General features: G+C 31.3%; 1 protein-coding gene across 1 annotated transcript; it reads left to right on the forward strand.

Annotated features, from left to right (window-relative positions):
- The first annotated feature begins 16,213 nt into the window (after nt 1-16,213).
- On the forward strand, nt 16,214-58,806 carry LOC148284001 (uncharacterized). Its single transcript, XM_088242848.1, has 3 exons — nt 16,214-16,826; nt 43,656-43,764; nt 57,546-58,806. Exons 1-3 carry the CDS (start codon nt 16,500-16,502, stop codon nt 58,772-58,774), a joined length of 1,665 nt encoding a protein of 554 aa, XP_088098974.1. The 5' UTR covers nt 16,214-16,499; the 3' UTR covers nt 58,775-58,806.
- Nucleotides 58,807-72,089: the final 13,283 nt, after the last annotated feature.

Genomic DNA, 72,089 nt, shown 5'->3' on the forward strand with positions numbered 1-72,089 from the left:
CTGAAGCTATGTCATTTCAGTGCGTAGATATGTGTACCGTGACTTATGCTTCCCCTTGTTAAATACCGATGTACCAATCCAAAACTTGAAGGTGGGGGTCGGTAGTGTATCTTCGTAATCGCTAGAGAGAATTTATATTAACTATACCGTCAAGGTGAAGGTATGACGTCTTTATCCCATCATAATCGAGGCCCCGGTTTGAACAAAATAAAATATATGTAACTCACCCAAGTATCAAATGACATAATTTTATGCTTATTAAGTTGTGGTAGGAAAATGGAAATCACCGGTAGGTAGATATAAATGTTGTTGAGAGTTGGTCCGAAAAATGATAATTATTTAAAAAACGTGAAAGGACGCTATCAATAATAAAGTGTTAATATTGTTTTGAATCCTCATAGCTACAATGAATTATTAAGCTCTCCACCCCATAAGTAATCTATATAGTAGATTTCCATGGACGAGATTCCTAACGTGCTATTTATTTATCACACTTTATCGAACCATGTCACGTATTCGGGTTATTTTCTTTAGGATTTATTACTAAAAGATGAAACAGCAATTTGCTATTGGTCCACACTCTACACTGGTGATTGAATTATTAGCATTAGCATTGTAAATTAATAATAAAATTAGTTTGTTGTAGCAAACGCTATTAGAAGGTGCTAAATTTATTAAAATAAAAGTTCGATATAAATCGTATCACTGACTGCGCAAACTTACTTAGGGCCAGTTGCACCAAAAAGGGTAATTTAAAACAAATTAATTTCAATAATTGTTGCGTTTTCGCCAAAATGAACTGAATGGATTGGGTCAAATAAAGTGTGATAAAATAACTCATTTGCCCACTTTGATGAAAACGCAACCATAGGGAAATATCACATACTACGAATCACGATAAAAAAATGTGAAATGGATTTAGAAAAAAGCATTTTATTTTCAAAAGCAAAATGGATGTTGAAAATAAATGTTTTCATACATAATTTTTAAAATTAAATTGTTAAAAATATGTCTTTTTAAATACGTGACAGGTTTGGCCTTGACAATTGTGACGTCAAGATTTGTGAAGATGTTCTGCTAAAATTTAAAAGGTCACAAAAACGTTCAAAATTTAACCGAATAGTTACGTATTAGGGGCGTGGTCAATGCAATGAGCCATTTTCGCGGGAATTTAGAATTATAAATTTAGAAATAATTTTTATGCTACTAATAATTACAAAAAAAGTTTTTACTCTACAATATTTCATAGACCCTTATTAACTTAAAATTGTGATATTTCACTTTCATTAAAGACTTGCCGTAGTGTAGATTTTAAATTATAAGATAAGACACGTTCTTGTCAAGTATCTTAAAAGATTATACTATAAGAAACATTTTGACAAATCTTTGAAGACTGTCATTGAAGACCTGTCATTTTCGCATGTAAGGAAATTTGAAAATAACGTGAAGACGCCTGCTTTGACTAAATATATAGGTAAAAATTCAGAAAATTGTAGAGAAAAATTACATTTCCACAATTTTGGGTAGAATGGCGAACGTTACACAATATGCAATATGCCGTTGTGTTCCAGGGTAAAAGCTCAACCAACTTTCGGGTGTCTACAGGAGTGCCTCAAGGGTCAGTACTCGGACCACTCCTATATCTCCTTTACACTGAAGATATAGAGAACATTATCAAAGAACGTGGATTGTAATTTCACTGCTATGCAGATGATACACAGCTTTATTTTTATTGCAATCCAGGCGAGAGAAGTGTGCTTGTCAATTTAATTGATGGATGCATCGAGAAAATAGGAAACTGGATGGTTGAACACAGACTAACATTAAACCCATCAAAAACGGAACAACTATGGGTGGCTTCAGCCAGACGACAGAATTTGATCCAGGATACGGCCCTACCCAATGTAGGGAGTACCGCTTTACCCACCGTTAAACCACTGGGAGTTTTACTCAATTCTGACCTTTCTCTTAACGCTCAAATTAGTAGAACGATAAGTTCATGCTTTTACCAGCTGAGATAAATTAAGTGCATATCCAAAAATTTGCCGGTTGATGCCGCCCGTCAATTAATAAATGCGTTTGTAGTGTCTAGAGTCCATTATTTTAATGGTATCTACGCAGGTCTACCAATGAACAAAATGACTCGCCTACAATCTGTATTGAATGCTACAGCGAGACTTATTTTCGGAATCTCTAAGTTTGTTTAACAACTTTGCTTTTAACCACTAATTTTTATTTTTCACCGACCGGTTTCAAAGAAAACAAGCTTCATCGTCAAGGTTTACGTAACTAATGAATTAGTTATCATATTCGCATTTATAATACAAGTATAGATACATTTATAATACGGTATTTTCATACAAAGAACATGTGTACTTATTGTACAAAAAATTAAATCAATATTTACAAAATAAAAAGGTACTAAACAAGAGAAAGCATGTCTTTATACCATAAGCAGCCAATGACAGGTCATAAGCCCTAAAAATCCCGACTTCCTTTTTTCCATCTCTAAAATATTCTCAGTTTTTTTTTCAAGCTACAAACAATAACTATACAAAATGAAAACATAAAGCGAAAGGAAAATAAAAAGTATAATATGTTAACATTTTAAATTTGGAGGCATAGAATTAAGATTAGTCCAGAAACCATGTATGCACATCAAACATAAGGCGACTAAACTACTCATAAAGGAGTAGTTTTACGTTTTGACCCATTAGTTTTTTTGTAGACATCGCTCAGTACGCAACTCCCTATTTGAATTCAACTATGCCGTGTTGTGTTCTTTTAACGTGTTGAAATACTGCTGGGATCAAAAAGAAACATGATATGATCTCATTTCATGTGTGATTAGCAAATTCACGTGTAAGTAGTAAATGCGTTACTTAAAAATTGAATTACTTTTCCATCTGTCAGATTGTCAAAGAAAACAAAACGGACATTTCATTAATGCTGCTAGGGTAGTAATTTTTTTTACCCTACTTTGCTCATCTAATGAGAGAAGTGATGAAAATTGGACCTCGGATTAAACAACGCCGTGGTGGACATTTGACCGACATTATCTGTAAAACATCAAATATTATTTAACATGATATAAACATATTCGTTTTATGTAAAATAAAATTTGTTTTATATTTTATGTTCAAAGTTCATGAATTAAATTAATTAGCATAAGGGTTAACAATAGCATTGCTACGCCATTTTCATTTCGTTAACACGCTTGTGAAACGAAAAAAATGTATTAATTTCCATCACAACTCCACACTACTCAGTGAAGAGTTGATTAACACCCAATACCCGGTGGTCTATCTTCTATCTGAAGCCATGATTACCTTCTGATATCCGTGTAAGCCTACTTTAATTAAAACCGATGAACCACACGTGTATTCATCTTATCATATCAGCACTGCCTATCACATTAATATGAAAATAACCATGTTGTTTATTATAAATTGAGATTTTTTATCGAGTTATAACAGGTATCTTACATAATGTATCGGAAGGTATTTATTTATTTATTGACGCCAAATGGACATTTTTTACATTAAAATAAATACCTTTGATAGAAGTTTGATTCAATGTTATTATTCTATGTTTGTACCGGAGATTAAAAACAAAGAATACCTCCAGACATAGAATAACGAATAGTCCAGAAGGAGCGTAGAGTCATATTTGAGTACATCGGACTGTGTCCAAAAATCCCCCCACTTTGCCCCAGTTTTACCGCGCGCATGCGTGAAGTAGCCGTGTGATGTTGCCAGATCGCAAAAAATATAATCATAACACAAATGTAAGATAATTATATTTTTTGAAAAAAGCAATTTCTCTAAAATTTTATAGTACACACGGAAACATTGATTGACACAACAAAGTAGGTCATTTAATAAGAGTTATTTAATTCATGAACTTTGAACATAAAATATAAAACAAATTTTATTTTACATAAAACAGATATGTTTATATCATGTTAAATAATATTTGATGTGTTACAGATAATGTCGGTCAAATGTCCACCACGGCGTTGTTTAATCCGAGGTCCAATTTTCATAATTTCTCTCATTAGATGAGCAAAGTAGGGTAAAAAAAAATACTACCCTAGCAGCACTAATGAAATGTCCATTTTGTTTTCTTTGACAATCTGACAGATGGAAAAGTAATTCAATTTTTAAGTAATGCATTTACTACTTACACGTGAATTTGCTAATCACACATGAAATGAGATCCCATCCTGTTTCTTTTTGATCCCAGCAGTATTTCAACACGTTAAAAGAACACAACACGGCATAGTTGAATTCAAATAGGGAGTTGCGTACTGAGCGATGTCTACAAAGAAACTAATGGGTCAAACCGTAAAACTACTCCTTTATGAGTAGTTTAGTCGCCTTCTGTTTGATGTGCATACATGGTTTCTGGACTAATCTTAATTCTATGCCTCCAGATTTAAAATGTTAACATATTATACTTTTTATTTTCCTTTCGCTTTATGTTTTCATTTTGTATAGTTATTGTTTGTAGCTTGAAAAAAAAAAACTGAGAATATTTTAGGGATGGAAAAAAGGAAGTCGGGATTTTTAGGGCTTATGACCTGCCATTGGCTGCTTATGGTATATAGACATGCTTTCTCTTGTTTAGTACCTTTTTATTTTGTAAATATTGATTTAATTTTTTGTACAATAAGTACACATGTTCTTTGTATGAAAATACCGTATGTATCTATACTTGTATTATAAATGCGAATATGTGATTGTTTGTTTTTCACAATAAAGAAAAGTAAAATAGGTTATTTATTTAACATCCCAAATTAAAAAAGTACAATGAAATCAAGTTTTTAATAACAATGAGCAACGATATAATATTTTCAAATGAGAAGGCGGTAAGGTGGGATGTCAAAAAGAATAAATTTGAAATTATTTTTTTAAATATCCATAATTGACTTGCTTTATCTATGGTTAGTTTGATTTGCTTTTCGTTTTGTGAACAGAATAACGATGCTGCCTCCCCATAGCCTAATGTTTTTTTTTCATAGCGATAGTTGGATGACAGCCAATCGATACGAACTATTATCGGTAAAAATATATCACTCCATCGGAAGAATTCTTATTGCTAAACAACAAAACTAATTAATTAATTAATTTCTCCCTACCGTGCGAGCGAAGCCGCGGGTAAAAACTAGTAATAAATATTTACAAAAATATAAATATTTTTTTAAAGAAAATGAAATATAAGCGTTCTTACAATTTACCCAAATATTTCAATTTTGGTGGCCATTTTCAACGAGTTGTAAAAAACTCACTATTAGAAAATGGAAATCGAGTTGGGGTAAAGTGGGGTGAACCTCGGACCTCTGATCCGTGAGTCCCTAACACTACACGGGACTACAACCCGAGTCGATTTTTTATATATTATACATGCTTTTACATATTACCTATTTTAATTTGTTTTGTTTGTATCTAAAGTGTTTATTTCTACAAAATATGTATTTTTTTGTAAGGCAAAAGGACATGCATGCCATGTATTTTAATTAATAAATATTTTTTTATAAACCATTTGGTGAACATCTACTCTATGAGACTTCACGGACATTTAGATTTCTACTGAGTCATTGTGCGTAGATTGATTAGAACTCTTTAATTAACATTCAATCCTTTGTTAATTACGTCCGACTATATTAGATTTTGCTATTCCATCTTATCAGAAATCAGTTCACACGACTGTCATTTCGCCGAGTATAAAATGTGCTGGTGCAGTTTCATAGCGAGTTTTCACGATAGCTATCTCTTCCTGCTAAGTCCTACTTCGTAAAAACTTATCAAAGGTCCGAGGCTCGAGCCCCGTTCCACTCAGATTATTTCCCATTTTCGAACAGTCAGTTAACTACAACTCGTTGTAAATGGTTCCGAAAATTTAAATATTAGGGTACTTTATAAGAATGCATATATATATATATACATATATATTTTAAAGCTACCATTAGAATATAATCCATTACTATTTTTGTTGTTTCAATTTGCAATTCCCTAGATTCGTTTGCAGCAACATTCTACGATGTCCTTTTTTAGAGTTTTTACCTAAAAGTACTTAGTGTTATCGAATCGACAACACTCGTCCAGTTTTCTGTTTCAATTTCACATACATAACAGTATTTTTCTTTCGCCCGGACACAAACAATATGTTGTTCTTTTATTTTTTCTATTTATTTACAAAACTTTTTTTAGATATGTGGCAACACTATAAACGTTACACGCGACGTCGCGCGCCAGGTCCGAGCGACGGACAGGACGAGAAGCGTTTTGGCTGTGTTCGGTGACACACCTTTTTTTAGACAAAAACTTGATTTAATTTTAATTGTTACGATTTTATACTTTTTCTTAACTGATTTATTTTAAGTTTTACAAATTAGATTCCTCGAGTTATTTTTAAGTATTTTCTTTCTCTATTGTATTAAGTTTAGTTAAGTTTATATATTGTATCTTTTGTATTAATAAAAGATAATCAAACTGTAAGTACAATCTTTTACTATATCTGTGCATTACACATACCATGTTAGTCTGAAGATTAGTCCAAAACGAGCGTGAAGTAAAAAACGTTCTCACGAGACGGTTTTTATGGAACGATATCAACGCGGATAAATATTTAGCAATTCACGTGGAACCTACTAGGCAGTCGACATAACCCGACGTTTAATAGGTAACAATCATCCACCATAGATACATATTTTTAACATTGTCTTATTGCTAAATGTAATTTTTTTTCCAACCAAGTAATAAAATAAACTATGTTATTTAATTCATTTTAGTTGCAAAACGTAAACGAGATATAAAAAAAAACTAGCAGTAAGTATGTGTATTTAATTCAATTTGTAATCGATACTAGTCTTCAATGGGAAAAGGGAATAAAGAGAGAGCAGAAGATGAAAGATTAAGGAAGAGCTATGCGATGTTTCTTCAGACGCGTTTCAACACGGACACTTTAAAATAATCTTTGATGGTGTAGGGGAGATGATACCACAGTCAAGCTGCATGGAAACTATACAAATTCGAGAGGTCCTGAGAAGGAGGAATTGTGGATGAAAATTAAAAAGTTGCCTTGAGAATAAGAACGAAGAGACAAACGATGAATGGATAGACGTTGAAACTTTATGGTCGCAGAATTAAATTTTAGAACTTTTGTGCGATATTGAGTACTAAAACTTTGTTGTAAAACCAGTTTAAATATTTTTAACCTAAATCTGGTTATGTCAACAGTCAACAGTCTACATAATCTAAGGACATCATGACAAAATAATACAAATATAAAAGAATGACGGATTGCTTGAAATTTATTCACTCTGCTTACTCTCTGGGTATGACGTGATGGTAGTAGTGAAACGGTAAATGTTCAGATGGTTGGGAGCTGGGTACAGTAAGGAATGCGCAATATGCGATCTCAAGGACAGTTTTAAGGTGACTCTAGTTACAGAGAAGATGAGAGAATAAAGACAAAGATGGTATGGTCATTTAGAGACCCAAGATAAAAATGCGGTGCATACGGCATTCATCACACCAAAATAAAACTAATTCGAACCCTTATGTTTCCAATATTTTTCCACGCCACTTAAACCCGTATAGACAAAATCCCGTTACCATGCAAGAATTTTTGCTTTTAAAATGATGCATTGGCGTCCTACGTTGAAGATTCCATGGACTGAAAGAAGAACAAACTATTCAATTCTGAAAGAATTTAATATTAATGAAAGATTTTCTACCGTCAGTTGGCGGGTTTTCATTTCATTTATTTCATTTATTTATTCAGATATTTAGAACATTACAGAAAAAGACCCAATTCATTCTAAATACAATAATAAATCACAAATTACAGTAGATAATTATGTTATTAAAATAATATAACAAAATGTAAAAAGAAAAATTAAATGTTAGAAAGTGCTTTCCTAAGGGAAGGCCCACTGTCGTGAAATATGTCGACATCCGAGGCGATGCGATTAAGTAGCAAGATTGCCCTACCAACCGGCATAACCATTGGCAGGTTGGTTCTGCATCGCGGTAGGTAAAACAATCGATGCTGTCTTTGTCGAAGATAGTTATCAGGTACGAACAGACCTACATCCATCAGAATTTCTGAGTTATGTATGCGACCACCGATCACCTGGAAAAAGTGAACACCCAAATGAACGTCCCTCCTCCTCCATAATGACTGATAGCCTAGCATTCCCAGTAAAAAGTCAGTTGGGAAGAGCCAAGGATAATATCCACACTCTTTAAGGTACAGATAGCGCAGAAATTTTTTCTGCACTCTCTCCACCATCAAAGAGTATCGAGTCTCATGTGGCGACCAAATAATGGAACTAAACTCCAAACGACTTCTTACCAAGGAATTATACAATGTCCTCAAAATCTGAGTGTTAGAAAAGATCTTGGCATTTCTAAGAACAAAACCAAGCATTTTAAGGGAGTCATTACATAGATTAACTATATGAAGATTAAAAGATAACTGAGCATCAAACAACACCCCGAGATCTCTGGACGTTGAAACCCTTTCAAGTCTTACTCCGTCCATGAGATAACGATAGTATATTGTTTTGGATGCTCTTGTGTATGCCATTACAAAACATTTGGAAACATTGAAGAACAATTTGTTTTGTTTGCTCCATTGAATTATATTTTGAATGTCACACTGAAGTTTAATACAATCAGAAGAAGTCAGTATTTCACAAAAAATTTTTAGGTCGTCAGCAAATAAGAGAAAATTACAAAATTTTATGACTTTACCAATATCATTTATAAAGATTAAAAATAACAATGGTCCCAAATTAGATCCTTGAGGAACCCCTGAAGAGGTATTAAATGTTTCAGATTGATACAGTCCATATGACACATATTGCTTACGATCTGTAAGATAATTTGTGAATAGCTTCAGAAGAATGTCGCTAAAGCCAATCCTCTGAAGTTTCAGAAGCAAAAGTTGGTGATCTACCTTATCAAACGCTTTGGAAAAATCGTTGTACGAACAGTCTACTTGAGCACCTTTGTCGAGTGACTTAGTGACAAAATTCGTAAACACCATCAAATTTGTATTGGTTGAACGCCCAGGCCGAAATCCATGTTGTTCGTTTGATATGAATGGTTCTAATTGGGGATAGACAAAATGATATATCAACCATTCAAATGCCTTTGCAGGAGCAGATAAAATTGCCACCGGCCTATAGTTTTCGATACATGTTTTATTCCCTTTTTTAAACACTGGAGAAATTTTGGAGATCTTCCATAACTCCGGAAAGACACCTGTTTTTAAGGACAGATTGAAAATAACAGTTAGTGGTTTTTTGAAAATGTGTACACAACTCTTCAGCACAGCGGTTGGAACAAAATCGGGACCAAGTGAACAAGTGTTCTTTAAAGAACTAATAGATTTGAAGACATCAGTTTCGCTGAAATAATCTATTGAAATATTTTGCGAGCCTTGAGACGAACTTTGTTTATTTAGATGCACCTCTTTATTCGGAGTAGAACAGTAAACAGATTTAAAATTACTAGCAAAAGCATTCACAATATCCACATTTCGAACGTCTTGACATTTCCAGGTCATGGAGTCCATGATCCCTCCATCCCGGCGCTTAGAGCCAATATATCTCCAAAAGTCACTGGGATTTCGCAAGATATTTGATTTGAGTTTCTTTGGTGATATTGCCAGACAATAGCCATGAAACATGGAAAAAAGCATTATAATAGAAAATGTTTCAGACGAAAGAAGCATAATAAGATCACGCGCTTGTTGATGTGAACAAGTAAAGGAGATGACCGAGAGAGACCTTTACTCGGCGACGAGTGCTGCGGAGAACAGAGAATATTGTAGACGCTTTGTGCTTACCATGGATTACACCATAGATTACGACCCTAAGAATTAAGGAAACAAAGAAGAAGACGAAGACGGCATTCAAACTTCACCAGGGCTGAACTGGAAGAGGTCGATCTAGTGCCATATAGTAAAGTGCTGCAACAATAGAGATGAAGACTAAATTGGACGAGATGATAGCAAAAGAAGAGAGGTAGTGTGAAACTCAAATGGAGGTCATTAGATATTTTTTTATCAATCTTAGATATAAACACGTTTATTTATTAATTTAATCCAATATAACATACAAATACATAGTTAGCAAAAATGTTTATACAATAGGTACGGTACATTCAATATATTTTTACTTTTATTTATGTATGTAGCCACTCCACTGGCCCACAGGCATGTTCCGGAGTGTCAATATATTATTTATTATATACATAATTGTACATACTTTCACATCAATTGTGTAAAAATTCAAAAGAAATAAAAAATTTAAAAAAATTAAAACATACTTACATTGATAAAACGAAAAAGGATTTTCAAGAAACTAAAATTATATTCTTATATATGAAACATATTGCTCAGCTTCCTGTCTAGTCTTTTTAGCAATCCATTTATGGACTCTAGCTTTGAAAATATTATTTTTCATTTTGTTCACCAATATGTCCTTGCTTAAAAAGTTGTGTAGCTTAGGAGCCAGAAAAGTATAATGCCTTTGTCCGTTATTTATGTTGTATCCTTATTTTTTAAGATAAAAAGTGTATCGTTAAAAGGATCTTGTTTCCATTCTTGGTAAATCGAGTTCTGTTCTTTAATAAGTAAATCCAGTTTTGTATCATTTAGACGGTTCCCTATTTTCGGTTTTAGTTTGAATTTACAGGAATCTAATGCTATCTTAATATACAAATAGATAAGATACAAATTCTTCAGAACAGAGCTCTGAGAGACTTTCTTGTACTGAAATGGGATTCCCATGCCAAGGATATTTACCGACAGACAGAAATACTTCCTTTCAAGGTAATGCCACTTCATGACATCACCAACAGTATAATAAACTTTTCTGCTCACGCAAATTAAAAATACACATTAAATCATGATATTCACAACCTCAATAGACGAAACTCAAAAAATCTTCATTTATCTAAATTTCGCTCAACAAAGTTCGGCAAAAAGCCCCTGGAAAATATTGACCATTCCCAATTAAATAAACTGCCCGACGAACTAAAAAACGAGAAGTCTAATAGCAAATCTAAAAGTGTTGCAATTAAAAAATATCACTTAAGTCTTTTTGATAGCGATACTTATTAATATAATTTATCTAAATAGTGTATAATACTTTGTTTCATTTTTCTAATATGTTTTCTTACTATTTTGGATTGTATTATGTATATGTACTGATATTACCCATGTATTGTCACAAAAAAATAAACTTTTTATGTACCTTCACAAATGAGTTTTTTTTAGAACTCCCGAGGGTATAATATCTTGTTTATGGATTATATGTTTTATAATTAATAAAAACAAAAAAAATAATTTAAAATATGGAAGAATGAGATAAAACATCAAATAAAAAAGTTATTGGCTTTTTTTCGAAGCTTCACATTGATAATTTATTTCGTAAGATTGAAATATCATCTAATGTTGATTAGGAGTTAATAAATTTTAATTAATTCAACAAATGGTATTTTAATGAACTGTAAAATTCCAGCTTTCATATAGATATCTTAAAAACGGGTTTTCTAATTTATGTTCTGAGAGAAAGAAACTGTTATCTATATTTGGACAATAAAATAATCCTAAAAATATTTTATGCAAGCCTCTTAATTGATTTCATTTTTATTCGTGAAACTTCAATGTCGTAAATAAAAAATAAATGAACTTCTATTTAATAAAATGTAAAATAATACATTATTTCAATAAAATTACATAATTCAGACATATAGATTGAAGAATACTTACGGATTATGTATGAATTAAACATTTAAGTGGATGTTTTACGTGGCCCTTTTACACACTGGGTGACATTCATATCTGCATATGTTTAAACATCCATATTTCTTTCATTGTTCTAACTGTTGTGTTTTGTGAGGCAAAGAGCTGAGCTGATGACTTTTGTTGATGCGGGTGAGATTCATCTGAGTAAATTATTGATGCTCCTTGGACCGGGTGATTCAATGAACAACATTTGAACATTTGAACACATGAACAACAGCGGCTGTCCAAATATTTGTTGACAATGACTGCATTTTACCCACTGGGAAGTTATTTAAGATATTTCAACAGAAATGGACAACATTAAGGATAAGTTGATATGGAAGTCGAGGCATTAACAGCGTATGACTTGTCATTTGCTGATTAACGTGGTAACTTAAACGGTGTAACATATACCATTCTACCTGTGTTTGAACGTCAGCTCTTTAACATTTCACATACATCAAATAAAAGAATTGAAGAAATATGGATGTTAAAATATATATAATACAAGGCTAGCACAACGTGAAGGCTTGCCAGTACCGAGGTTTTTAAACAAGTATGGCCAAAGAACACTTCACCATACTTAAATTCGTTCCAACATAGAGGGAAAACATTTTTAAGATGGGAAAATGAGATTCTAGGCATTTACAGGGCTTATGACCTGTCTTTGGCTGGTTTCCAATCCAGCCAGTCTCCAAGCATTTGGACATACTGAAAACATTGTTGAACTTCATTATACAATTCCAAAAAAATCATTAAGATTTCTTAGCAGATCTTAAAAGAAAATGTTGTCAAAATATTTAAGAAAAAAATAACTCAATGGCTAATATGTAACAAGGCTTTATATTTATTATTATTTTAAGTCAACATTCTACTATACGAGTTTTTTTGTATACATATATATATTTTATGAAAAATTCGTGGGCTTATCCTTTAGTTCTTACTTTTACTTACTTACTTTTTAAATTTAAATAATTTCTTTGACTTTTTTCTTTATAAAAGAAAAAAAAGTTTCGCAGTTTAGTGGGTTTCATTATTTTTCGTTTTATATTTTCTGTTCATGTATGTATCTTCTATAGAAATATAAAATAAATAAAATTTTGCAGAAGGGTGAATGAACACAGTGTGTAGAGTGGCAGATAATATGTCCTGTAAACGCCTTGACATTCATATTCCCTTCTCTCAAATTATCTCCATCTGTGTTCTAATATGTTAACCTCACCAGCTCATCTTTACCCTGCCTGCAATAGACCTAACCTGTGCAGTAAAGCGTATATTAAAAGCAGCGTAGTAGTTACTCTATAAATCTTGCGTTTTGCACTTTAATTAGAAACGCCGACCCTCTGCTAGGACTTTAAGCTTTTTGCAACGGTAAATTTATGGATCCTGTATGGTGTAAAATAAACCTTTATTTGGTATATTATCTTTAGCATGTTATTGTATTTTGATATAAAAATGACGAATTATTCGGACACTGAAAACATACTTATTTATTACCACTAGAAATGATTCATTCGAATGAAAATAATCATTCGATCAAAATTCATTTGGTCTAACTTTTCTCAGAATTTTTTATTTTTATTTATTTTTTACATATTTATTACAGCAATTTACAAGTAATTATTTATACAACAAATTAATTAAGTAGTAAAAGTAAACATGCATATTTTTTATTTTTGCTGTTAGTTCATCTAAACTGCCTAACTAGGGATAGCTTCCCCGTTCTAAGGCAGTAAATTATGTATTTTATAATAATATTAAAAAATCATTACAGTTTTATCATTATGTGTGCTTTTTCAGTCTGACAAGTAAACAATAAATATCCAGAGAAAACATAAGTAATACCAAAATCTCTATGTCCTAAGTCATTACTAGTAAAACAAGAAATCAGCTTACGTCCTTCTACATCGGACAACAATTTCTCTCCCTCCGACTCCCTCCGACTAATATGGATTAAAAATGCAGTCAACACCTTCCTCAGCCTGGCAATTTTGTGGGCATCTGATCCTCTACAATGGTTTTGAGTGACCATAGGCCACAATAACCGAAACGGCCATCCCTATTATCTATGGAGTAACGGAAATAAATTATTCAATCGATAATTTTCCTCTTTAATTACTACGGTAAGGTCGCCATAACGCCGACGCCGACGTGCGACGCCAACGCGACGACAACTTAAATAAATTTTAACTGAGCAAATATAGGAAGATAATCATACCACTATAAAAAAATATCTTTCTCAGAATATCTTATTTTTTCTTTCTTATGCCATACAAAAATATTATAACTGTCCATTATTTATTACAGGAGCAAAAATTCATTAACATTTTCTTGCATACCCACGAACAGGCTATGCCTTTGTGGGATTTTTTTGTTTACTATTTTTACTATTAATATGTATTTCATTGCTATGTCACTATGGTTTATTTTTTTAATAGTCGGGTTTATCATTTATGTTTATTGTAAAAAAAACAAAAAAAAAAAAAAAAAATACAAATATTTAAAAAACACGTTCTTTTAAAAGTATTAATTTTTTTTAATTTATTGACACAGAGAAAGAAAACATTTTTGAAAAGAGAATATGGAAGTCTTGGCATTAACAGGACTTATGACCAGTTATTAGCTGGTTTTTGTGGCCTCTTAACAGACTGTGCAATATTCACTATTTTGCTTATGTTTGAACATCCACTTTTCCTCAACTCTTCCATCCGTTGTGAAGTAAAAAAACCAGAAACTTTATTTGATACCTTAATTTCAATTTGGATGAACTGCATTTTATACAGTTCAGTAGGACTTGATAATTTGTATTTTACCTTTTGAATGCTTTTTTGATAAATATTTTTTTAAAAAACAAAAGTTAAATGGTATAGTGACCACTTAAATTAGCTATTGACATGACATAAGCCCTCTAAATGCTTAGACTTCCATATTTCCCTGTTTGAAATGTTCTCCATCTCAGTTGTAATAATATAATGAACTTCCATTCTTACTGGTACATCTAATTTACTAACGTTACAAACTAAGTAAATATGCAAAAAAAAACAAAAAAAGCACGATACTGGCTGGAACAATTCAGTAGGTAGGTGAATAAAGCCATTAAAAAAGAAGAAGATGGAACTTATTTGGTTTTTTTATAATCTTTTGATTAAAACGAATGTTTAAATGAATAATCGTCAAACAAAACTTAACAGTAAAGCCTGCGGCTTTTCTAGGATATCAACTAAATATTGTGAAGCTCACTCCATTTTGAACTCAAACGATTCCATTTGTGGCTCGGAGATAAATCAAAAGCATATAAATTATAACATGTTTATTGACAATTTATGGTAAATATTATAGCGCAAACATTAAAAGCGAAATGGAACGCTCACCCCGTGTAACCTGTAATCTGCATTCTATATCTACATTTATATAAACACACAGTGTGTTTGTTATTTGGCCGCAAAATCTATTATTCAATAGTATTTTAAAAGTCCCAAATATTTTCAATTCAAATTAATTTATTACAACAAAATGACATAAAAAATAAAACGTCGCGAGTTCGATTTTCGCTACTTGCAAGGAAAAAATTCTAGAAAGATTTTTCTCAATGAGGAGGTAAAGCTCTACGGGAAATTGGATCTAAAAAATGATTTTTTACACGCGGTAAAAATTAGAGCATGAAATTATAGTGCGAAAATTCTTGAACATGTAAGAAAAATATAATAAAAAATATTTTTATAAAAACGGACTACTTTGAACGACGTCAATAATTTATATGAATCAATCAATGATAAGAGAGTTGTGGAAGATTTCCGGTTTACTTACCGTCAACGGACTAATCGGAAGAACTGACCGAGAAAAAGCAAAAGATAACTTGAGACGTCACACGCGGAATAATTTCGGAATAAAAACTAGAAAAAAAAACGAATGAACTGAAAAACATTTAATCATATTTAAAGCATTTAATTTGTAAGTTGGTAAGTGGTTATATACAAATATTTCATAATATTTAGTAAAAAACATTCACTGACCTATTGTATTTTTACCTTCGCCACATGTAACAAAAATTGTAAATACCATATTGTAAAATTTGAAATTTGAAAATTACTTAATTTTTTAGCATTCAGTATTCGCCAAATTCAATTACCAACGCATGGCAACAGCTAGGTGAAGCGGAGTCTATCTTTTGTTGGTGCTGATCTGATGATTAAAAGACCTCGAATAAAAAAATAAAGACATTTCTTGTTTTAACACTACATCTATTTTAGAACACATCCTGTATATTGATTTATAGTCGAAGGGTAGGTCAAGTGACGTAATATGCGAGCGCCGGCTTAGCCTTAGCCGGTAGTAGAGAACAAGTACCTAACTACTTTCTTCTAAGACTTCCATGCCGCCTCCTGCAAAGTAAAACCTTACTATTTATATCAGTGAATGTCGAGTGTCTGAGGAGAGAGGACGCGCCGCCTCCGCGCCTCACGAAGCGGAAAACCATTCGCGCGTATTCCAATTCGATATTTCGAACGTGTGACAGTTTTCATCTATGGACTATTAGGCAGCTAATAAAAAATAATTTCTTTATGCTCCAAAAAACAATGAATTTAAGTACTTGGATTTCGATACGAATGTTGCTGATGTTTTTATTTGTGTTGCGTTAGTATCGGTTGATTTATTGTATTTTATGAATCTCGGATAAATGTGCAAATTTAAACATGGATTTGAATGGATCCCACCGAAAGTGGCCGACTGCGGGTCGAAGATGGCCGAGTTTCGAGCAGATTTTCATAGTTTTCGCGTCCATGAGCATTTTTAGCATCATGATGCTGATAAACGTGGACGTATACAAGGGCGGGAGCGCCATATTGATGGCGGGGGATTTGAATTTGGACCAAAATTCCCGTCACCCTGTTATACGACAAATGGCTATGCCGGCTATGAAGACCATTGTGGCTTACTCACCAGAAAAACAGGCGGAATTGGACAGAAGGTATCCCATATTTTGCGATACTCCTCCGGAGGCACCTTCGCTTAAGAAACAGGTAAAGATGAAATAAATATAATTATGGTAGATACAATATGTGCTTTAGCACTCGAAAATATTATTAATACATCATAAATTCTTTTTTTTTTTTTTTGTACTTCAAATGAAAAAACTTCATTGTACTTTCTTTTATATGTTGATATGCCATGTATTTTAAATTTTTATTTAAGATAAATAAATTAAATTTTTAAATCAACGTAGATGATAATTAAATTAAATGGAGATGAATATTGATGATGTTTTTGTTCTGTATAATATATATGGTGATTTGTATGTTGTTATATTCGTCCCAACTCAAAACAGGACTTTGGTTCCATGGAATTAGGATTTGTGTCACTATAAATGTTACATAAATATATTGTGAATAAAATAAATAATTAAATAGATTAAATAAAAATACTGTTATTTTAACGTTAAAGCAAACATTTTTTTTTCATGAATTCGATACATTATTTAAAAACCAAATTATGTTACATAAAATCCCTGATAATATTGATAAAAAAAAATATATCCTTGTGAATGTTCTCAAGTACGTATGCTAAAAATAATATTTATTAATTCAGTAAAAATTAAACCACACGTGTTTTTTTTCAAATATTAAGATTATTATGTTTATATTTTCTCTTGAAACCTAAATGAGGTGACTTTTATGGTCAACGTAAATGTAACATTAAACTGGCAAAATTAGTTTGCGTTTTCAAGAAAAACCCGTTTTCCGATGTAATGAAATTTTCCAAACCCTATCATGGGAGCATTAAAAAAACACGCCGTCGCTACGACTTTTTTTGATAAATGGTATATCCATAGAATGACTACAAATAATTAAAATTCAACATATCTATTTTAGTTGAGTTGAGGAATAACTTCTAAAAGTTTATGCTTTTTTTTATTTATTTCATTAAAACTTATGTTCACAGTACTTGGCGGGTTTATTATAAAACAGCAATTTTTTTTTTTAATGTAAATGATTTGGTCCTAATGAATTTCTGGTAAATCTCATGCCTAAGAATATGTACATTTTACAAGTTTTTTTGACGAAGAACATTTTTTTATTTACATTTTATGAACGCACAAATAAATGTATTTTTAACAGCATATTGCTCTGTCGCCATACGACGAATTATAATTGTTACGATTTCATCATTTCTTGGATATTAAAAATCTTTTTACATCCCGCTCACTTTTTGGGAGAGTATTAAAAATCTTCTGTCGGCCTTATGGAGGGGTCTCGGGACATGGTTGATATGAAATATTTATTTAAAAGGGTGTTTTCATACTAGAATATTTCATAGTCCCTGGACTGGTACCTGAAGCGTAAGACTGATCATCTTACCTTCATGTAACAAAAATGATCAAGATACGCTGCGATTGGTGTACCAACGCAGTGCCCTATGCTCCATTAGGTGCGGAAAGAGAATGATGATGATGATGATTAAAAATCTTAGGACCATTTTAATTTCTGGTACCGATTGTAAATCTTTAGTTGTCACTCGAGTTATTATTCCTTTTTAGTAATTTTATTCCATTTTTTGTATCAGCAGCATAGTAATACTTTTTTGTAAATTTGGAAAACATTTATTACAGCCGCCATTTGGAATAAGTATTCATAATTTATGGTACTTAAAGAACAGTTTCGAAGACTCGTTTTTTAGCAACCTTGACAATATTCAGCTATGTTTTTTTTAGCAGATCCTCAAATTATTATCCTGTATTAAACACTTAATATAAATATACATTTTATAAACACTTACGGGCGGCATATTGCCATAACGAAATTTATTCCTACGAGAAAATAAGCCCTAGGTATATGGATATTTATTTATTATTATTTTTTATTTATTTATTTAAACGCCTTTTAGGCTTCTACATGTTTTTACATACATATATACAAATTAAGACAGACACGTATTTTACACAGAATTAAGAAAAAAAATATAAATGATTTTTAGAAGAAAAATAAAAATATAAAAAATATCCTCTTCACATATTAGTATAAAAGTGGAAAGAACAGATGTGCATTTTTAAATATGAAGACAGAAATGTATTTTACACAAAAAAGGAGCAAAAAATAAAAATGAATTAAGAAGAGAAAGAAAAATATTAAAAAATGATCATTACATATTACAAAGTAGAAAATATATGAATATACATAATAATACATCATTACACATGAGTAGAAATTATATGGGGATACATAATTATACATACATATATTGCAGTCGAGAACAGGAGTACATTTTTTCGGAAATGTTAAATTAAAATAATCTTAAAATTAGAAGAAGTTAGAAAAATACTAATTTAGAATACATATATAAGTCAATAAATCAATAAACGGTAAATAATTTAAATCAACATAGTATTATTTAGGTATTACAATTTGAAGATAGTAAATTGATACACTGCCTTTTAAAACTCAAAAGTGTTTTATTAAATATATCTACGTCATTTGCGTATTCATTTGCAAATGTATGAATTCTCATTATTTGCGAGTGTGCACTGTAGTTTGTTGTAGATACATTTACAATATTTACATACAATAGTTTATTAAATCGGGTAACCCGGCCCGTAACTCGCAAATTAATAAGTTGTAACAGCTCGGAACAATCAAATATTGAATTAAATATTTTGAATAAAAATAGCAAATCATTCGGTTTTCTTCTATTTTCTAATGTTTGTAAATTTAAATATTTATTTAAGTATGAGTAATTAATATTTTCAACTGAAATACCTAATTTAAAATTAACGAAACGTAAAAAAATATGTTGAACTATTTCAATATTATTTATATGTACTTTATAATATGGTGACCATATAACCGAGTTGTATACGTACTAAAGCAACATATAAAATTTTCATTACATAAACTGTGTCAAAATCTCTGATCGTTCGCAACAGAAATCCCAGAGTTTTCATGCTTTTATTTGTTATGCTCTGTATATGTTTAATGAAATATATATGGATATGTTCTAGGTATATTAATTCTTATAATATAATGGATATATTTTAGGTATATTAATTCTTATAATTTGATTATAAAATTTTACTTTTATAGGTGTAATACTAACTTTTTTTATATAAATACAAACATTTATTCTATTGTGGATGGACATAATGCAAAATATTTTATTGTAGATTCGGTAAACTTAGAATGTTTCTTACATTTTTAAATGGGTAATATTAATTTTCTCGGCAGTTATTTCTTTGCGTGGTTTCCAACATAAAATTATTAAACTAAAAACCCACGTCTTACAGGACAATTCGGTTATACTTTTTAAGCAACTAGAAGTTAAAATTTTGGGACTTATTTTTTAGGAATACCTTTGGAGGATTTTTTGGGAGAATAGATAAAAAATAATTACAGTAAATTTGTTTTTTTTTGTATTGATTTGTGAAGTATCTGTGCCAATGTATTTAAGGAAAATGTTTGCAATTGGTTGCTACGCATCGATAGGGACGATGTACTCAATTTTTTTAAAGTACGAAATTAGCAAAAACTTACAAATCTGTTTTCCTTCCATACTCTTTTACTTTTATTTGCTTTTTATATATATTGATAATTTTTATGCTTTTCTTATTATGTATTTTTGTATAATTTAATTTAGTACGTATTATTATTTGGCATATGATTTATTGCTCCTATTCCTTTTATTTCTTACTAAAATTGAGTGAATTTCTAGAAACATAACTCAATTATCATTTCAATTATGCTTTTATATATTTCAATTTTTCAATTATGCTTATTTTGTGTTATTATTTTTTAATACTACTATATTTTACTATTATTTTGTTGATTTTAATGATACCACTATTTTGTATATTTGATTATGTCTGATTCTTAATTTGTATAATTTATATTTTAAAAATTATTTCTGATTATCTTTTTTGCATTGTATTCTTTGGAATTTAATTATTTAATACATTTACCTTTTTTTCTAGATTGTGATTCTATGTCATTATAATTTGATCTAATTAATTTTACTATGTATTTTTATTGTTATTTATTGTGGCTTGACACGGGCATAGCCTAAAAAGCCTTAATAAGTTCATAAATATTTAATTTTGTAATTTTAAATAAATAAATAATAAATAATAATAATAATCTATTAATAACAACCCAAAAATACCTGGAAATCTTCTAATTTCTTTACAGATGGAATAAACGAAACAGCCGACTGTAAATATTAAGAGGAAAAGCGGTCTCAATTTTCTTCATACAACCGTATTCTCGTATTTTCTCCCCGAATAAAGGCTAAAATAAAATAATTTAGTAAAATTATGTTTTCTGTATGAAAAGCAGAATACACCTACGATTTTTTCTTTCAAACATGTTCAATTATAGATTACCGACGAAGATACTTTAAACGTTCATGCAAATACGTATACTCATTTTCGTACATAAATATTAGTTTCTCTTTATAGCCAGTCGAAGATAACTCTGTTAACTTCACACTGCAATCGGGGCCCTGGACTGGCACTTGAAGTATAAGACTGATCATCCTACCTTCACGTAACAAAAATGATCCAGACACGCTGAAATTGGTGTACATACCAATGCAGTGCCCTATGCACCATTAGGTGCTGAAAGGGAATTATGTTATTCGATTGAACTTTGGGAATATTTCGAAACGCTAGAGTCGCCATATAAATTTGTATCGGAGTTTTAACAGACGGCCGTCCCGAAATAATTCTAACAATATATTTATTGGTCATTTCTGAGAAATACTTAGCTGGACGCACGTCGCACTGATTTAAAAAAAAATATAAGGTGGTATACAGGACTGTAGGCCCGCTAGTTAGTCTCTTGGACGTTAATTTGTTCTTTTGATTCCGCTACCAATTATTTTTTTATGAACTATAAAACATAAAATACGAATCGGCGCTTCCAAAAGTCTTGTTCTGGGACCACTTTCGAACATAAGTCCATCGACAATAAAACGTTTAATTGACCGTTAATAAATTATTTATTACATAGCGCACTATCGGATTGTAGTTTGATGTAAATGATGATTATCGCTTATAAATTGGTTCGTGATGCATTTCTTGATTAATGCTTCATGATCTTATTAGCCATAAACGCAAGGTTTATCTTGTATCTTCGAATTTTTAAGTGGTTATCAAATTTCAATTGTGATTAATGCAAAAGGGAAATGTTTTAATGAGTTCCGAAAAAAACGCAGATAATAAAATTATCGCTTATAGTAATAATTATTATACTTTAAGTATAAAACACCTGTCCGTGTCCTATCAGTAAGTTGTAATTATTTTTTTTTACAAATACTATAGAGTAGCGATTAGCATGTTAGCATAATTAGTGTTCTAACGAAGAGACGGGTATGTCTCAAAACCAGTAAACATAGACAAGTTGGAAAGTGGTCATAAACAATAATTATTAACTAACGTTTAATAAAATTCTCGAACTCAAAGTTAATTCCTGAAATATAAATTAAGCAACGAATATGATTTATTTCCATGTTCTGGTTTTGGATATCATGTAATTGATTTAATGTGATCATCTTGCGTGGGATTGAGCTTCATAAATAATTTATGTGTCAGATATCTCGTTTATTAATTCAAACGGCATAATTTGCATGATATTTTATCGTCACAACTACATTCAGCGCTTTCACAGAGCATTGACTATTCATTTATTAGGATCTTCGTAGAGAAAAGTGTACAAATAAGATTTATCAATTGAATTAATTTGATTCTAAGTTTATTCCGTTGCCGAAGATCTACAAGAAAACACATTACATTTTGAACCAAATCAATTCAAACAAGTCAACGGGTACTTCCCAATTTAGACATATTATGGGATTTCTTGTCGACAAATCACAATTGATTACTAAATTATTATAATATTCACATATTTTTATTTCGTTTTTAGTTTTATAGGTGTTCTGTGCTGTAATTCATCACTATAATTGGGCTTCTTGGCCTTTTGTGGTGCAAAAGAAAACTATTTATTGATTTATTCAACACCTTATATGAGGGCGGGCATATTGCCTCAAGGCAATTTCTTCCTACCTACCCAAAAATATCATTTTAAGAAAATTACAAGTACATGGGAATATTGAATCTTACAATTTAATACAAAATTAAAAACAAAGATTAAGAAATTAAAAATAAATAAAAAAATAACACTATACTATGAAGAGAGGAGAGAGGATGGGAAGGAAAGAAGAAGGATAAAGGAACAACTTAAATATATAGAGAGTGACATTTCAATATTGACTAAAATGTAAATAAGGAAGGGGCGTCTCTTACATTGGTGGGTAGATTATTCCACAATCGAGCAGCTACTACTGTGAAAGAGGAGGCAAGAAAATTAGAGCGATGACAGGGTATTAAAATGGTTCTCTCGTTACTAGAACGAAGAGATAGTCCGTGTTGTGACAGAGGTTGGAAGAGCTCTCTCAGATAAACAGGCGAAATGGGATTATTTAAAATATTGTGAAGAAGTGATAGAATGTGAATGATTCCTCTATGCCTGATACTGAGCCAGTGTAGTTGCGTGCGATATTCGGTTATGTGGTCGAATTTTTGAAGATCAAAGATATATCGTATACAAACATTCCACAATCGTTCTAACTTATCGAGTAATTCAAAGTTAGCATCTGGCATTTTTTTCATGTCTGGCCCTTTTAAATTTGAGCAGCAATATATTTAGACAAAACGTAATTTTAAAAAACGAATTAAAATACCAAAAAAGAGGTAACCTCTTTTTATTCTATTCATTTATTAAAAAATAACATATACATAACAAACTAAAATTCAAGGCGTACATATTATAACAAGAAAAAAATACATTGAAGAGACTTTTGTCAAAGCCGTAAGAGAATCCTGCTCCGGAAAACCCCTTTGCATACATGGAATAGATCAACATCCAGAGCAATGTTGTTCAGCATAGCTGTAGCCCTCCCAAAAGACATAACCATCGGCAGGTTGGTCCTGTACATCAGAATATGAAACAATCTATGCTCACGCTGTCTTAGGTAATTATCTGGAACATACAAACCAATGCTCCTCGTAATCTCAGTATTATCGACCATACCGCGCAACAATCGATAAAAATGTGAAGTCAAATACACATTCCTTCTAGTCTCTAAACTGTTGTAGCCAAGCATACCCCGGAGAAACTCGGTCGGGAAGTGCCAAGTTTAATACCCGCACTCTCTCACGTAGAGATATCTCAGAAACTTATTTTGGATTTTCTTTATCATAAGAGAGTACTTCAGTTCACGTGGCCCCCAAATCATCGAGCCACTCTCGAGTCTACTTCGCACTAAGGAGTTGTAAAGAGTTCTCAGTACGCGGGTATTTTCAAAAACCCTGACAGTACGCAGAACGAATCCTAACATCTTCAATGATATACCACTGATTGCCTCTATGTGATCATGAAATGTTAGGGTGCTCACTGATCTAACGCCCAGATGCTTAACATTTGATGTTCGTGTCAGATTCTGGTCATTCATTTTGTAGAGAAAAAATAGAGTTTTTTGGGCCCTAGACGTGACCGAATACTTGGAAACATTAAACCTAAGTTTGTTTTGTCTTCCCCATTATATTCCAGATATATCTGCTTGGAGAAAACGAAAATCGTCCAAAGTTGTCACTTTTAATAAAAGTTTTAACTCATCCGCAAATAACAGAACACGCGAGTTCAAAATGTCAGTTTTAATATTATTAATAAAAATAGAGAACAAAAATGGACCCTGGTTACAGCTCTTGTGCTCGTTGTGGGATTATACATTTACTAAATAAATAAAGGTATATAATATAAAATGTATATAGCACCTGTGATAATACTGTTAAATTAAATAAAGTTTTGAGTTGCTAACCAAAAGATCTGAAAGATATTCACCTAAAATATTATCTTTTTTTTTTTTCAATAAATCTTTAGTTTGGATCTGAAAGTCAGATATCATGTTTTTTTACCAAGATTTTTAGAGAGTCGATATCAATTAATCAATATATTGAATAAACCATTTTATGTACACATAGAAATGTGATATTGTTTTTTATTAATTTATAGTATCAAAATAGTCAAAGAGTTCATTATGATACCACAACATGGCTGAATAAGTACTTTTCGGCGATTAACGACCTTGGCCCTTTCAGATCCAAGCCACAAAAAATATGGTGGATTATAGAAAAATAATTTAAATTTTTAGCTTGTATTTAGTAAAGCCTTGATATTTTTTAGTTGTTGAGGCAAGTTGTTAAAGAAGTTTATTGCTTGTTGAATATAACTGATTTCAAAAGCTCTGTGTTAAATTTTAACATAGTTGTGTCTAAATGAATAGTTTAATGCATAGCTGTTTTAAATCTCTTTATAAACTTGTGGAATTGGATATTGCTTATAAATTTGATTGATTTATGATACCTTTCAATAATTAAAATTGTTTGATAAGGTTTCCAAAACAAAATACTATTTTTGGATTTAATTCAAAATTTTAAATGTAATTCTACTAATTAACTGCATGCACAATAACCAAATTAAAATTGTGTTGTGTTGAAGGTTTATTTAGATATTATTTTTATACAGTGGTTTTGATTTCGTTTTCGATTTGAGTTCTTATTTATTATTGTCTTCATTTAATTAAATTAATTGCTTTGATAGAGAGTACCAGTCAAATTTCTTGTGTAATTAAACTTATTTTTTACGCTTGTCGGCCAATAAAGAAATTAATGAAATCTAAGCAAGAAGTTCGATTATTGATCATACATACTTTACACCAAAATCATTTCATTACCTGTGAGGTTTAATAAAAAAACATACGTAGGTATATGAAAATTTGCGAAACTGCAAATAAAACTAAACTAAAAAAACAATTTTCTATAAAATACATACTATAATAATGATAGGAAAAGTGTATTACTTACAACATGAAACTAATAAATAAACAAATTAACAAATAAATTCATTCGCTTGTATGAAATTAATTTGTAAACAGGTAAACTGTACTCGTATGTTAAACAAAAGCGTCATAAAGATGCTTACAACTGAACTTAATTATGCAGAAAGCAGCCAGATACAAAAAAGTGAAACATGAGATAATAGCACTTTTGAGAAAATAATGAATAATCGAATCTACACAACAGTTGAAATGTGTTTTACTTTGACAAATGATAAATAATGCATGCATTCGTTTTTTTTAAAGTACAAAACAGGATTTAATTATGTATGTATTTAACCACTTTTAATGATTTCTAAAGTCTGGCTGACTACACAATCTCGGGTGTACATTTTGCAGAAAACAGCCAGCCCTAGTAAATCTCCGGTGAATGTTGTGTCATTACGTATTGATCACACTATTTTATATTTATAAAATTAAGAATTATTATTTATTGACTTGAGGTTTATTTTGTGAAAATGAATTTTGTTTCAGAGGAATTTTAATGATTTTTTAAGTCCGGCTGACCACCAAACCTAAAATATGAATTTTGCAAAAAACAGCCAGATCTAATATTTCATACAACCTCTGGACGTATGAGGTGACATTTTGACATCATGATATTCATAGAAGGTGATTATTACAGTTTTTTTGAAAAAAAGGGGCCTGGATGTTTTAGCAGAACATGGAATTGACCTCCCTGAACTCGATAACACCAATTTCTATTTTTTTTCTAAATTGTGGACTGCCTGCTTTCTGCAAAACTACGTTGAACTTATAATAACTATAAAATCTTTTACGTAGGTATAAACATATTGGTACCTACTACCACTAAAAAGTTTGTTGGAAGGATGATTTTTCATATTTTTGACGTGACAGCTTCACGAAGTTCGCATGCTTTTTGTTTCAACTTAGAAATTTACAACACCATAATGATGTACAGGGATGTCTACGTTTTAGCATAAGAACACAGTAACTTCAAATATCGTGTGCAATTTTAATGATTTATTTTAATATATTTATTTATATTCATATATATTTATGTACACACAGTTTTTATACATATAAAATAATAGTAATATAATTATCGAAATTTATTGCAACAGAAAGGAAAAACATTTTTGAAAACAAAGGGCTTATGACCTGTCATTGACTGGTTTAAGTCGCCCCTGTTACATACTGTGTAACATTTACCGTTCTAATATTCACAATTCCTCAACTCTTCTATCTATTGACTTTTGTGTAGTAAATAAGCTGAAATCTTTATTGATGTGGGTGAGATTCTCACTCTCACATTTCTCGCTGATGATAAAAGAGCAGAAACCTTTATTGATCTGGCTGAATTATTTCACTTACTTGCAAACGAAACACTTCAATTTTTATTCCAGTTAGTTCAATCAACAATGTGTTGAAAATGACAAAATGTTTGAAGACAAGCTGGATTACACTATCTAGGCAGTTATTAAGGAAGTGATATAAATATACTATTCGTTTTTGTAATTCATTACATCAGTCTTTTACTTAAAGATAGTTATTTAAAAAGTTAGGATGATTGGAGTCAATGCATGAGAAGATGAATGAATGTAGCAAACGAGGTCTGTATAGAAAAACAGAATGATTTAGCATTATATCTTATGTGCCTGTCCCTACAGTAAACAGTGTGTTGGTTGATTTATTTACTTTAATTTGATTTAAAAACTTTACCGAGTTTGCTTACTTTTCCTTGAAGCTATCGATATAGGCATAAGGCATAGTACACATTAACCTGCCGTTCAAAAACTGTATTTGCATAGAAATTGCTCTTTTTTGTAACCATGATACATAATATTATAGATATAGACGACGCTCATATACAATTAAGCGTGATCAACTTGTCCATTTGTTAATATTTGAATTCAGTTTCATAGCATGGTTATAATTAATACGCCATTATTTTTTTTTGCATTCAAATTGTTTTTTGAACTTTAATTACAAAACGAAAAATTGCAATCTATAATCGAGAAGATTCGAGTAAATAATATTTGTAAAACTTATATTTCAAATAATTATAACTGTACCGTTACCTCTACCTACTGTTTATATAAAATTTGATATGCTTAAGTAATTAAGTAAGATAATTGAGATACCTTTCGTATTTATGTAAACCTTTTGAGTTTAAACTTTACAGTTACCAATCTACCATAACTTTTATATTTTTTGTAGTAACGAGTATTTCTGATATTTTCATGTATTTTTATATGTTTATCTATTCTAACGCCCGTAGGGCTTTTTACACTTTTATCAAAATACAAAAAAATGTATAGAATACACGATTCTATGCACAGAAGTGAATGTTTAAACATGCAATGTGCATGGGTAAAAAAAAAGAGTAATTAACAAAAAAAAATCAAAAAAATACAGTTTTATAATCAGGAGATAAATCTATGCTAATATTATAAACGCGAAAGTGTGTTAGTCTGTCTGTGTTTCCGTCATGTCGCAACGGAGCGACCGATTGACGTGATTTTTGCACAGGGATAGCTAGAGAGATGAGAAGTACAATGGGCTTCATCACGAACAAAAATTATCACTCCCTCAGGAAAATTGTTACTATAAAAATGAGTTCTTCTTTCACGAAGCAACGGAGCAACTGATCGACGTGATTCTTTTTGCATAAGGATAGCTGAAAGACTAACAAATGTCAAAAGCTACTTTTCATCCCGAAAAAACATCTCACTCCCTCATGAAAATTTATAGTGGAAAAATTAAGTAAAATTAAAACAGAATATCGATGCTACGTCGACATAGAATAAAAGACCATCGTATTTTTGCTGCACTTCTAGCTGAAAAGCTGAAAGAAAGCAGGATAAGATGGGATGGTCACGTCCTGCGCAGAGATGAGGATTATTAAGTAAATGGAGCCCTCAACATCCCAACTAAAAGTAAAGGTAGAGGTGGATCTCAACCACATGGGGGATGGTGGTCGAATATTAAGAAGGAGTTGGTGGCATAAGCTGTTACCGTCATGACAACCCAGGACAGGCCCGACCCTTGATGAACTGGGATAGAGGGGCTGGGAGAAGAAGAAGAATCTGATGTTATTATTATTTTTTTGAAGATTTACACCATTTTGAGATCATAAAAAAAAAAAGACTTTTTGTAAACATTTTTAAAGGATTTTTTTTAAAGCTTACCATGAGAAATGTTTTTGTTAAGTTTCGCGGTCTGGCCCTGAAAAAACGTGTATATATTAAACGTAGTTTAAAAAAAATGTTTTAGTTCATTATTTATGATTTATTCAAAATCATTATTATATGCATAGTTTATTTTTACAAAAAAACTCTGAAATATTTTAGAAAAAAGAAATTACCCATGAAAAGAGATATTACAGACGTTTGCTGTTTCATAGAAGTTTTTTGTGGTATTGCTGATGAAATTTTTTTTAGAAAAACTCGATCAAGTGGCAAAAAATCATCAACAATACGTTTACATTTTTATTTGCAATAATATTGTTTTTTTTTAAGAAATGATTAATCGTAGTATTTTATTTGTTCAATGTATTTTATCTCATTTTAAAAATAATACTTAAGTTAAAAAAAAACATAAAACAACGAACAAAACGTGATAATACTAAGAGAATAATATATTGTTTTAGACCGTTATACGTCATTTAGATCTTCTAATTGCATAGACAAAGATACTTTGACACGGACGGTTTCTGTGCGGTCTTCATGTCCATTAACCATGGAATATAATCACTACATACTATAGACATAGACAACTGCTAATGGGGCGGTTTTAAGCTTTACAATTTACAAGGAAGAGCCGACATCACACGTGTTTACTGTAGGTAAATGTTATTTCTGACCCGGTCGCGCAGGATGTTTCCGGAACTCGATTTGAAGACCCTCATCTCTGATTTTGATGTTCTTATCAGGTTCTTTGTTCTCGTGGTATCCACTCTAGATTTTACAGAATATTTCAATAAGAACCTTATATATTTTTGCTTTGCTGTCAATTAGCATGTTCTTATTTTTCATATGACTTTTTTTTAGATATTCTGACACTTGGGAGGTTTTGTTGAATTGATCTCGAACTTCGTTGTATAAAATTATAGCTCAATATATAAATTCCTAAATATCTGAAACTTAGGACTCGTTCTATTGATTCATTGTCAATAATCAGTTTACATCTTTTAGGTTGTCTTGCTATACTATTTTTTTTGTTTTTGAAACTGAAATAGACACATTGAACCTTTGTGATACAAGATGGAATTCAGATAACATGCGTTGCAAGTTGTCTTCAGATTCGGCAACTCTTGCCATATCATCTGCATAACATATTAGGTTGATGACCTTGTTGCCCATTTTGTAACCCAATCCCGAGCTGGCTATTTCTTCTATGATCTCGTCCATCATGAGGATGAAAAGAAAGAAACTCAAGCTATCTCCCTGCTTAATACCACTGCTTGTTCCTATTTCCTTAGGCAATTAATTATTAAAGTCCTAAAAATATAGCTTGATTAGAATGACAGCTGTCAAACTAATTTCATTAGTGATGGGAAATTACTGATCACTGATCAAATCGATTTTATCAGTTATTTCATGCAATCGTGAAACTGTGTTTCCGAAAATTGATATAAAAAATGAAAAAACAAGCCTTGATAGTGTGTTTAACATAATTGTTCACCAAAAAATGAGACATTTATACCTTTTTTCATGAACAACATCAAATGAATATTTTTTTTATTCGATCAATTTACATTGACCAATTCGTCCCATCTCTAACGTTTTTGCAAAATGATGTAACCTAGTAAGAACGTCGTTAATAATAAGGTTTATTTTAGTTTTAAAGCTGATTTTATATATCAAAGTTGATTTATGTTTCAAGCATTGTAGTAAAAAATAAATTAACACGCCAGATACAAATGATTTTTCGTGTGTCAATATAAATAATTCCTTTGACGTTACTACAAAGTTATGTCGTCACTTTTTCTGACAACTGTCATTCTAATCATGTTATATTTTAAGGACCATAGCTTTGATTTTTGCCTTACAGTTGGTATACAGATCTTTGATATGTATCAGATATCTCTCTTTCCAGAATTATTCCCACCACAACTTTTAGCAACACCCAATCAAAGGTTTAAGTGAGATCGACAAAATAAATACACGCTTCTTTGTTGTATTCAATTGATTTCTCCTTTGGTTTTCATACAATGAAGATCACGTTTGTAGTGGAACGATTTTGCCTGAAACCCCATTGCTCTTCTCTGTTAGTAATTTGTCGTTCCACTCTCGTTTTAATAATACTTGTGACCGGCTTAAGCATTGTACACAATAAGGATATACCTCGATAGTTCTAAGGGTTTTTTCTGTTCTCCTTTTCTTGTGGTACGGTGAAGTTTACGGTTTACAAATATGATAAATAATTTAGAAAAAAGGAAAAGGTACGTACCTATCGACTCCTTTGAGGTCCAGAAACCGTAACAACGAAACATCGCTTTAATTTGGCATAATATACTGCATAGGTTAGGTAACACTTATCGAATGGCTGCAGACATTCGGTCCAATACTTTATTATCTTATAAGTCCATAATATTCAGTTTATTTGTAGCTGCTCCTCAAACTATTATTGACAACTCAATCCCATAAATTAAAAAAAATACTTACTTGTTTATTTTTATTATCTTATACTTGTATTTTATTTTTTACTATTATGGCAAATTGCATTGTAGTATTGCCAAATAAGCATTTCATATATTCATATTTTTATTTCTTCTTTTTTCGCAAGATTGAAATGTCACTATCTAAATATTTAAATTGTTCCTTTATCCTTCTTCTTTCCTTCCCATCCCCTCTCCTCTCTTCATAGTATAGTGATAATTTTTTTATATATTTTTATTTTGTTAATCTTTTTTTAATTTTTTGTATAAAATTGTAAGATTCAATATGTCCATGTATTTATATATAATTTTCTCAAACTGAATGGTTTGGGTAGGCAGGAAGAAATTGCCTTAAGGCAATATGCCCGCCCTTATATGCATATATATTTTATATGTATATAAAGTGTCAAATAAAATATATGCTTGCTTGATTTTTAACTTAATTTTTCTTTCTTACTTACCGTGACACTTTATTTACTTTGTTTTACAGAATTTTTTTCATAAGCTTATATCTTTGCATTTTTTGTTTATATGCTTACTGTTTTCTCTTGCATACCTTTGTTATTATTATTTTTTTTTTTACTTTGTATAACTTTTTGTTATATCCTTTCTAACTAATTTCACATATTTTTCTGAATATTCTGTGTTTATTCTTTAGTATGTTGGCATGTATTTTCTTTTAATATTTGTAAATGCCCTTTGGGCGTTAATGAACAAAATAAATAATAAGTCAAGGGAGGCATCTGCGAGAAAGTGACAGAAAAACTAAATTCATATTTAACTATTCATCGAATTTCTTTAACACCCCATATCCTCTTAAGATAAGATTTGTAATATACATAAGTACGTTATGTACCAACTGCTAATTTCATCTCGATGTTTTTTTTCAATGGTACAATGTGAAATAACTTGACCTGCATCGTTAATGTTCACGGTATTCTTCCTACATAACTGGACAACCTTTTTTCAATTGTTACACTTAAGCACGTGGTCATGGCAAATTACTTACATCGAATGATCCATATTAACAATTTGACTACTGGGTGGGTGGCTATGAATGCGAGTTCCTACAAAAATATATAATTTTAAAATTCATATATATTACAATTATAACATAAATAAAAATATAAAAATATTTGTGAGTTTTTTTAACCCTTTTCATACTTTTTGGAGATGATGAAATAATATGCGATTCCCAGAATGGCTACGGCGGAACTTTAGCTGATGCTGTAGCTTATAGCTTATCTCACACACGAGCTTTTTTATATTTCACTAACAAATCATTCTTCACCTTTTCCTTACTGTCCTAAAAACATCCGCGCGTTACGGTACTATGTAGTCATTACATATGCAAAAAAATTGAGATTTTAAATGGTAAAAGTGTAATATTCATGGGCAATTGTTTTAATTATTTATAGTTGAAGTTAGGGATGTAATGATACATAATAGAAATAGAAAAAAAAAACAAATAAATAATGAATAATTGTCTTTATTCTGCATAAAAATTACATATATTTATTTGAGGCTGAACCTTGCAAACCAAAATGTTAAATTAAAATTAGAAGAAAATTTTTTTTGTATGGAATAATCAAGAATATTATCAAGCAGTCAAAGCGCTAATAAAGAAAATAATTATCATTCAATTACACAAAGTCGTAAAGTAAACCGATACACAAGATAAAGTTAGTAATTAAAGTTAAGTTTTGGTAGGTTTTTGTTAAGAAAACAAAGTTTGTTCAAATTATTAGCAGACAATCTGTTAAGCAAATCATTTTGTATGAGACCTGCTGTTGAAAACAGACGCTCTGGAGCAACTGAGCTCAGTTGATCAGACAAGTATTATAGCTTTTCAAACTCTTAATATCGGCTGTATATAATCGGCGATGCCGATATTTCGGCCTGCCGATTATATGGCTAATATATCGGTATCGGTATTGGAATCGTTACATCCCTAGTTGAAGCCAAAAGTGGTAATATTTTTGGTCTAATTGCTAAAAATATAATAAAATTATTATTCGCTTATGCTCTCGGTAAGTGTAAAAGAACCGCCTTTGACGAAAGCCGGGCAGCTAACTTGCGTCTGGAAGAAGTACTAGAAATTTCGCTGTCCGCGCGTGAGACGCGTGAAGTTGTCTCTCTCGCTCCCGAATATACCTGTATTATCGAGAGTGCGACGTAAAGAATGTAAGACAATTATGTATTTGCATTACTCTTTTACTACGTACGCAACATGCGACACGTTGGTAAACGTTTTATTGTATTGGTGATATATCCAATTTTTGATAAAACGCTTTTTATGGTCCCATTAAGCATTAATTAATTAATAAAATAATTATTTTAACCGATACATAAATATATAACGGAGGAATACCAAAAATAACCCATAATTTATTATGTTTATGCAGATATTAAAGTTTTTAGATGCAATGTGTACTAGCTACACATCACCGGGAGGGGAGAGTTAAATTATTTGAGCTCATAAATTTCACAAAAGTTTTCATAGTGAAAACATCTTCGTTAAACGAATAATTTTTAAAAATGAATAGTTTCTTATTCCGGCTGGTTAATAAATTATTATTTTGATAAAAATGTCGACTTTACTCACGTAACATTCACCATTCTTTCTGTATTCAAACACTCCTATGTGTACAATTCTTCCATCTGTTGATTTTTGTGAAATTAAAAACAAAAAATATTGTGGATATTTGAAAATATATTGAATCGGTTTGTGGTCCCGTGGCTAGTGTTGCGGACTCACGGATTAGAGGTCCGAGGTTCCACTCTACCTTAACTTGATTTCCATTTTCTAATAGTGAGTTATTTACAACTCGTTGAAAATGGCCACCAAAATTGAAATATTTGGGTAAATTATACGAACGCTAATATTTATTTAAATAAATACAAATATATAAATATATTTATTAAGAAACATCTAAAAACAATGAAACTTTTAGACTTTTTTTAAGCCAGTTGGTTTCATCAACCATTTGTCAAAATATTTGTTGACAGCATATTTAGTATATAGTTTAACTCACGCTGAATAACATCTCTAATTGTCAAAAGCTTTTTTAAATCGTAGAATTATTACAATAGTATTGAATTAAAAATTAATAAATTAATTATTAAAGTTAAAGAGATGTCTGGACATTGAACAAAGAAGAAAAAAAAAAGCAGAATCACGGGAGTTAGAACCGGTGTCCTTACTTCTATACGCGAGATTTCATAGATTTTTTTAGCGGTGAAGTATTTTGTTTCACCGTGTAGTCTTTTAGTCTCTATGTATTATTTGATATAATACCCATATTACTCTATATCCCCAGTCTGCCCAAAGCAGTTACAGTTCATGAAGGTAATCACGATTAGTGTAATAGCCTGTTGTCCGAGAATTTGATATTACTCTAATCACATATACAAGAGATTTAATTGCGCTACAAGTTTGCTACATTATAATGTTCCCCCATTGCAAACGGTACCATAAACCACTTTAAGAAATATTCGCTCATTCTTCTATCAATACATGATGTAGTCGTAAGTTTCCCCCTCAATCATGATATAAAGCATGTTTGTCCCTGTCCAGGTTATGCTTCATAAGATATATTCTTATAAAAGCATTTTGCGATCAAAATTCAAACACATTAGGACGTTTACGATAAAAACGTTTCCACTTTTTTTAAATTCCTAACTTTATTATTGTTTTTTTTATACAGTTTGGACAGACGTAGGCAAATGTGACTTCAAACGCCGCATGCGGCTCTTCGTTTGGCTAAGTGTGGCTCCAAATGTAACTTTTAATAATTTGAATGCAGTCTTTTTATCATATTTTGTTATTTTTAAATTCATTTTAAATGTATGTTTTTTGCCACTTAAACCAGCCAACGACAGGTCATAAGCCCTGTAAATGCCTAGACTACCATATTCCCTTCTCAAAAATGTTTTCCCTCTCAGTTGAAATAAATTTAAATAATGTTTTGTTGTTTTTTTCTAATTTTTCTGTTTTATTAAATATGTATTTTATATATTTTATGAAGCAATTTAGATAAGAGTAGAATACGTAAGTCATATTCCCATCTCAAAAATGTGATTCCTCTCTGTTGCAACAAATGTAGATCTAAATAAATTCCTAATTTTGTATTCAATACTACGTGAGAACGTGACAATTAACGCCATGGTAAGGCTTTATACTCGTATACGAGTATGATAAAATATCGTTTACTTATGGACAATACAATAGATATAATAATAATGTCTTGTCCTCTCCGTGAACAGCCTCGACCGCGCAAGACTGAACTTCACCATAGTAGTTGCGCAAAAAAAAAACACCAAGTGCTAATAGCATACGTGCTATTACTGCTAACACCAGCATGCACACCGGATTATAATTTTTACAATTTTCAACCTTTTGCGAACAATAGTTGAAAAAAAAGCTTCCAAAGAGTCCATCGGTTTCGAGACGAACCCGTCTCTTCGCAGGACAAAAATATGTATCACACCAAAATGCAAATCCCACTATACTTCTTCACCACAGCAGTTGCACGAAAATATATAATCTACGTGATTATAATTTTCAAAATGGTTATGGTGTAGGAACAATGGTTGATAAAAAGGAGATACGACGAAGGAAGGAGTATGAACCATTTTTTTCGTGACTTAACATTTTTCACTAGTCTCAGTTTCGAAAATGTCACCAAAGCAATGTATTTGGTCACTGGTGATTCTAAATTTGTGGATCTAAGTATCAATTGACTTGTATTTCTAAAATAAATTACAATGAACTTCCACCTAGAATTTTCAGTAACAAATAAGAATATTTGTTTTTATAGCAATAATATGTATGTAATTTTTTTCCTCTTTTATTTATAATTTTTTTTAGTTTTTTTTTTTTTTGTAGTTGCAAATTATTTGTACCTTGCCTTTTTTATGTGCAAGGTGTTATCGAATATATTTATCTTTAGGTTATATTCCGTTGACTTTAACAATTTTTACCGTAGATAACAATAATAAAAATAAAGCAGAATCAGAATAAACAAAATAACTCTAGAAATATTACATTAACAAATAAATAATCTTTAAAATTGGACACAAAAAAAAAAGGAGCTAGATACCACCATTAAATAACTTAGCCTGCTTGATCGTCCCTATAATGAATCGAACAGTCTCTCTTTGTGTACTTGGCTTCATTAACAGAATATCCTCTGATTTTACTAATGTCCGTACAATCAAAACTCTTTATTGCTCAACTGTTCGCCCTCTTCTTGAATATGCTTCCGTAGTCTGGTCTCCATTCTATGTCAATCGCATAAATCACATTGAATCAGTCCAACATCGCCTGCTTCGAAAAGTAGCATGGATGCTTGGATTAGAGAGAGGTAATTATTCTTATGCTGATATAGAGTCAATGTTAAATATTTCTAGTTTATAAAAACGTAGAACTAATATTGATTCCATATATATGTTCGGCATACTAAATGGTATAATTGATGTTCCATCATTATTGGGACAAGTAAAATTCAATATTCCGACTCGTAGATTGAGAAACAATAAAGTACTGTTCATCGATCAGCATAAAACAAACTATGGCCTTAATTCTCCAATGACCCGTCTTTGTCGTATTGTTAACTCAAGACAAGATCTGGACTTTTTTGGTTTAAGTTTACAACGATTTAAACGAGCACTAAATAAATAGTCCAGATCTTGTCTTGATGTCCCTTATGTTTGTCAATGCTTATTTTCTTCTTTTTTTAATGTTTTAAACTATTCTTATATTGTAATATTTAAACCCTATAAATATATACAACAATGTATACAACATTCACAATGTCCGTTAATAAATAAATAAATTAAAGTTCAGGAGCTCAGCTAGGTTATTAGTCGCAGCAATCCGAGTGTTTACTTTGCATTTAAGCTCCCACCTCGGCCTATCAAACATTGGACAGTATATAAGAAGATGTTCCACAGTCTGCTCAGTGATGCCATCACATGGACAGCAACTATCGTCTTGCAGCCCAAAGCGATGCAGATATTCCCTCACGCATCCATGCCCCGAGAGAGCCTGAGTTAATTCATATGTAGGCGTTTCATGCTTCCAAAATGTTTTCTAGTTACCGGGTTTCGTGTTGACCGATATCGTCAGACTGGTGGGAGACTTAACAAATTTCTGTCTTAAAAAGAAATGCAAGCAGCGGTTGTCAATCATGATTTTATACATTTTATAAAAAGAACTACCAACCAGCGGCCTCTGTTATAGTTTTCATAAAATTTAAATACATTTTTAATATAAAACTTTATAAAATTATAAATCTTTTTTATTGTACTTGTATTGTACCAAACAATTTTTAAAATTCATGTTATTCTTATAACTTAAATACTTAAAATTGAAACTCGTTTATATAATTATATAAAATCATGATTGACCACCTCCGCTTGCACTTGTATATAACATGGAAATTCTTTTAGGCACCCACCAGTCGGACGGTGTCAGTCAACGAAAAAAAATATAAATAAAATTTAAATTTTTATAATTAGTATGCAATTCCGCCAAGAAATTCAGTCAGAAAAGCTCATTCAATCGAGTGTTTTTATTTGTTTAAAATAGCGCACTGTTTTTTTCACATGCTGTATATTTAATTCATTCAATTAGCTTGTATTTTATTTGGGGCATGTCTATACTTACAATCTACATACATAAGGTAAGTGTGCCTTTCCGTGGTTAATCCCTATTATCGATACACCGGTAATAAATTGGTAACTATGCCACCTGTTTGAAGGTCGATACAAGCTCATCAGTACTGAAAATCAAATCCAATATCATAATTATATCATTATTATATGTATCCAAACTCATATCGGAGGAACACACAAGCTATGCAATTTTACTAGATTGTTACCAACGTAATTCACGGTTATAAATTTATGTTAACATAAGTTGTGACCGTTTTTTTTTTCAAATTTAAACTGACCTAGAAGAAGCGGAAGAAAACTTGAGACGTCAAAGGCGGAGTAATTTTAGAAATACAAAACTTTAAAAAATTAGAGCGCGATCCACCATACCAAGGATACGTAGGTATGGAAATGAATTAGAACAAATATTAGATATTTTCAATACAAATTCTATTCATGAATTAAAACGAATTCTAACTTGTTATTTAATAGAAAATTTAACTTTGTTTCCTGGAATACGAGATTTTTTATTTCTTTATTTAACGTGTTAGACATAATTTAAATTGTATATTGGTGGATTTATTGCCAAATGGCAACTTCTTTTAACCAACTGATGATGATGATTTCAATAAATAATGGTATTATTTAGTTTATTTAAGTTTTTTTTAAATTTTATTTTTATTTTTATTGTTAAAAAAACTTAGATTTTTTAAAATAATAATGTTGTATTATTTTTTTAATTAATATTATCGAGTTATTCTCAACTTAACTGTGTAATATTTATATTTAGAACACAAGATTTTCTCATGGTTATTGTTATATTTCATTTAGAGATGTTAGGTTTCTTTTTTTAATTTTTGTTTTTTGTATTATATCTTCACTAAATTTTTTCGTTTTAATTATTCTTTTATTTTTTACTATGTAATACATGTTTATTGTGCACTGCTGTGATTATTTCTGAAACTTATTATTTTTTGTAAAAGGTTTTTTGAACCGTTAATGTATAAATAAATTAATAATACGATACATAAAAATGAAAAAAAAAAAATCTTAGTTTAATAGTCTACTAACAATTTATTTATTTTTAAACCACTGAACTTCATTATTAGTAAATGGTTCCTTTTTATTATTGTAGTTGAATATTCAGAATCCTATTATATAACTGCTTTTTATAAACCCTACATTATTGTTTTTTATACATACTGTAGTATGATATAATATATTACGTATTATTGTGGTTTGGTAGAATATGTTTTTGGCTGTCTTAAAACAGGGTTACAAACCCTAGTTAGACAGTCACATTAACTTAATATTGATGCAATAACTTTATTTGTGAGTAATAAGGTAATCGAAATTCAACTATTTGTTTCCTCGCAACACGACACCAACAGAATTTATTACTCCGAGAAACTAATTGATTTTGCATACATTTTCCGGTTGTTAAATAAATTATTTTAATATTATGAAGGCAACTTAGAAACTTCATAGAATAAAACACGACAATGCCCATATCAAATTAACGAAACTTAAAAATATTTGTTTTAGTTTGAAACAAAGATAAAGCAATTATTTGTCCATGAGACTTTTTTGCGTTAAAATATTGCATAATGTAGCGATTTTAACGCGACAAATTCAAATAGTTTTCTTTATGGTAGTACTGGTTAAAACGATTAATTTTTGTTATTTTGTGTTAAGTTTGGTTAAAATATTTTTCTTTTTTACATATATTAAAAAAACGTATAATAACTAAATTAACTTCATAAAAAAAACTCGAAACAAAGTAATATAACTAAAAAACCATTTCATTGTAATGACCATTGAAACCTGTTTCTAAGCAGTGAGGATTAATAATTACTTCGTCTGTTTTGTAGTGATAATTTGATGTTTTATTGTTACGCTTTTATCATCATTGTAATTGTAATTTTTGTAATATTTTTTTTTACATATACCTAAGTATATGACTTAAAAACATCTTGATATGGAACCATTGATACCTTATTTAATTAAACGTCATTGTCTTGAACCGCCTTTGACAGTTTCATCGTGACATTTACCTTAAAACTTTTAAAACATCATTTCAATTGGTCTTCCGACTTTTAAACTAAATGACAAAAAGCATTAATCTATTGAACACCGCGCTTAAAGCTAACGGTAAGTGAATGTTCTTAATTTTTCTTTGGAATTGTTTTTACAATAACCTCCATCGCATAGTTTTTTAGAATAAGACATATTTTTCATTATAACCGACACAACGCTTGGCTTTGTTATGCGTAGCTCTACGTCGTTCACCATGGCAAAGACACTTAAAATTCTTTACTGTTCATTAGTGCGAAGCAACTGAGAATATGCATCACAAATATGTAATCCTATGTACAATGTGCAGATATCTATAGAAAATATTTTTTATAAAATCGTAAAGTTCATGTGTTTCCGGTTGAAACTTGAGTTTAAATCCGATAAATATATTTGTAAAATACATGTAAAAAAATACATGTAAAAAACATCACTTTTGCAAAAACGTCGAGAAATAGCCTATATAAATTATCACACACGACGTCGCGCGCCAGGTCCGAGCGACGGACACCAAGAGAAGCGTTTTGGCTGTGTTCGATGACACACGTTCTTTAGACAAAAACTTGATTTAATTTTAATTGTTACGATTTCATACTTTTTCGTAACTGCTTTATTTTACGGTTTACAAATTAGATTCCTTGAGTTATTTTTTTCTATTCGAATATATATGTCTATAGTGTTGCCACAACACTAACATTTAATTATTGCAGGCATTTTTTTTGTTTCTCGGCTCAATATTGGCGCAGTACTTTTTTTTCTTTTTTACTATTTACAAATATGTAGTTAGTACACATTGCATCTCATAAATATAGTTATGAGTTGAAATTTTCGATATTCTTACGTTATACATTTACGTATTGGATAATTATTTTTTTTATGAATGGGAACAGAAAAATAATTTTATCAAAAATCAGAGATAAATCACCAATATAATAGAAAGTTTACCAATATGCCGCAAATTGGGGAAATCCTAATACAATATATTTCACACACTCTTTACGTTTCACTCTCGATAATACAGGAATATTCGGGAGTGAGAAAGACGATTTCACGCGTCACATGCGCGAACAACAAAGTTTTTAGTACTTCACCCAGACGCCAGTTAGTTTTAGTAGCTATCTGGATTTCGTTGAGGATGGTTCTTTCGTCCGCCAATGGTTTTTTCATGTTTTTAGCAATTAGATTAAAAATATTATCACTTTTGACTTCAACTGTAAATAATTTCCCGTGAACATTACGTTTTTCCGATATAAAATTTCTAATTTTTTGCATGTGTAATTAGTACACAGCACCGCAACGCGCTGATGTTTTTAGAATAGTAAAGGGAAATGTTAAGTATGTATATATATGTATTATTATAAATATGTAATTAGACACTATAAGCATAATTTAAACAATGTAAATTAAAACTTCGAAACGGGTTGTGCCTAGTAAGGTATTCATGTTGAGAAAAAAAAGTTATATAGTTAAACAACGAAACTCTTAAAGAACTAGAACATGTGACTTACCTAGGACTCACAATGGACAGACAATTAAAATGGACAAAACACATAGACGGACTCACTAAAGTAATGGCATCACCACATAGCCTCTTCTACAAAATTAAAGATTTTATACCAAGAAAGGATAAAATTATGATGTACGAAGCCTATGTCAAAAGTAAATTGAGTTACATGATCGCCTTCTGGGGAACTGGTAGAAGACAGACATAACAAGAATACAAAGACAACAAAATAAAATACTTAAACTAACATACAACCTACCCTACCTGACCTCTACGACTGAACTGTACAAAAAAACACACCAGTTTGACATAAACTACTTGACTAAAATTGAGACCTTAAAAATTGTGCACAAAATAACACTGGGAAACATACAAGACGACTACATAATATTAGTCAAAAATGCTGACATACACAAATATTACACCAGACAACAACACTTTCATATTGAAAAAGCAAAGACAAACACAGGACAGTCAAAAATACTACATAATGGACTTAAACACTACAACGACCTACCTTACTACTTGAAAACTTTTACTGGAGACAAATTTAAAATCCATCTGAAAAAGCACATGATGACTGAACTAACTAGACTAGATGAGACATAAAATGACTAGACAATATTAAATTTCTAATGTAACCCTGACGGGTTTTTTAAAATTGTAAATAAATAAAATAAAAAATATGTGTATGAAAATATTTTTTTTACGCTTTTATAGCTCAGTCGATCATAATTTATAAACACGGTACAGAGTAATTTTTATTTCAAATACAGGTACATAAAATATTAAATTGTAAGTCTCGCCATGGATAACAGAGCATATAAATCAACCCCCTCCAGACAGCTTGATTATAACATCATCCACACATTATTGCAAACTGATTAATGTAGGGTAGATTATAATCGATTGAAAAATTAATCAAGGAACCTTGATTGCAATACAAAGTTCTACTGATCGGATATGTATCTTCCGATGAAATGAATATTACGAGAACATTAAGCTTGTTACCAGTGATTTATTTTGTAACTATTGAAAACGCGGGGGTTTCAATGGATTGGAATGTAGCAAACCACAATTTCTAAGCTTGGCAATAAACTTAATTTCTGCGATTAAAATGTGTTTTTTTCTTTATTTTAAAGAACAAAGAATAATTTACTATATGTATCATTCATATAATTAAGAATAGTCTAGAAACCGCATACGCACATCAAATAGAAGGCGACTAAACTACTCATAAATGAGTAGGTTTACGTTTTGACCCATTAGTTTATTCGTAAACGTCGCTCAGTACGCAACTCCTGATTTGAATTCAACTATGCCGTGTTGTGTCTTTTTAAAGTGTTGTAATACTACTAGGATCTTAAAGAAACAGGATGCAATCGTATTTCATGTGTAATTAGTAAATTAATGTGTATTTAACAAATGCATTACTTAAAAAATTAATTATTTTTCTATCTGTCATATTGTCGATGAAACAAAATGAACACTTCCTTAAACAAAATGAACATAAAAAAATGCCAGGGTAGTATTTTTTTTTACTCTACTTTGCTCATCTAATGAGAGAACTAATAAAAATTGGATTTTGGATTAAACAACTCTATTGTGGGCATTTGACTGACATTATCTTTAAAACATCAAATATTATTTAACATGATATAAAAATGTCCGTTTTATGTAAAATAAAATTTGTTTTACATTTGAAGTTTAAATTTCATTAATTCAATTACTCTTATTAAATGAGCCTTTACTTATCTACTCTGTTGTGTCAATCAATATTTCCGCGCGCACAATAATATTTTAAAGAAATCAACAGATTGATTTTTTTACCTTACATTTGTGTTATAATTATATTTTTCCCATCGTGCAACATTACGCGGCGGCATCACGAATGCGCGCAGTGAAAGTGAGGGATAGTGGGGAAATTATTGGACACAGTCCGATGTATTCAAATACTCGCATGATTCTACGCTCCTTCTGGACTATTCTTAATTTTATCGTATCATTATTCATTTTGTTTTTTTTTTTTTATTTAATAATATTTTTATTTTGCAGGAAGGAGTTTGGAAGGACATATCTGGTACTGGGATCTCTCTATATTCTGGTTATTATGACGACAGGACACCAGATCAGCCCTTCATTAGAATTCTCGCAGTTACCAATGGTAATTAGAAAGCAATATAATAATTATGCTTTAACGAAAGTTTTTTTTTTACATTTTGTGACAACGGTATTTAAATTATTTTGCATAATTGCCACAATTGTGTCGTTTGATTAATGTCGTTATTTGCCGGGTTTATGATCTGGCAATCGATAAGCCAATGAAGCACTGAAACTTGAATTCGACACGAGTTAAATTTTAAATATTTTTTCGTACATTTAAAAAAGTCTCGTCAAGCAATTAAACATTCGAAATTTTTAAAACAAATCAGCAGCCCTATCACAATGGCCGCACTTATTGGTAATTACCATTAAGTGCGGCCATTTAAAATTAAAATTAAAATTTCTCAAGGGTTTTAATCGAAGTGATAAAAATCATGATAAATATCTGTGATTGAGCACCTGGCTGGGTTAAATGATCTTTTAAAAAGTGGTGTCGCTGGTTTTCTCCATACGTTTATTTTCTTAATTTATTAACCCAGTACATGAAACTAATAGAGACGTCGGAAGACCTATAAATATATTTGAAAAAAATTGTATCTAAATTCTTTTTTTTAATTTTTTTAAATTTAAATATTATGATTTTACATTTTTACAATTTAAAAAAAAAAAAAATGTTTTATTTTTTACTAAAACTAAAATCCCACCAAGCCACTTTCTGTAGCTTGTTGGTGGAGATTATATTTATACTTACATAATATTATTTACATTCATAAAAACAACGAATAAAATATATAAATTAACAGTCGGGAATGTACATGTATATACAAGAAATAATATATAAATTTATTTTTGAAATACAAGAAAATATTTGAAAAATTAAAATATTTACACTTAAGCTACTATTCATTTATAAACTTTTGATCGAGTAGCCACACTCTTATTTTGAATCGACTAATTATTATAAACCCGAATTTTTGTCTGTTTATTTGTGTTTCTTTAGCGTCGCTACAGAGCTACCGATCGACATGATTTTTTGCTTAGAGATACCAAGAGAGATGACAAGTGTCATAGCAAAAATCATCTTAAAATTCTCAGTGGAAAACTGAATCACCATGCTACGTTGCCATAAACGAATGGGCCATCGTATTTCTTGCACAGAAATAGTTGGAGAACTGGCCGTCGATACAGGCTACTTTTTATCCAGAAAAAATATATCAGTCCATTGGAAAAATATAGCCAAATGACAATACTAATTAATTAACTCATTTCTTTTTAACACCACGCGATCGAAGCCGCGGGTGAAAGTTAGTAGATAAATATTTTTAATACTAGAATGTAGGATCGTTCTGGTCCTATCGCATACCACATAGTGCTTGTGAACCTATTGATGTCTTTATTACATTTGCCGGGACTAGTTTCCACGTCACGCCACGTAAATTGACTCTATCTCCTTTTTCGGCGACGGGTAATGTCACTCGGAGTACAAACGAAGAACGTTGATAGATGGAGCACTCCACACGTGGACCATATCTCTATATCCATACAATGCGATGGAAGCCTTCAACTTGACAGCTTTGCCCTAAGGATGTCAACTTCGCAGACGAGAACAAGGGAGAAATCTGAATAATTTATGGGAATATATTGCGAGGGGATTTTTGTAATTGGTTGAAAGGGACTGCGGACAAAGGCTCTATTCATCCAAGAAAAAAGTTACATAACTAAGGTTGACTTTGGAGTTATTATAAATACCAAGTCCCAATAAATTATTAGAAAATATCTCATTACATACGAATCCCATATATAGACTTTGTCCATAATAAGAAAGAAACTTTAATGACATAATTTCCATAGTCCTAATAGCTGGACTTACCGACCTACTGCTAGGATGCACATTTTTTGGTTTTTTAAAGGTATCAGACCTGCTAGCAGGATGCGTTTTAAAAAAAATATTTAGTACGTCTTTATTTCTCTAAGAAAATTTTTGATTCATCTTTCTACCAGCAGTCTAGGCCAGAGGTCGGCAAACCACGGCTCGCGAGCCTTATGCGGCTCTTTGGCCACACGCGTTTCACCCTTTGTTCGATTAATTTCGTCTACGGGTTCTAAAGAAGAACTTTTTTAGATTATTGCCACTGAAAAGTTCAACACGTGACTGGGATATTGCAAACGTTGTCATTAAACGCGTAACGAAACATCATATTAGACTCAATAAAACCGTTTCAATTTCAACAGATACGGATGGGGCAAAAAGTGTGACCGGATAGATTTTTTTTTTTTTCTATTTTGAAGGCAATAATTAATCTCTTGTTTACCGTTGCATCATTCATCGAGAAACGTTTTGTGCGCTGGCGTGTCCAGAAAAAATATTTTTATGCTCAAGATTGCCATCACAATTACTGTAGCTAAAGCTCTTTGTCATCGCTAATATGAAAAAAATATAGTGTAAATGGAGAGCGAATACGCAGATTTTCTACCGCTTATGCACGTATCTTCCTATAAAGGTACGTTGGTTTGCTAGAGAAAACGTTTAAAATCGATAAGCAATTTGGCTCTTGAAATAAATTTTAATTGTTGTCCCGATGACCTTGGGCTTGTTTGAGTAATGAGTTTGCCGACCACTGGCTAGATAAAATCAGAGGCCAAAATAGCTGTGAGTGTAAGACGTGGCGTCCGCGTATAAGCAAAAGAACCGGGTTGTGATCAACTCGCTGCGACTTTTGGTGATGAAGCACCATCCCGATTCACAGTGTTTCGCTGGTTTTCTGAATTCAATCGTGGTCGCACTTCGTTACAGGACGGTTTCGTGAAGGTCGTCCAAAATCGGCTGTTAGGCCAGAAAAAAATCGATGATTTGTCCGAACTGATACTGCAAGATCGTCATATGACATACCGTGAGATTAAGGCATGCTTAGGCATTATTTCAATCGCATACATTCAATATTGCATGAACATTTGGTCGTCAAAAGGATTTCCTCGCGTTGGATACCGCATAATTTGACAATCGCTCAAAAAAAAGCTCGTGTCGATTGATGCAAACAAATGTTCAAAAAATTCAATCGCGGTGATTCAAAAGACGTCTAGAGGATTGTGACAGGTGATAAATCGTGGATCTATGCATATGAACCCGAAACTAAACAACAATCGACTGTATGGGTCTTTCAAGACGAGCCAAATCCAATTAAAGTACGAAGCACTTCGAAGCAAATCGTCGCCTTTTTTTTCGGAATAACTGGACATGTCGCTACCGTTCTATTAGAGCAACGTAGAACGGTCAATTTGAATGGTACACCACCATTTATTTGCCAGGAATGTTTTAAAAAATAAGGAAAACCAATTGCAGAAGACAAATCATTTTCGACCACGACAATGCAAGCTGTTACACATCAGCTCAAACGAGTGAATTTTTGAGCATTTAAAACATCGAATTGATAGGTCATCCACCGCACAGTCCTGATTTAGCAACCAATAATTTATTATTATTACCGCATATCGAAAATTAATTGCGAGGTCAACGTTTTTCGACGCCTGAATAAGCTGTTGATACGTTCAAATCACATGTTTTGGAGGTACCTCAATCGGACTGGAAAAGGTGCTTCGAAAATTTGTTCAAACGCATGCAAAAGTGTATTGATCTTCAAGGAGAATATTTTGAAAAACCATAAAGCCATTTTTGATTATAAATATTTGTTATTACTTGTCTATCTCAAAACTTAAGTAGCAACCCTTGTATTACCATAGTATTGTGTACACAACATTAACTTTTTATTTGATTTTATTTTATTTTATTTGGGAAATCATCAGTTCTACATACATATTTATAGTAAACAAACAGATATAGTGTATAAACTCAGAACTTATAACAGATTTCCACATAGTATACAAAGTTAGTAAAGAAAATATATTACATATCAAATAAATACATATAATTTATACATATAAAAATGTTATTTTCATGTACTCGTAAATATTTTTCAATAATCAAAGAATTTTTTTATATTTATTTTAAGAACATTAAGTTACTGTAAATTGGGCGGGATTAGGACAAGAATGCTTGAAGAGAGTAAAATAAACCAATAAAAAATATATATATAAATCAATAAATCTATAAACTCTATTAAATCTATAAAATAAAATACATATATCTATAAACCAATAAAACGCAACTATTGAATTACTAATGCCCTATGCATTGTTGAGTGCGGACAAAATATTGATATTGACGATATAATATATAGGTACGAGCATATAATGTATTACCTTCCTTGAACTCGGACATCATTTTTTAATATTTTTTCCGACAGGAAAAAGCATTGTTAGCTGTCACCATTAAGATGTAAATCAGTTCTCTGACGTAGAAGGGAAGTAAAACGATTAAGTGCAGCAGATAATCCTCCTGTGGATGTGTCTATGTTAGACATTGCCTATCCTGTATTATTTACTCTGAACGTCCTACGAGAATTATCGCGGTCACGTATTTCCATTTTGAGGCCGGCATGAAGGAACTGAGAGCCAACCAATGTTAGTTTACTGCGCTATATAAACTTGCTTACATAAAGGATGCCAAAGGGGTAATGATTCCTAGTTTGAAATAGAGCAATCTCTTAATCTGTCTTCATTGGAGAGACGCAGAACTGAGATGGACGTTATATGCATTTTCAAAATACTTAATGCTATAAGTGATGTCCTATCTATGTTGCAATCAATTTTTTTTCACGTTCCCAACCATGTCACCAGAAGTCGACATCTCTATTTGAGGGTGTTAGAAGCAAACTTAGAAATCTCCATTGAAGGAGTTAAGGAGATATTCGCGAAAAACTTTGAAAAAAGAATAGTGAGATTTCTAATTTAAATTTGTAGCAACAGAGAGGGATTTTTTTTTGAGAAGGTAATTTTTTTTTATTTTTTTTAAATTTTATTTATTAATTTACACGCCCTACGGGCTTTTACATATATTAGAAATTACATTCAAATGCAGCAGTAATATGAAAGGCTTGGCATTTACAGGGCTTATGACCTGTCATTGACTGGTTGAAGTGGCCACTTTAATCATGCCGAAGATAATCTTTGAAAAAATGTATTTTATATAGAGATGCAACCGTCCGAACCCCTAAAAATGCCTAGTTTTATCTGCCGTTTTTTGACGTACGGAATAAATACAATATTTTTTTTAAGCAAACGTACCGAAGCGTACCGACAGAAAATTTTATCTGATTCTGTTTCTTTAAAAAATAAATCGGTTCAGTTTGGGGGGGCGGAAAATGGGAATGAGAAACCTCTATCTTATAAATTTTAGCTAGGCATAATCGTTGCGACAGATCAGTTGTTTTTTTACAGTGTTCTGGGGATCTGCGGGAGAGTGACAGAAAACCATATTCAAATACCTATTCATCATTGGTAGGAAGAAATTATTATTTGGCAATAAACCCGCCAATGTGCATATATGTGTAACAAAAAGTTAAATGAATATGAAAAAACCGGCTGATGAATGAATGAATACAATTTGTCGCCATTTTTCAATTTGAAGGAACGTTGTTTGATCTTATTTACCCATCACTCTTTCGATTTTATCATCAGTTTTACTTTGCAACTCCAGGATAATTGACTACAAATTACCCTTATGTGGTAAAAATCGTTAATTAAATTTTTAAAGCACTCTACTTGATAAATAGTGCATTAGTATAGAATAATGTCGGTGCACAAACAAGTCTTGTTTGCACGTTTTAATTAGCAATACATACACCGCGCCGCCATAGTTAGGAACATCGCGAGTCTACAGGACTAAGTTATTTATCCTTTGAAGGATATTGCCGATTGAAAAGTAAGAGACGTCGCGCACAATAAAAAGCACACGACAAACGATTGAATTGTCCCTAATATTAAAATGGTAGATTGTGTTTTTATTTTGAAAGGTTGTATAAAAAGTATTTTATTTTATTATTAAAAAATGCATTTTTATTTGTAGAACCATCAGCTACAATAATAGCATATATAAAAATAAAACGAATAACATATATACCAATTACAGGTTTTCACAAGTAGCACCACATTGTATTATCAAAGTAAACAAAATCCAAAAGAAAAGATAGATATATAACTCGGAAAGCAAACGTCGCAAGTTATTATGATTTTTTTTAAATAAATCTATGTTTAATGATTTCGCAATTGTATTAAAATTCGTGAATGTTTGCCCATTAATAGATGAAATAAGAGATGTGTGAAGAACAGGGTTATTTCAGAGAACTTTTGGAGGAACATTATTTGAGAGCTTGGATGGTAATTCAGGACTTCAATTGAACCAAAGGCTATTTTAAACAAAAAAAATATCTCAAACAATATGAAGACACAATGTACGCAAAAAAGCGATTTGCTTATGAATGTCGATAAATCGTTTTTGAAAGGGATAAAAATATAACTAAATGTGAGATCAGTGAGAACGGAGATATTTTGAATCAGGCAGAAAAATTTGTGTATCTAGGAAGTATGTTTACTAGGGATATTGAAAGGAGGGTGAGTGCCGGGAACAGGGTGAACGGTGCACTGAAATCTACTTTAGCAAACAAATGTTTATCGCAGGAGGCAAAACTAACAGTTCACAATGGAGTTCTAGTGCCAACTCTAATGTATGGGAGCGAAGTATAGAATTAAAAAAGTAATTATGAAAGTAGGTTAAATTCTAAGGGCGAATGTGTGGTAAAACAATGTATGATAGTTGCACAAATTTCGAGGTCCGTGAACAGCTAAAAGGATCTACGATGCGAATGTTGGTGGATGCAGAAAACGAGGAAGACCGAGAAAGACATGGCACGATCAGGTCCATCTAATACTTGAAGATGGACATGTCAAGGGTAGTAATAATCGGCGTGCGTGCATTAGAAGATGTACGAATGTAGAGGAAGCGAGGTCTGTATGAAAAGACAGAGTGATAGGGCGCTCTATCCTCTCTGCCTATCCCTACGGCGAAACGGCGTGATGGTTTGTTTGTTGTTGTGTTTGTTTGTGAAAAATATGTCAGGTATTTTTATTTTCATTTCTTTTATTTAATTTTTCTAAAAAATATGACGTTTTCCCAAAGGTAGTTGTAGCAGATGTTTTTCTCGTATTATTTTACCACGAATTGACTGTTAGAAATATAACGTAAAAATAAAATGAAGTTGAGACTTGGCGGTAATAAATATTATAGAGTGTTTCATCCTTCAGAAATAAAAAAAATAAAAAAAGCAAAACACGGATAATATATATTTATATCCATGGAATACATTTAAAAAAAATACTTTTAGTTAATAGTTGAAGTTGATAGTATTAAGTTAATAGGTAATAATTAATAGTTAGTAGTAAATAATTCATCGTTAATAATGTAATGACTTATATTTACAAATAAGTTATTAATTTAAAAAATACTTGGTACACTCCCACTTATTTATTTTGACCAATTAGCGCTTTCACCCTCTAATGGGCATCTTCAGACTGGTGAATATTATACAGTGTATGGATAATTTATATAAAACTAAATATTATCTTAAGTGTCGGTACATTTAAAAATAAGTTGAAAAAAATACAATACGCAATATTGCAATGGAACAGAGTGAGACAAATGATCGAAACACGTGTTGGCGGTGTACTTTAAGAGGATATTCTATGTTATGAAAAATATTTATTGTTTTATTACAATGTACAGGGTCTAACTAAGTGGGCTAATAAGGGTGAGTTTTTAAATTCTATCTGCTGATTTATTAAAATTCTATCGCTATTATTTTTTATCCTATTTATTTTAAAAATTTCTAATCTATCTAACTTTTGACCTTTATGTCCTACATGTAAAATTTTTATGTTTTTTTCTTTATCAACTTATATGTAAATATAAGTTATTACATCATTACAATGGAATTCCATCAAGAATTGTCAATATATAATTTAAATGAAATCATCGTTAATAGTTTACATTATACAAACATTTGTATTTACCTCGCAATGCTTTGTGGAATAGTCCTTAAGACAAAAATAATTAATCTTGTATATAACCACTTACCAACTTTTTATGTCTACAAGTTTCGAAACGAACCAGTCTCTTCGTCAGGACACCTTTTAAACCACCAACATGCAAAACCCACTATACACCTTCCCCATAGTTAATGCACAACATATAAAACCAACGTGCCATGTATTTTAATAAGCAACCCTTACATGCACCGATTAGGTTATGAAAATATTTTATGTTGTGGGAGAAACAGTTGGAAAAATGGGGAAAGGACAAAGGGAGGGGCGTGAGTATAATAGGTAGGACTTGATAATTTACTACTACTACTACTACCATCACGCCATTTCCCCGTAGGGGTAGGCAGAGAGAATGGACCGTCACACACGCCTATCTATACATTCCTAGTTTCTTCCACATTCATATATCTTGTCATACATGCCCTTCGGTTCTGTCTACTTTTGACATGACCAGACTTAAGATTTTGGTTTATCTGATCATGCCACGTCTTCCTTGGTCGTCCCTGTCTCACGTCGCCGTTTATTTTCGCCATATATACTTGTTTTACCATTCTTTTGTCGTCCATTCGTTCTACGTAACTAAACCGTCTCAGAGACCCTTTCTTAATCTTATCGATTATACTTGACTCAGATTTACACTCTCGCCTGATTTCATCATTCGTAACCCTGTCATACATTGATTTCCCACACATTCGATCGCATTTCAACCGCGTTCACTCGGCTTTCATCCTTCCTCTGCCAGTTCCATGTTTCACTTCCATACATAAGTGTTGGGACTAAAACTCCATTGTGCACTGCCAGTTTAGCTTCGATTGACATATTTTTATTAGAGATTACTGTGCTTAGTGCTCCGTTCATTTTGTTGCCCGCATTCACTCTTCTTTCAACATCGTGTCCTACGTTCATTTTAATTATCATAATCAAAAGATCGGTTGATTTTGCACGTACTTATCCGTATGTTATTTATTCAATGTTTTTCTGATTTATTATTGGCACAAGATTCAAGACGAAATGCTGAAAGGCGCGTGCGCGATGGGTTTAAATGTTTTCCAAAGGATAAAAAACAGATATATTTGTTTATTACGATACGTGTTCCTAAACAACTGCCTACAATTAAGAACACATCAATACTGATGAATTACAATTTGCCCAATCAACCTTTACATTTAAAGAGGGATTTAAAAAAAACAAATAAAATTAAATGCAAACTAATCTTCGCGTAGCATCTCTAAAGGTGAACAAAGAAACAAAAAACTACCTACTACATTTACGATTATGAATAAGTAAGAACAGTATTTTTTTCACACATATAAATGATTTCTCATTGCTTATTTTCTATCAGGGTTTTGAACTTGAATGCATAAATTAATTTTCGTTCAATTTCCAATTCAGCAACATATTTTTTTTTCTAGTACAGGATAGTGATAAGATCTAAATTGATATTGTTAAAATGCTAAGCGGTGGGTGATAAATAAATATTAGAACATTGTTTTTTTGTCACTCTCTCGCAAACGCCTCCGCCATACTGCGTTTTTATTTTTAGAAAGAGTATCAAAATAAAATATCTGTGTCGGTATTTTTTACGTTTTTCAAAAATAGTCATCATATTTAAATATCGTAGGCGTAGGTCCGAAAACAGCAGGTAAAACTGGGCGCTTTTGAGAGTTTTTGGATGGTTCTAGCTCCCATAAAAAACTATTTATTGAAAAATCAAAACCTTGAAGACACGCTCATGGTAAATACATCTATATTGTGTAAAAAAATACTGCTTTAGTGTCATAATCCACGGTGAAAATTCGAGAATACGTTTTTACGAAGAGAAGACAGACCACGTTTCCTTTTAAACTTATACTAAATACCACACTAGAGTCAAACTAGAGGATGAGTGACGGGATCTATCACAAATACTTAATAGGGAAATGCTGTCAATCAAAAAATTTTTTTTTTTGCTAATAATTAGTGGCATAAAAATATACTTAGATTTGTAAATTTGAATTCCCGCAAAAACGGACATTCCATTGGCCACGCCCCTAACACGTCGTGGTTCATGATTATTTGTTTCTGGTCATTGAAATTTGTTTAGAATATTATCACGAATCTTGACGTCACAACAACATCAACAAATCCGGAAATTACAAAATTGTTTTCAATTGTTGCCTAGTAGGTGAAATGGTTCAGCCGGATGAATCTCACCCATATCATAAAAGTTTTAGCTATTTAAAAGTTGAGAAAATGTGGATGTTCAAAGATAGGCAGAATTAACCAATGACAGATCATAAACCTTGTAATTGCTTTAACTTCCATATTCCCTTCGCAAATATTTTTTATTTCTCACCGTTGCAAAAAATAGATACATTAAAAATTAGTTCACCCAAATACCGTGTCGCCTCGTGTGGATTTCTATGACCGGTGTGAAATAAGCAATTACTGACTGGTTTTAGGGACCATCAAAGTGTTTACTTCGCCTTCAATCTACCCACATTACTCATGCATGAGCGAGCATGGAGTCGTGAAAATATTCACATAATTGTATTTATTGTACAAGACGGGTATATTTTTTTACACTAGAACTATTATTATATTGGGTGTTAACATAAGTTTTGTATATTTTTTTCCAAATTTAAAAATTAGCACCAAACGTAAAACAAAATGGCAAAGATTCTACATCATTCGAAAGGAATTTTTCTGTTCTATAAGATATTTATTGAAAGATTGCTAAATTATAATATCTCCCCTTTAGGACGAAAACGACTCAAACGACGAAAAAACTAAATAGTCAACTTTTTGGGAAATTGCAAAAGAAGAATGTAAACTGTGATACCTTCGTATTTTTTTATGTAAGCACCAAATTTTGAGTTAAAAATTATACTGAAGGCTTTCAGCTATGAATCTATGAAAGAAAGCGTAAATAAAACATATTTAAATAAATTAATAAAAGACATTTATTTAATAAGTCATTATTTATTGGATTTTGAATCGGGTTGTGGTCCCATGGCTAGTGATGCGGACTCACGACTCGACGGACTTTCTTATACTGAGTTATTTACAACTCGTTGAAAATGCCCCCAAAATCGAAATATTTATTATAAATATTATTGTAATATATTCAAAATTATATAAACTCTTATAAATAAACAACTAGCACAGTGTAAGTCACTCTCCAAGTTAGTCTCTTTTTTTGAAAAGTTACAGTGATAACATTTACTAGATTTATAAAAGTAGTTATGTATAGAATTTTTTAAAAACATGTACCATTTATGAAATTTATTGATAAAAAAAAAATTTAAAAAAAAGAATAATAAAAACTCAAATATTTCCTTTTTAAAAAAAAAAAAACAAAACAAACAACAGCACTTAGATAAATAAAATAATTACATAATTTTTTGGTCAGGTCAGGTCGCCAAACAAATGCTTTTATTTATTCGCGAAATGACATTAACGTAAATAAGTCACTAAGATTATCGATAATTTAAATAATAAAATGAAATTAGCTTAAATAAGTCACTAAGATTATCAATAATTTAAATAATAAAATGACATTCGCTTAAATGAGTCACTAAGATTATCGGTAGGTCGGAACGAAAAAATCACAAAGCTTAATTGATCATTTCAATATTTAAACAAAATAAAGTAAACATGCCATTTGTATGGGAATAAAATCGACTAAACCGGCTTTCGGCCACTATATATTTGTCTGCGTTGCGTCCTTTACACAGCAATGTAAACACAACACTAATTGCGTCGCTTCCATAATCCATAATGGCACGGAATCTAAATTATCTGAGTAATAAAGAGACCGATGTTACGGTTTTGCCCAATTCCAACCCGAATGTTGCGTTGTTTTAAATGCAAAAAATGGATAATGTTCATTGAAGTCGTTTTATGATCTTAACTCACTTTAAGCTTTTTTTTAGTTAAGTCGTTTTCGTCCTAAAATACATATTATGTCATTTTTTAGGCATCATTCTTTAACTCCTGTGGGGCTATGACGTCACATAACATTGATACCATAATATAATATATCTCTCTGGTTTTTCAAAAATAATTATGTCTTTTTTTGCAATAACATACCAACATTACGTTTTTATTATTGTAAATTATGGGAAATAGATTATTTACTAGTATATAAATGTAAAAGTTCTGTTTATAAACACCAGTTATTAAAATATCTAGTATTTTTCTTACACGACGTTACTGCACTGCTTGCAAATGTATTTTTTAGCAGTCTTTTAAAAGGGTAAAATAATCTCAAGCTTCTTCATTCATAAATCTAATTGAATTGTTCGTGCTTCAACGCTCCGCAACCAGTAGTTAATATGTAGAATCGTACACGTTTATTCAGATCATTGCGTGCTCCGGATCGATATTATTTTCTGTTCGGCCAATGCCCACATTGCCAGAGAACTTCACGATAATCACTTTGTGAATAAATTGCTTCTTCGTGGAACAAGATAATGTTTTTTTTATTCATCGTGCAAAAGAGCATTAAAATAATCGAGCTGTTTGTCGAATCGAGTATTAAAATTTTGATAGTACAACATATAAAAGATTATTTCTCAATATTAGACGTAAATATTTATTATCGAATTGAAAATTTAAATCTCTGAGTAGCTTAGTTAGCACAAGGGACAAGGTTTTCGTTTGTATGCCACTGAAAAGACAGCAAAATACGATTTTTACTGCTTTAGACCAGTCATTACTAAAGTGGCCTGTATCTATCCCCAGGGTCGATTTCACATGCAAGGGGCCCATGCCAGTGAGAAAAAAAAATGAGGGCGCTTGAGATATAAATGAGGGTCCAGGACAGTGGGTCAGTTAAAAAATTGGCCGTATTTAGCGCACATTTGTTTTCGAGTTTAACCTCTCGGCATCAAACATAGGACAATCGTGTAATCTATGAAGGACGTCCTGAGAGATTAGTCCGTCGCAAGGACAGCAATTATTATCTCTTTTTTCCATTTTAATAAGTAATTATAATATAAAAAAAAGATCCTTTAGCCATTATAATATATAAGTTACATGTATAGCATAACAATCAACTAATGGGCGCTAAAAATAAACAAATTTACTTTTTAAAATTATGCCTTTTATTTTATTGTGTATTTTATTTAACATTTATTTTGATGAACGTGTATCGTTAAGCAATAAAAATGCCTAATTTTAGGCGTTTTAAAGTGACTTATAAATTTCGGTTTCAGCCAAAACTAGCTAAAATTCGGTTTCGGATTCGGTTTTGACTGAAAATCTTGTTTCGGTCGGTTACTAATAATTAAAATATTTAGTTACAGAGATAGAGAACATTTTAGAATAAGGTATGTGGATGTTTAGGTATTTGCCCGGTATTTTTTTTCGTTGCTGCATTATTTCATTCCAAAATATCTCAACACGTACATATTTATATAAAAAAAAACATTTATTATATTTTTCCTGAAATCATTACGTTTGTCAGCATCACAAAAAATGCCGTGATTATGCTTCATCAAGTACCGAATAATAGTTCTTAGAACCGTCTTGAATCTCCTTCTGTTTCTTTGTCGGCAGATAAATATTTAGCTGGGTTGAATACTGTTAACCCGAATGTTTCGAACGCGTTGGGGTAGGGAATTCCTAGCCAGCAACCCCGGCATCTGTTAGCTGAATTCTGGAGCTTCAATGCAGAACAATGTTCGCTTTCAGGTTTGCCGTAAGCGATACCGGGAAAAATATGCGTAGTGTAGACTTTATTTATTCATTTTATAATCAATATTAAAGTCTCGATAAATGAATTGCGTCCCTAAAAAGCACAAAGTATCAACTCGTACGTTGAATCAAATGTGTAATGTTTTATTTCATTTTAACTTTTTGTTCCAGGAACACCAATCGAGGAGCTGGGGTCGTTCTACTGCCAAACGTGGACATCGAATGCAGAAAATGGTTCTGCGGGAAGTCTGGAAGTCGTTGAGGCAACTGTTTCCCAGATTTGGTGGAGCGAATGGGATCCTGCGACAAGGGATACTGTTACACCTCTCCTTATATCCTGCGCATTGACGTCTCCAAAGGCAAAAAGTTTTATCACAACAGTTACCGAAGATCCTTGTGGAAAAAGTTCCTTCATTTTAGTAGTGAAACCATCAGACGTTAGTGATTTCACAAGAAATTTTACAGTGTGTGTTAAAGACATGAGTTTTCAAAATGATATATCTCGAAGACTTGTTGAATGGTTTGAATTACTCAAGCTTCTCGGAGCTGAAAAAATTGATCTCTATGTTAGTTATGTTACGCATGAAGTTAGAGATGTACTTCAATATTACACTAAGCAAGGTATCGCTTCGGTTCGTGATGCTCCTCGTCCTGCAGCGGCTACGCTGTGGCAAAGAAGAAGAGACCATCTCTTAGCATACAACGACTGTCTTTACAGGAATCTGCGAACATCGAAGTACATAATCCCATTAGATATAGACGAAATAATTGTACCAAGAAGCGTTCAAAATTGGAGTCAGTTACTAGACGATTTAAAATTCCTCGAAAATGAACCTCCTGGAGCTGCATCGTTAGCTGTCAGCAACGCTTTCTTCTTTGATTCTTTTAATGAAGAATTTACCACCGTTCAGACAAATAAACTCAGGAGATCTTTGTATATAAAAGATTCAAAACTGAGAAGTCAAAATAGTTTAAGAAAATTATTGATGAAGGCGGATATAAACAGTGTAAATAATACTTTTGGAAGTATCGAGACAATTATTGCAGAAGATGGTGACAAACACGATGAAAGGAATTCGATTGATACTCTTCCTCATACTTTTAAGCATCTTCAGCGTTCTGCGTATGTCAGCCCAGCTCCTGAGTATAGTAAGAGTTTCGTGTCAACTTCCAGGGCTTTGACAGTATTCAACCATTATGCCCTGAGTTCTTTGGCTGGAGCAGAGCGTGCTAGGGCTGTACCGACCTCTAAGGCCCTACTCCACCACTATAAGGCCTCTTGCCAATCAGAACTAGTAGACTGTCAACTTTACACAAACCTTAGTGTGAAGGATGACACGCTACTTCGACTCGCCGGTGATTTAGTTGTTAATATTAACAAAGTCCTTAAAAATATCTAGTCAATTTTTTAGAATAAAGAATTTTAACAATATTTCTGTCTTTTATTTAACTGATTTCATGCTCAAATGTTTAACCATAACAACATAATTTAATACTTAATTACATACATAATCAATCGTTTTCTCAATTTATGAAATAAAGGTCAATCATTTTAAGCTTAAGCATTCATATTAATTATGATTCAAGTTAAATATTCAATACAAAACTTACGATCAGACATTTTACAATGGTCACCTGGATGATTATTTATTTAGGTCTTTAAAATCATTGAATTCTTATTTCAATACTTTATATGTTTTATATAATTAATGTTTTTTGAAGAAATTTCTTGATGCAAAAAAATGTATGATTTCGAAAAATTCCGTTCTTTTTTACTTTGTTTAATTTGACCAACGAGCAAAAATTAAAATGTTCAATCAAATCTGTAAAAAAAAGAAGCATAATTTTTTTTTCATCGACCTACCAGGGTTACATTCGACGAGAACGCAAACACAAAAAAATGGAAGGTTGTTTTTTTTTGTGTTTAAAAAAGTTTGTTTTTGAATGTTTAAACCGCATTTAATGTTTTTTGGATCCCAATTAGATTATTTCTTTACATTCCTCATAACTTCTTCCCATTTACTTATTTTTACAATTTTTTTCGAAATGCAAAAATAATAATTACTGACATTTAATACATTTTTGAAAATCGCATTCATGTATAAAGTGCCTCCCTGTTGGTGAGAAGAGCCGAGTTTCAAATTTACAAAAAGAATTCAATATTTGAATATTATTTTTTTTATGTTTTGGAATTCAACCATAAACAAGTACTTAGGTACCTACGTAAATTCAATATTTGAATATTAATAATTTTTAGTTTTGAAATTCAATCATAAACAAGTACCTGTACCTACTTATCAATGAAAAGTATTTTTCCAAGCTAATAACAGGCAAGCAAGGAAAAACGTTCAGTCAGGACAACGTCTGTTGGGTCCGCTAGTTGTTTATAAGTTTCGAATTTACAATCAACGTACAAAAAACTGGTTTAAATCGAAATACATTAGAGACAGATATAATTTTTCATGTATAGGTTTTTATAGTTTTTTTCCTTTACAATTTGTAAAGACCCCTTTATTTTCAATCACCGATCGATTGTATGAATTAAAACGTGGCATATGATGATTATTAATTACTGTGATATCTCATTATCTATCAAAAATTACTCAATCAAAATCCGTCATTGATTATTACGCAATGAATTACGTAAATCATGCTAAGCTTTCGGTACCCATGTTGAATTAATCCAGCATTTTTTACCAATCAATCAATCACTCCTTTGAATACAATCAGCATTTATAGGTATACATATTGTATATTCTTTGGGGTCAAAGAACATAAAAATAAACTCATGTCATTGCATTATATCAGTAAATATACAAAATTGAATTTAAAGAATTTAAAACATAATCAATGACAAACGAACAACGAACTAGAGATGGTTAAATAATAATTTAAGAAGACATCGGAGAAATTTGATAATAATAATCATGGTTTATTAACAAAAAATAACGATTTCTTTATCTACTACATACACACTTATAGGTAATAGATTTCTCTGGATCATGTCTAGTCTGTCTAACTAGGAACAACCTGTTTTAAGGCAGACATTTTTATGCTAAATAAACAATAACACGACTACCTACTAGTTAATTTATTATACAGCTATACGATATTAATTTATCCCATTTATTATTTCAGAATATTTTTGAGTAAATTTTCCGTTTTTTCTCTACCTAAACCCAGTTACGATTTTTTTACAAATTTATTTAATTGAATCCGGGCCATGGTTTTGCAATGTTCGGGTAACATATCGAATATTTTGGGGCCCAGAAACCTGAAATTTCTTTGCCCGAATTCAAAGTTTGTGGTAGATCCTATGACCCATCCTCTAGTTCGTTTTCTGGGAGTGTTCCTTTTGGGATCTGGTAGAATAATTTGCTTTCACAAATATTATTGAAACGTCAGAACAAATCCAACACACACAGTATCACCCAAAAACTAAACAAATAAATGAAAAAGAACTTTAAAGAATCATTTATTTTATTTATTTATTTTATTTTATTTTATTAACATAAACGGCAAATCTGCCTTTTACAAACATTTATAATATTAACATATTTGGCTTAATATCTTTTTTTTCTTTTCAAAAACATGAATTTTAAAAACAAGATATAAAAAAAAATCAAACCAAAAATTATGCAAGATTTATACTAAAAAAATAACCTAAAAATTATACAGCATATTATACTTAAAAAAGTAATATGAAGAACATCAGAAAGCCAATAAAACATAAATAAATGTGTTTTGTCGTTAACTTAAACATCATTATTTTTTTTTGATTATGCCTTGCGCGATTTTCATATAAATTTGCATAAAAAGGACGGTGTGAATAATTTTACTATCTGTACAACGCAAACTTGTCATTTAAAATTAAGTCTGAGAATGAACACTGGAGCCGAATGGTTGTCGCGTCTCGTGAGGTAACGTTGTCTATATCTACTAACAAAAAAGTGTTTTTGTGCATACTTCAAAATACCTAACTCACGCGTGTCTAGCCTACTTCCTCCCTTAAATATAAAAATACGTATGACAAATAAACGTTACTTTATAAAAATCAAACATACATATTTATCCTTAAGTGGACACTTGTTCCGATCGTCATTGATTATCACCCGAATTTTATATTATGTAATTTCATTCAAGTCGTGATACCTATTTTGCCAATTCACGTGTTTGAAGATATTGCGTTTTTTGTGAGTGCTTTTAACTTAAAAGGAGTCATTAAATAAAGATAAGTTATGGTTTGTACAACGCGCAACGTCTCATTTTAGAAGAAATAAAATTAAATAATAGATATTATTTTTTATCTTAAAGAATCGCAAAATATATCTTACTTTAAAGTTTCTAACTGTTAAAAAAATTATGTACTTGCGAAATTATTAGTCATTTTTAGTCAATATAATTCACATAAAAATAGAAGAACAGTAAAAAAAAAGTTTGGCTTGGTGGGTAATTTGCATTACTATTTCGCCTAGAATTTTCATAGAATCTTTTCCTCCAAAAAACTGTTTTTCCTCAATCTTTCTTCTGTTTAATTTTGTAAAGTAAAAGAGCTGAAACTTTAATTGATGTGAGTGAGATTCGTCTGGCAGAATTATTTCACCCTATTTTAAATTACATTTCAATTTTAATGGGTACTTCTTTTATACTAGTTAGTTAAAAATATTTTGAAAAGTTGACGAAATGTAGAAGTTTAAACATAGACAGAATGTTCCTTTAAAGTCTGACGTTTTTTTACAATCCGGTACCATCCAATAACTTCACTCAAAATTCCTCCAGTAATCGTAGCTGCACAGAATATAACAAAATTTACTCCTTCCTTGATATATTTTATTCAAAACTTTTTCGTTTATTTTTATTTTTATTAGAACTACTTTAATTACATATGTATCACTATCACGTTATTCTCCGGGGTCTATTCTTTATAGGATTTTTTAAGGGTAATCTCCTCAACAAAATCCCTCCTTTTTCCTATCTTATCCTAATCTTCTCTTATCCTTTTCATCCCTTCTAACGCTTTAGGAACGAAATTATTATCCAAATTTAATTTTATTTCAACAGAGAGAGAAAACATTTTTGAGAAGGGAATATGGAAGTGTAGGCATTAACAGGGCTTATGACCTGTCATTGGCTGGTTTAAGTCGCAACTTTACACACTATGTAACATTCACCGTTCTGCCCATGCTTGAACATCCACATTTCCTCAACTCTTCCAACTGTTGACTTTTGTGAAGTAAAAGAGCTGAAACCTTTATCACGTGGATGAGATTCATCCGGCTGAACTGAGATTCACCTCTGTTGAAATAAATTTAAATATGAATAACTCCCTAGGGAGGAAATCCAGCTAGTCTGCAAGCATTTGGACATACTCAAACATTGTTGAAATCATTATTATTTCATTTAACTCTCTCGTACAATATTTTTTTAATATTTCTATATACTCGTACATATTTTTAATCTGTTCATTAGTATGTCTACAAAAAAAAAATATAGTGTTGAAAGACTTTAATTGAACTCATGCACTGTATTATAACATGAATCGTTTATAAATTTTCTGTGGTTTTTCCAAATAAATAAATAAAAAAGAAAAAAACCTTCGTAAATGATTAGACTTCCATGTCTTCTCAAAAGTATTTTTTCCTTTGTCGCAATGAATATCAATTTTGATTTAAAAAAATTGAACGTACTTAAAATACCGTTGAATGGAAAATATACTGATATCTTGAATCAACAAACAAATCGGCAGTATTTTTTTTTGCATTTTACGTTTTTCTAGTCAAGTAATTTTGGTCACAGTTTAGTCCCAGCGCTTAATCAATTAATCTTATTTTATAGATGTAATTCCAATTTATATGGTTGATCAGATTTAGTAAATACCATTTTCACAGTTTAAATTCCTGTTATTTTCGTACATAAGAAGTAAGAATGGGGTCCAAGCGAGATTTTATTTTGGTCACGTAAAAAATTATGAAAACCGTCAACATCAAAAAAGCCCCTTTATTCCGTCCATCAATTTAACATTGCAGAACGAAATCCATCAGCCGGAACAAAGAAAGAAGATGTTTTTAAAGTATTTTAAATTCTCGATAAGCTTGTTTAAGTACAAGTATTTTGTTCCCTTCCTGACAAACGTCACTCAGTTACGCGTTTTTTTCAATAAAAAACTATTATTTACAAAACGAAAATTAATAAATTCCGTTCGATTTATAGTTGATAATTCTTGATAAAATTTTATTGTATAGTATCAAATAAATTATATTGAAAAGGCCTCAAATAAAATAAATTATACTTTGGCAGAAATCTTAAATGGTCAATAAGATTGAAATTAAATCTAAACAATGTTTTTACCATAATCTCTATTTTTTGTTGTTGATATGTATGATTTTTTGTTTTCATATATTATAATTTTATTATAGTATAAAGTTTCATACTATTTGAATTTCGAAATCAAATTCATTCAAATCTCTAATGTAGGAACCATAAATTTTCATATAAAATATTCAATTGTGCGTACTAACACTACGAAAAATTGCATGAATAATGTGCAACAAAACTTGGTTCACCGACGGGCACTTCTTCATTAATATGCCAATCAACATTCGAATTGACTGTACGTGATTGTGGCAGCCTTTTTTTTCCCTAGTTAGAAGTTAGCTACATTTTACAACGATACAACGGGCCGTACAACATGTCAAAAATTGCAAGCGCAAACCGAAACCTTGCGTTACACGTTTGTTGTTAAACTAAAAACCATACCGAAAATTCGGAACGCTTTTGTTCTATGCGATAAAGCCAAATGGCTTTTCTTTAAAGCTAGGGTTTCCTAGGACAGCGGTGCCCGTATTTTAACGGCCGTAGTGAACGGTGATGCAGTGGTCAGCCATCGTAAAAGTGATTAGAGAGTGGTTTCCTAGGAAAACGGTGTTAAATGGTGTTGATAACACCGTTTTCCTAGAAAACCACACTCTAGTCACCTCTACGACGGCTGTCCACTGCATCATCGTTCACTACGGCCGTTAAAATACGGGCACCGCTGTCCTAGGAAACCCTAGCTTAAGCGAGAGCGAATTATTACTCTGGGGAATAAACGTTAGAGTAAATAAGTACATTATAACCTACAATGTTTGAGTATGTCCAAATGCTTGCAGACTGGCTGCATTTCCTCCCTAGGGAGATATTCATGTTTAAATTTATTTCAACAGAGAGGGAAAACATTTTTGAGAAGGGAATATAAAAGTCTAGGCATTCACAAAGCTTATGACCTGTCATAAGCTGGTTTAAGTGGCCACTTTACACACTGTGTAACATTCACCTTTCTGCCCATGTTTGAACATCCACATTTCCTCAACTCTTTCATCTGTTGACTTTTGTGAAGTAAAAGAGCTGAAACCTTTATCACGTGGGTGAGAAAAAAAGAACTTATAATAATTTAGAATTCTGGGAAAAGGTTCTTATTACTATTTGTGCTTGAAATACCAACATGAAACAATTGTTGCAACCAAGTTGTACGTTGAGGGATACGAAATTTAATTTTCTCAAGCAGTTGTGGGCAATAAAAGTTGTTATTGAATATTTTGTTAAGGAAGACGGTATCAGAGATGGTTATTCTAGATTGCAAGGTATCGATTTTGTGATGTACTGCAGCTTCTTCATAGTTATTAAAATGTACATTTTGTCGATAGTTCAGGTGCTTCAAAAATGTGTCATAAATAAATAATATCTTTATCAATATATCAATTGTACCTTAGCTATTATATTCAGTAAATAAAAATAATATTGCCATTCAGTAGCACTAACTATGCACAACACTCTTTCTTCTATCGTTCTTTCTCTAACTATAATATTTTTTTCTCATCTCTTGATATATATACCACGTCCCTTAATTTATTTAAAAATAAATTAAGACTCATTCTTTCTGGCTGCGATACGACCCCACTTGTTATTTAATGATGCTTACACTTACACACACCTGAACACTTGCTCCCACATACACACAAACAAACCTATACACTTACTCTCATAGACACACCCTTTTGTTGTACCACAATTTAGTATGTATGATTTTGATTTAGAAACTTCGCTGGTCTGTCATTAAACCGTATCTTTTTTATGTTATTATATCATTGTCGACTGTTTGTTCCTGTAAAATAAATATTGATTAAAATACAAATAAGATCTCTTTACGAAAACGACGTGGAAATAATATCATGTAATGAAATCAGAACGCTATCAAAACAAATTAGATAAGTCAAAACTGATTTAATATGGTTGGCTTAGCAGCAGCCGCTACACAGAAAAAAAAAGTTAGTTTGACAAGGCTTAAATAAAACATTTCAAAGCAGGACTGGTGTTAGGTGCGAAACCGCATCTCAAGAAGAGAAGTCATAATATAAAACAGTCAGAAAGCAGAACGGTCATCATCTCTTAGCCAGATTGGAATAACATTGTGTGAAGAGTACAAATTGACATAATATGCATCATCAGCTGTCAACTGGAGGAAACCTGTTACGCGGAGCGACTCGAGGTTGACTCAACCATGTGATTTATATCTAAATTGCATTTTCTTGATTACTTAATTCGTGTTATTTTTTTTACCTGTCTGCCCGAGAAGTAAAATAAAAAGTCTTTAATTTGAAATAAAACGAACAATTGACGGCAACACACCATCCGCCATGACAGTTTATTAACCACGTTACACAAATACCGACTTCTGATTGGTTGGTTGTACAGGTGTCCGATTTTGGAACTACACTAGTATGTAGGAGTCCGATTTTGAAATAAACACCAATTTTTGATGGCGTTTTTCCATACTTTCTCTCCGTTTTTGTAACGCTTAGATAGTACCATTCAAAAGTATGAGTCAAAATCAATCAGAATCAGTTGTTATCTAAATTTCCACCAGAATGACAGATGTCCATCTTTGACACTACACTACTAAATTATTCTATTATATTTCATATTGCGTATTGCGTTATAAATTGTTCACTGCTGTAATTATTTCTGTAAAAGGTTCTTTGAACCGTTGGTGTATAAATAAATTCATTTTCGAGAGGTTAAAAGCTTCAGAAAAAGCTTCTAAAATTACATAGTGGTGCAGGTTTGTCTGTATTTTTTTGTAATCGGACTGTCGTATAGTTTTGACTATTATAAATTAACGATCTTCCATTGAATTACCTTATGAGAAGGGGATAAAAAAATACTACAATAAAATTTGAATGAAGCTATAAGTTTTTTTACTTGAAATAAACTAGCATTTTTAATGCTTGCTTTATTCTCGGGTAAGACCCAAATTGCCACATTGATTGGTACTGACTGTTGGCGTAAAAAAAGCCTATGGCCAAATGCAACGGCGCTCTACGCCCACTATCAGGAGTTATTATAATAAAATCCATATAATCTACTCGAAAAATATATACTTAAATATGCGTGCACAGTTCTGAACTCTCAGTTTAGACTTCATTATTTAATTTAATATATTCCATTTGAATCACGATCAAGTCATTTAATCATTCGTTATTGTTATTTTCAATACCTCATTAAGAATTCTTCGGCATCAATCTCTAGTAGGAACTATCGGAATTCCATCACTTGCTTTAATAATGTACTGACGAGCAGCAAATATGGCAACTCTGTATGTAATATCAAACACCCATCTTTATTGTAAGCCCGTGCTGGGAGTACTAGCTAACCTGGCAAAACAGAAAATTAAGGGGCCAGACACTTTCAACCGATGAAAGCCAAGAAATAAAATCCCGCCTACATTTTAACCTTGGGACGGAACATTTTTTAACATTAGTTGATAGCCAAAGAAACTAAGGTATTGGGTTTTAACATAAGTCGTGTCAATTATATTTTCAAATTTAAAAACGAACCCCGAAAGTAAGACAAAATGTTAAAGGTTATATATTACGATATGTCTTATAATATGTATTATTATTGACAAACTGTAGGAAAACTTTATTCGTCTGGGTCTCAATAATAATACCAAAAATACTCAGATTATGTGCAACAAATCCTGTACTGACCCTGACCAGCCTCTCTATAATGGAAAGAGGACCGATAAAGTTGACCATTTTTAATACTTAGGAGTTCCAATAACTGAAGATGGAAGCATGCACAAAGAGCTCGCAACCCGCCTAGGAATTGCTGGAGAAACTTTTAACATGATGCGTGTTGTCTGGAACTCTAGTCTATACTCGGTCAAAATGAAATGCCGATTATGCAACTCTTGTAAATGCCCGTACTACTTTATGGGTGCGAATCTTGGCACCTTATCAAAGCTCTGGGGTGGTATTCTGGATCCTCTCTACCCTCTAGAGTCTAGAGTCTAGAGTCTAGAGTCTAGACTCTCCAGAGAGTGATTGATTAAAAAAAAACACCTATCGCCGTTAGAGCAATCTAAGTATATATGTATATTTGAACTAATGAAAGCCATTAATTGAAGAATTTAATTAAATGTGCAGTCATGAATCGATTTCATTTATCCCTTCTTCACAGGGATAATCATCGTCTAAAATTGTACCGCTGGGCGCTGGCCACAACACCTATTTTTGTCAAATAAATGAATATCTGCCATGTTTCAACTAAAGATAGGAATGGAAACTTAAAGGCAAGTAGTTTTCCTTTTTTTTACGAAAGTCACTAACCCTAAAAATGACAGTTTTTAGTTAAATATGCCAAGTTATTTGAAGCGTAAAATTATGTTCTTTAAGAGGCAAACGTAACCAAGGTAACTTAGTTTTTAAAAAATTTCTTATTTTTTACTATTTTACTTTTTACTAATATGTATTAAAGCATTTAAAAGAAAATGTTTTAACATTGCGTTTTTTTAAAGACATTATTTCTAATATTTCTTTCCTTTCAATAACTTTTATAGCTTGCATTGTACAAATTATAAACAAGTAAAAGTCACATAACCAAATTTAAACCACCTCGTCTCATTGAAAATCTTCCAGATATATTTTAATGAATCAGAAGGAAAAAGCCAACGATTGAGTTTGAAACAAACACAAAAACCTTATTTTTTCTATGTATCCAAACCTTTTAAATTCCAATTTCTCAATTTTTTTTACGGGTTAGTGAGCTGAACGTCAACGGTATACGGTCAACGGTTGTTTGTAATAGTTATAATATTGATCAAATTTCTACGCTGGAAATTTAAAATTAGAATCCACTGAAAAGCCGCGCATTTGCGGGTGGCCTCCATAGAAGCGATGCGAAAAAGTAGATGGGTAAGTATTAAGGCGCGCGATTTATCCGCTTAATTTATGGCTATTGTGCAACTCTGGCGAATCGCGTAGGAAATAGGAACCCACCAACTATGTAGTCAGTTACAGCTCTTTATTTTGCGTAGCCGACTGCAGCACGACGCAATAATTTAACAACTCCCGCCAATTAATTTAAATATCGAACATCGACATCCCTTCGCGCCCAGCTAATTTTATTTTAAAACATCTGAGGACCAGTTATACTCGAACAGACGTGCTTTAACAATAAGACTACATGAACCAATACACTCCCTAATAAAATTATTTTTATTTTTTTTAGTTTTACTTAACACTAAAAAGAGAACATAATAATATTATAATCTATAGTAGAACTTCAATTATCCGAATCAATTGGGATTCCGAATTCCGAATCGACAGGACCTTTTCGGATAGTTGGTTTTTTTCCGGAAAAAGGGTAAATTTTAATCAATTACCGTATGTATGTTGAAAATGGGAGGTCAACGATACACTGACCGACTAATCAAAACGAAAAGTGGAGAAAGGTGAACAATAGGGAAATATTAAGTTTTTTTTAAAGTAAATACAGGTCAATGAATTACAGTCCAGTAAAAAATATGTTTTTGCCAATTATTTGGAGAATAAAAATATTTTTAAATGAGTAATTTTGAATTCCCGCAAAAACTAATAAAGTAACTTAAATTAATAACCAAACAATAGCCCAGAAATTGTTAGAAGAATTTCATATCAAGTCCCTGTCCGTAAAACTCGTCATTCGGAGCTCACAGACTAATTATATGAAGAATAGCACTCGTCGAAGAATACAGACTACCTATAATGACCGTTTTATTGACATCGACATATTACAATGCAAATACTATAGTTTTATCAGATCTGTTTAAGAAATCTTAAATTTATCTCCCTTTTAACTTTTGCTTTTACTTTTACATAATATATCTACTACCTGTACCAAATGAATTATTGGTGGTTGTGAATTTTTACTAATACATATAAATGTTCGTGGAAGCAGAGAGAGTAGGGAGAAAAGAGTTGGGACTATATCATGCTTAATGTACTTTTTATTTAATTTTTATTATATTTTTTTTAGTATTAATTTTTTTCCGCTCCCTCTGTATTCACAATAAATTAATGTGAAATATGTAATTGGTCTTCCTTTTAAAATTGTTTTCTTGTACCTTGTGTTAATTGTGACTGAATGATTTCTATAATAAATAAATAAATACAAATTCACTGTTCAAATTCGCAAACTTCCTACGTAGACATTATCCCACTAACCGGCCAGATCCTGAGTGAGTAGGCGACCTGGCCCTGGATTGCAACGAGTCGCTAAGAGATTTGTCGATATTAGTAAATATTTTATTTTTCTATGGGGTAATTGTAATATTCACTTAATTTCGTAGGTAAAATGGACGAAGGTCGCTGAAAATATTTGTTCAAATACATTTCATTAAGTCTATTGACAATAAGTTTCTTTTGGAACTAGCTTTCTACGAAAATTAAAAAATAAAAAAATGTGGTTTTAAAAATCAAATTTTCTTATTAGATTAGTACATGAATGTCTAGGTTTAATGCTTTTTTTCGTAAGACTTTTTCAATGTACAATACAAAATTTTAAAATATAGATTACACAAACATCACTGTGTCAGATTTAAAATTTACACTAAAAATCTATTATGTAACTTAGTAGACATTATTATAATAAATATGTACATCTTCCCTCCCCTCCTTATCCTCTCTTCAAGCATTCTTGTCCTTATCCCGCCCAATTTACAGTAACTTAATGTTCTTAAAATAAATATTTAAAAAATCATTGATTATTGAGTACATGAAAATAACATTTTTATATGTATTAAATGTATGTATTTATTTGATATGTAATATATTTTCTTTACTAACTTTGTATACTATGTGGAAATCTGTTATTAGTTCTGAGTTTATACACTATATCTGTTTGTTTACTAAAAATACGTATGTAGAACTGTTGATTTCGAAAATAAAATAAAATAAAATAAAATATCTGGCAACGTCGACGTGAATTATTTATTGAAAACTATGTTTTTTCACTCCTATATTATGTTGACCCTTGGCTCCAAAAAAAACTTGATCTGCCTTTTTTCATACAAACGTCTTTCAATATTTTCTCCCTAGATTATGGCACTTCAACATTTTCTTTCTAACACACTAGATATTTACCACTAGCGTTTCCATATTGTTTTGCTTTTTTAATAAATTGTTTGTTATGGGCACTCTTTGGAAATACGGTATACAAATATGATAAACAAATTTGAAAAACGGAAAATATATCGACGTAGAAAATTTCAATCTGATACTCTTTAAATAACAGGACAGCGAAACGTCGATTTTGTCGATTTTAGTAAGGCATAATCAGTCCGACGTGCAGTTGTCTTTTTCGCACAATATCGGGGAGGCATATGCGAAAGAGTGACAGAAAAACTTTGTTTCAAACCTATTCATAAAACTTCTCTACCACCGCATACGCTCTAAATTTGGTGTGTAAGACTAATATTACCTATAGTTAACAAATTAAACAAATGCAGAAATGTACATAGATAATCCACTATCTACGTATAATGGGATGATAATGATAATATTGCTATATATGTGAAACATATTACAACAGAGATGATGAAGAACATTTTAAATAGCGGAATATGGAATTCTACAGAACTAATGACCTGTCACTGGTTGGTTAAAGTTACGTAGACTTGCACATTCCATTCTCTAAAATTTTCTTCGTCTCTGTTGTGATATGCTGATCTTAATCCTTAGGATCCCTAGTTAGTTGAGTCCATGTCTACGGAAATATAAAGAAACTTAAAATACTAATGATTTGAATGTTTAAAAAAATATGAGAATTCATAAACATGAAAGTTCATACAACATGCAAAAATAATACTCGTATTATTTTACCGTCCATATATTATGCTATCGAGGGCCTGGGCCCCGATTACAACAGGCAGTTAACATTTATCTTCAAAGTAAAATTAACTATAAATATATATAGAATTTTTTCATATATATTTTTTTATATATATTTTATGAAGACAACAGAATACAACACAATAAATATATCAAAACAACCAGTAGGGAGAATAATGCTTAGGTATAATATGACATTTTAGTTGTATTCCAATTAGAGCCTAATTTTTTTACTGTGAGAGTATCATAAAAAAATATCTAAGTGAGGATAATTACAGTTTAGAATAAAAAAAATTTTCAGAATATTATTTTTAAACGAATATTTGAAATTTAACATGTTCAATTAATCTAGGTTATCGACGAAGATACATTAAATGTTTATGCAAATATAGTACACAAATATCGGTTTTTCTTTATAGACTCGAAGATAACTACGATGACTCGTATGTTGACTTCCCATTGTAATCGGGGCCCAGGGATGCTATTCTGAACCACTTTCGCGGCACGAGAAAACAGTTTTTATATACAA

This window comes from Micrasema longulum, unplaced genomic scaffold (assembly GCF_059751315.1).
Source record: "Micrasema longulum isolate JH-2025_06_02 unplaced genomic scaffold, ASM5975131v1 h1tg000171l, whole genome shotgun sequence".
Classification (NCBI taxonomy): Eukaryota; Metazoa; Arthropoda; class Insecta; order Trichoptera; family Brachycentridae; genus Micrasema; species Micrasema longulum.

Coding starts and splice junctions, on each gene's coding strand:
- LOC148284001 (XM_088242848.1), top strand. CDS start 16,500: ATGGATTTGAATGGATCCCACCGAAAGTGGCCGACTGCGGGTCGAAGA. Junction 16,827..43,655: donor CACCTTCGCTTAAGAAACAG/GTAAAGATGAAA, acceptor TTTATTTTGCAG/GAAGGAGTTTGGAAGGACAT. Junction 43,765..57,545: donor AATTCTCGCAGTTACCAATG/GTAATTAGAAAG, acceptor TTTTTGTTCCAG/GAACACCAATCGAGGAGCTG.